This window comes from Coptis chinensis, chromosome 8 (genome assembly GCF_015680905.1).
Source record: "Coptis chinensis isolate HL-2020 chromosome 8, ASM1568090v1, whole genome shotgun sequence".
In the NCBI taxonomy this organism is placed as follows: Eukaryota; Viridiplantae; Streptophyta; class Magnoliopsida; order Ranunculales; family Ranunculaceae; genus Coptis; species Coptis chinensis.
Genome location: NC_141463.1, coordinates 59,554,706 through 59,610,214, shown reverse-complemented (window position 1 = coordinate 59,610,214; position 55,509 = coordinate 59,554,706). Strand labels below are relative to the sequence as shown.

General features: G+C 35.4%; 4 protein-coding genes, 2 long non-coding RNA genes and 1 pseudogene across 13 annotated transcripts; 5 read left to right on the top strand and 2 right to left on the bottom strand.

Moving 5' to 3' along the window:
* Window positions 1–6,401: 6,401 nt before the first annotated feature.
* LOC147482209 (synaptotagmin-3-like) lies at window positions 6,402–12,377 on the top strand. Of its 2 annotated transcripts, none has more exons than XM_086581273.1 (12): window positions 6,402–6,884; window positions 7,577–7,675; window positions 7,793–7,843; window positions 7,992–8,115; window positions 8,479–8,597; window positions 8,693–8,794; window positions 9,504–9,578; window positions 10,572–10,648; window positions 10,962–11,211; window positions 11,344–11,715; window positions 11,837–11,965; window positions 12,051–12,377. In XM_086581273.1, the coding sequence occupies exons 1-12, from the start codon at window positions 6,723–6,725 to the stop codon at window positions 12,177–12,179; spliced, it is 1,689 nt and encodes a 562-aa protein (XP_086437399.1). In that variant the 5' UTR covers window positions 6,402–6,722; the 3' UTR covers window positions 12,180–12,377. The 2 variants fall into 2 exon arrangements, with proteins under 2 accessions (XP_086437399.1, XP_086437400.1); XM_086581274.1 differs by having other exon boundaries at window positions 6,427–6,884; window positions 8,693–8,725.
* Window positions 12,378–12,491: 114 nt separating this feature from the next.
* LOC147482208 (signal recognition particle 19 kDa protein-like) lies at window positions 12,492–16,232 on the top strand. The gene is made up of 3 exons (XM_086581283.1): window positions 12,492–12,931; window positions 13,030–13,129; window positions 15,770–16,232. The coding sequence occupies exons 1-3, from the start codon at window positions 12,758–12,760 to the stop codon at window positions 15,922–15,924; spliced, it is 429 nt and encodes a 142-aa protein (XP_086437409.1). The 5' UTR covers window positions 12,492–12,757; the 3' UTR covers window positions 15,925–16,232.
* Window positions 16,233–16,387: 155 nt separating this feature from the next.
* LOC147482205 (uncharacterized) lies at window positions 16,388–32,417 on the top strand. Of its 5 annotated transcripts, XM_086581279.1 has the most exons (9): window positions 16,388–16,683; window positions 16,816–16,932; window positions 17,034–17,119; window positions 17,280–17,405; window positions 17,864–18,098; window positions 25,889–26,065; window positions 26,147–26,207; window positions 31,782–31,897; window positions 32,057–32,417. In XM_086581279.1, exons 4-9 carry the CDS (start codon window positions 17,333–17,335, stop codon window positions 32,166–32,168), a joined length of 774 nt encoding a protein of 257 aa, XP_086437405.1. In that variant the 5' UTR covers window positions 16,388–16,683; window positions 16,816–16,932; window positions 17,034–17,119; window positions 17,280–17,332; the 3' UTR covers window positions 32,169–32,417. The 5 variants fall into 5 exon arrangements, with proteins under 5 accessions (XP_086437405.1, XP_086437404.1, XP_086437406.1 ...); XM_086581278.1 differs by having other exon boundaries at window positions 16,388–16,932; window positions 17,236–17,405; XM_086581280.1 differs by lacking the exon at window positions 17,280–17,405 and having other exon boundaries at window positions 16,388–16,932.
* Window positions 20,040–22,922, top strand: LOC147482206 (uncharacterized). Its single transcript, XR_015206793.1, has 2 exons — window positions 20,040–20,472; window positions 20,598–22,922. It is a non-coding gene; the product is annotated as an uncharacterized LOC147482206 (long non-coding RNA).
* On the bottom strand, window positions 21,020–22,465 carry LOC147482207 (uncharacterized). 3 transcript variants are annotated; one of them, XM_086581276.1, is made up of 4 exons: window positions 22,270–22,465; window positions 21,964–22,179; window positions 21,740–21,858; window positions 21,020–21,628 (listed from the first exon to the last, which is right to left on the bottom strand). In XM_086581276.1, exons 1-4 carry the CDS (start codon window positions 22,463–22,465, stop codon window positions 21,200–21,202), a joined length of 960 nt encoding a protein of 319 aa, XP_086437402.1. In that variant the 3' UTR covers window positions 21,020–21,199. The 3 variants fall into 3 exon arrangements, with proteins under 3 accessions (XP_086437402.1, XP_086437401.1, XP_086437403.1); XM_086581275.1 differs by having other exon boundaries at window positions 21,740–22,179; XM_086581277.1 differs by having other exon boundaries at window positions 21,020–21,505; window positions 21,740–22,179.
* Window positions 32,418–32,603: 186 nt separating the features above from the next.
* Window positions 32,604–33,301, top strand: LOC147482204 (uncharacterized). The gene is made up of 2 exons (XR_015203657.1): window positions 32,604–32,759; window positions 33,068–33,301. It is a non-coding gene; the product is annotated as an uncharacterized LOC147482204 (long non-coding RNA).
* A 4,120-nt stretch (window positions 33,302–37,421) lies between these two features.
* On the bottom strand, window positions 37,422–38,282 carry LOC147482203 (protein FAR1-RELATED SEQUENCE 5 pseudogene; annotated as a pseudogene).
* Window positions 38,283–55,509: the final 17,227 nt, after the last annotated feature.

Here is a 55,509-nt window from a genome sequence, read left to right as displayed (position 1 = left end):
TCTATTTGAACATCTTCTTTTTCTATTTCAACATCATGTAGTATTTCAACTTCATCTCCATCACCCACAATCTCATCAATAGTTTCATTGGTGGCAATTATATATTCGTCAGAAACGACCACTGCATCTCCATACGGATTTTGGCTATCAAAGTCATCATAATCAGGTTGATCAAGATCTCCAACACTAGTTTCACGAAAGTCCACATTGGATTTCGCTACAATATATTAGTGAAGAATATATCAGCAACAAGACTATATGATACTTGAAACATAGAAAGCTACCTTCAAACAAATCAGGAAGTATAGTTGCTTCTATTCTATTTGAAAAGGTTTCCAGTGAGCTTCCCGCTTCAGTTGACACTTCCTCAGGCCAAAAATCTATGTTTCAACCAACACTCAGTAAGTACACATACCATTATCAACAATATGTTCCTTAAGCACATGTTGTCCAACTCTCACCTGCCATGATCTTTTTGAATGTCGACAAGCTGTGAGGTTCAGCAACTTCATGAATCTCATCATGTTCCACTTGATGAACACCACTTGTTTGTTGCTCAAGGGGATTATCTAGTGAGCATAACATGGTCAAAAGAACATTCAGTTCATAACTATCAGCAACCATATATGTCCTTTACTATCACTAAATACAATATAAACAAATAGAATTACGAACCTATTGCTTCGTCCACAAGCCGTATTGGTTTGGCACAGGTTTTTGTACGAGCTAACATATTTTCTTTCAAAAAAGTTTGTTTTCACGGAGAAGAGCCTGTAGGAATCTCTTTCCATTCATATGAAATATTTTCATTCATGGTTTCTCTCTGGAAAACACTTGTAGGGATCTGTTCTTTAAACAACTGAATAGCTACTTTGTTTCTTTTTCATACTCGGTGCACTAGGAGTAGATGTTGTAGCTCTTCATGGTCCTTGAGAAGGTGGTGTTACAACACACGCTTCCTTGATAACTTGTAACGCCCGTATTTAAAATACGTATTTATTTATTTATTTATTAATTAATTTAATTATTTATTTAAAAATCAGCTGGATTGGATTCGGGATACGCGGGCCTGGTTTTGGGCCCGAGTCTGTGTTGGGCTTGGGTTTCGAACCCAAGCATATAAACACATTGTTCTAGAGAATAGGGTTTTGAAGATAATAAAATATTAAAAATGGAGGCAGAGCTTGAAGCTTGTTTGCTCGAGCGTTGGAGCGCGACGATTCGGACTGGGAGGATTCATCGAGCTGTTACGTCATGTGAGTAGATATAAAAAAATTCTCATTATTGGTCGATTTTATTATGCTGGAAAAATGGTCTATGTGGTGTTTTGATTCAGTTTGGTTTAGTTTAGCACTGTATTCTATTTTAGCATTAACTGTGTTTATAATCGCTTTGGTGGTTTGAAGAAAACACTGTCTCCGGAAATCTTGTCCCGACAGCTTGATAACAAGCGAGTACGAAATTGATTTCAGGATTACTGTTAATAGATTGGTAGGTCGATGTTTAGATTAATGGTGGTCGCGATTTGGGGGGAAGCTTGTGCGCTGTTCTTGGCGGCTAAAGCCCCATACTTAGTGATTGTCTGTAATTGTTGAGAACTGTTAGACATTAAATCTCGTTGGTTGATCAAGGGATGGAGGTTGGTTATTTGGTTGATTTGGGTAGGTGTTGTCGAAGCTTTGAACCGGCAGTAATGGTGGCTCGCCCATCATCCTCCTGTAAAATATGATTCGAACTCTTATTAGGTCGATTTTGATGGTTGATGGTTGATTGATGATTGGTGGAAGTGGGGTAGTGTGGTAGAGTGAGAGGGGCAGCTGTTGAAAGCTTGTAACAGCCATTAATGGCGGCTTGCCCAAACACTGCAGTAATATAGTTTGAACTATGTTTGGTCGATTTTGGTGGTTGAACTCTTGTGCTATGACTTTGTATTGCTTGGTTTGATGTTGGATTGGGTGTGGGGGGATGTTAATGGTGTTGTCGGAGGTTGTAATGGCCGTTAATGGCGGTGCGATTTTAGATCTAGGTTGAAGAAAAATTATAGATTGAATGTTTTGGGGATTTTGGTTTTTAGTAAAGTTATTAGGTTTTTCATTTGTAGTCAAACCGCTAGGTTGGAATGGGTAGGCGATTGGAACTTGTGGTGGCCGGGTTTTGGTGGCTGGTGGAGGAGAATTGGGGAAGAAGATGACTGTTGACCGAATTGGGCTTGGGCTTGGGTCAAGACCAGGTGGGTCGGTTTTGTTTAGGCCCGATTCTAGTTTGTTTAGTTGTTGGGCCGGTTTTGTTTTAAAGTTTTTGGGCCCGATTATGTTCTAAATTGTTGGGCCAGTTCCAATATTTGTTTGGTGGACCAGTTTAATTTAAAGTTTTGGGCGAACTTCGGTTGTGTTTTGGGCGGTTTAATATTCTTTGGGGCGGTCCATAGGACTTAATATAGATCCCAATTGGATCAGGTAGAATAAATAAGTTGGTTTTAAACCTTCGGGTTTTAAGGTTTGGGCTTGGCCAGTTGGGTCTGAACCATTACCTTGGTCATGAGCCCATGAGCCATGCACCTTTGACCTTAGCCATGAACCTGTTGAACATAAAAACGACAGTTTGACTTTGACTTTGACAATGACAGTTTGACTTCGACCATGACGTGTTGATTTTGACTTTGACCATGATGGGTTGACTTTGACCATGGCATGTTGATTTTGACTTTGACAATGACAGTTTGACTTCGACCATGACGTGTTGATTTTGACTTTGACCATGATGGGTTGACTTTGACTTTGACTTTGACTTTGACCATTGACTGTTGACTTTGACATTTGACGTTGACCATGACGTGCCGACTTTGGCTTTGACCGTTGACCATTGACTGTGGAATGTTGACTTTTCCAGTTTTTTCTCATATTTGATTATATGGACAAATGTAGTAATAAAATGTTATCGGAAATTGTATAACTTGGTTGGTCATTATCTAATTTAGATTTGATGTGAGTAGTGTATAAAGCATATATATATTGGGCTTTGATTGTGGACTGTGGACTGTCTAATTGTGCTACGTTTTATGTTGTATATTGTATGGACAAATCCAATGCTAAAATGCTGTGGAAGCTTGCATAATTTGGTTGTCATTATCTAAGAAAGATTTGACATTGATGTTGTGTATTTTTGACATGTGACGATATTGAGATGTTAGGAGACATTATATTCCTAATACGCTATAATAAAAATGTTATGTGATACGTTTGGAGAAACGGTGATATTATATGATATGTTGGGATGTATATATTAAATGCAATATTTTTGGAGAAATAAAAGTAAACGCTCCATTATTTTATTTATGAGATGCTAGTATAGTATTTGTGGATATTTGCCCACAGGATTGTGGCTTAGTGCAATAATATATTGGCACGTGAAAGTATGAAAGTGGTTATGAGATATAATTGAGATATTTCTATATATTGTGGCTTAGTGCAATAAGTTAATTGACATGCACGTGATATAGTGGAATGATTATGAGTCATAGATGTATGACACTTGAATAAACTACGTAACGAAAATCCTAGAACCTAGCTACCACAACTCATGTGATTGACCCTTCTGGCGTTTCAGTTAATCTGAATGGCCTTCCGGTGTAAGTAATGTGATTGGCCCTTCTGGCGTTTCAGTTAATCTGAATGGCCTTCGGGCTTAAGTAATGTGATTGGCCCTCCGGCGTTTGTAAAAATTTGAATGGCCCCTCCGGCGTAGCCGAATAGTGGCTTGATTATTCCGTTCGCAAAATAGAACGAGACGCCAGCGATATTTTATGCGAATAGTGGCATTACTTACATAATGGCTTCCGTGTGAGGATTTACGGTGTCGCGGCATCCCGCCGGGTAGTTACGCATACGGAGTGGTACATTATGTAAGGGGAGGCATGTGGATGTACATGTTCGGGCGTTGGGTAGCGATTGTGGTAGCCGGAAACTAGGTAAGACATAGATACGACGTGATTTTATGGACACACAAAGAAAGTATAAACTAATATAATTATGGTAATATGTTGGTAAATGATATATCTCTAGATAGATGATTGTATATGTTTGGCTGGTTAGTAGTTTAGTTAGAACCTAAGGCGCCTCGTGGAGGAACTAAATGCCTTTTTATTATGCGTATGGTATATTGTATTAGTTGTTGGAAGTTAAGGCACCTCAGTGGAGGAACTACCTGCCTAGATTATTGAACTTAAGGATGTTATATTAGCCGTTGAAAGTTAAGGCGCCTCGGTAGAGAAACTAACTGCCGTATGGATTGTGTATATATAGGTATAATTATATGTTGTATTTTAGAGCTACTCACACCAGCATTTTTATAATGCTGACCCGATTTGCATGTTTGCTTATCGGGTGTGTCCATTAAATGAACACAGTTGATAAGTCTTGACAGGTTTAGTGTTGAAGAAGATTGGTTGCGGCTTGTGGTTTGCGTTAGCGTCGCATTTCCAGATAGGCCTTGTTTTCCTTTGAGGTGATATAGATTTTCAGTTGAGATAAGGTTATTTGCATTTTCATTTGTAAATTTTTGTAATGGAGATGACTTTTGTTTAAGTTGAAATTTTTATTGGTTTTTTTAATTATCCGCATTATTTAAACTGTTTATGGGTTTTTGGGAGTTGAGAGTGCGTCACACCTCGGAGATTGAAGAGTCGGGAACAAATAATGTTTTTTTCCGAATTCTGTCGAAATTCGGGGTGTGACATAACCCAAACTAGCATAGCTTTGGTTGGGTTCTTCTTCTGTCTTGTAATCATGTTGGCATAGTCAGTTTGTTCGTCGATTCGACAAGGGCACTTGTTTATCAGGTACCGCAAAGAGAAACTCGGCCACTTACTCGAATTTACAGCTTCCACAAGACTAATGAATCTTTCATAAGAAATGTCGACATCACACACTCTCAATTTCACTTCACCTCCGACATACTTCATCACCTCATGTTTGTCTGCTTTCATCTCACCATCATAATGAATAAGAACATCGAAGGAAGCTATACAATATAAAAACATGAATACAATATAAAAGTTATCGCATTTAATACTGTTACACTTTTATGACAATAATATTTTATAAAAACCTTAACAACAACAAAAGAATAAACATGGAAACCCGATAACCATTGAAAACTATAATATTTACTTGAAAATAACGATAGAACCTCAACACTACATTGAAACAAAACCCAACAAACCAAACTTTATAGCCCAACATCCAAGACGAGATAGATAAGTTTTTAAAGGGTAAGTTAAAACAAAACCTACCTTTTTTATGTGAATGTAGGTTCTTTGAATGATGCTCTCATCCATTTCAAACAAAACTCTACGAATGATGCTCTCCTCCATTTCAAACAGGAGGGAAGAAGAAAAAACCAAAAAAACCTTAAACAAAAGTGGATACTTGTCTAAATTTTTGAAGGTTTGACCAAATATCGAGGTTCATGTTAGGGTACTATTCCCATTTTTGTGAAACGAAAATAAATAATGGGTATAAATAATGTTGCTGATAATAGTTATAACAATTGCTACACAATATATCCAACTTAGCTTCGACTATTTCATTTATATTTTTATCTAAATCCGTCGGCGACACGTATCACTAGGGTACTAATCGAATGGCTAATTCGTTGTGGTCAGTCACAATCACCAAGTACACCCAGAGATTGTGTGTACTAGGTAGGTTAGAGAGTGTAGCAGTTCCACGCCGGTTTTATCCCAAAATACAACCAAGGGCAAAACAGTCAAAAAAATCTTTGAAAAGTCAAAATGTGTAGGCATGGTCTAATTGAGAAAGAATTGACATTATGATGATCTAATTGAGAAATTACCCTTTACTAACCCACATTTTTATGGAGTAGATAAATTACTTTAATCATTTAAATACAAGGAACTAATTTTTTTTATGATGTAAGAGCTGGCATATGATTTTACCGGCATATGATTTTACCAAAAGATATGTTTGTTTAGAAAATTTTGGTTACCAAATAATGGTATGGGTATTGACTATTGACCTAAAACAAAACCAAAATATTTAAATAAAATAAAATAAAATAAAATAAAATACAGTAGATTTTTTTCAGGGATGAGAATGACTGCACCTTTGTTTTTATGTTTGGACCATTCAGATATGTCACCTTGATCACCAGATATGCGCAAATTCGACCATTTTGAGGGCTAAATAGTATATATAAACTATAAAGTATATCCTAAGTTCCTAACTATGATCTAATCACATCGGTCATTAGCGACTAAATACGGGCTTGGTCATTACAATTTTGGGCTGAAGTCCAAATCCATCTACTTCTGAAAAGGGTAATCAGGCATTCAGGTAAACTGCAAAGTATATATATATATATATATATATATATAAACTAATGCATGCAAAAGTTCAAAGTGACCAAACACCAGTAGTCCAGTTATATACCCCATTGGAATTGTCACCAAGACATATGCTATATTCAAACCTGTAATCTAGAAAAAATGGACCCCGTTTTTGTTCAAAACATAGAATTGTAGATTGAAATCGTTGAGCTCATTGAAGTAAAAGCTAACAAGACTCTTTTTTGGAAGTTTCCTAAGACTTATTTATTTCGTTACGTTTCCATACAAACTTTTTGTCTAGCCGGCAACAGCTAGGCAGCTAGCTATGTTTACTTCTTCTTCTTTCATTGGTTTTAGATTGAACATGTATATATAAATGTTTAAAGATGCATTGTATTTATTAGAAGCAGTGTATGAACTTAATGAAATGGGATTTTTGTGTAGCTTGTTTGAAATTTTTGGTTTTGCAATTGGAGTTCCAGTTGGGCTTTTGGTTGGCTTTGTCCTCTTCATATACTCTGAGCCTGCACATGTTAAGGTAATACATATATGCTTTCTGGTTCTCTTTTTATGATAGGGCATATAGTCATAGTGGTGTTATGTTTCTTTCGCTGGATATGTGTTATGTGTGAAATATATATATCACATATCAACTTATTGATCAAGTTTGGGGGATCCACCTTCCTCAAATAAAGTACAAGCTAGTCACCAAAATTGTATAAACTTTCCTCAATAAAGGTTTCAAATTTCGCAAACTGGATCAATCACATCAATTTTTTTTTATTTATTTATTTATTTATTTTGATTGGTAAGCCTGTTTTAAATAAGATCAGTAACTCTTTGATGCTGGTGGGATTCTAGCCCCAGACCTCTGGTATCATCACCCAAAAGTTTTACCGACTTTGCTAGTCGGCACCTGCAATCACATCAATTTTCAGTTATTGGCAGAGTATATTGGATATTAGCACGATATATTTCAAACCAGATTAATATACCATCTTCTGAAATGCTGACACAGCCCTGATAAATTCTTGGACCCAGCCCTGTATATTGTCCTCGTCCTATTGCATCACCTAAACACTATATTTCGCCTATGGACCTCGATCAGTATGTGTTCCCTCTAGAAGTATATTATGTAGTTAAGACTTAAGAACAGTTCCCTAGTGCTGCAAATGTTCTTCTGGTGAATGTTTTAGTATGATTAATATTCACTTGAAACCTACATGGCAGGACCCTATCATCAAACCACTTCATGAATTGGATTCAAATGCCTTGCACGATCTTTTGGATGAAATTCCTCAATGGATAAAGAATCCGGATTATGATAGAGTGAGTATTGAAGTTAATGGAGATTTTTTCATTTCTTGTTGTGCACTGATCGATATTCTGGACATACGGTATTTTCTTTCCACACAGTGATTGATTTCCTTTTTGTAATCTTTTTAGGTGGACTGGTTGAATAAGTTTCTATCTGATATGTGGCCCTACCTCGATAAGGTGCTTTTAAGTTCAGATAATCAATTAATAAGTATATGAACAACTGTACCTCATGCCTTGTACTTGAAACTGAGATATGGATTACATGTTGTTTTGGTTGGTTATTCTTCCTCTCTTATTACTTGTTGTTCAATCTTGTTCTGTACAGGCTATATGTGGTATGATAAAGAGCACGGCAGAACCAATATTTGCAGATTACATTGGAAAGTACCAAATACAATCTATTGAGTTTGAAAGCCTTACTCTGGGAACTCTTCCTCCGACAATCTATGGTGAGTTTGCCTTCTTGTATCATCGACTGAATAACAGTCGCGTCACTATGCCACCATTAGCTTTCATAAAAGAGAAGATCGTAGCTTTTAGTTTAGTGTATTGATTTGAGCTAAGTATTTTAGAAGAAACCGAACTCACACAATGTAGTTGAAATCTGATCCATTGTGGAGTGTTTTATGGGAAAAATGTTGTCTAGAGGCATCCAGAACCATACTTTTGCTTTGGACTGATATATTCAGATTTCAAAGTCTTCATAGAGTCGCCGTTACAATGGCTTGAAGATTATAAACTTAGGTTTATAAATACAACTATACAAGGTCTACTGGAAAGGCTTTAACATCTGTTCTTTCTGGACCTGGCAGGGATTAAAGTCTATGAAACAAATGAGAAGGTACTTGTTATGGAACCAATAGTTAGATGGGCTGGAAATCCTAACGTAACTGTACTTCTGAAGTTTCCATTCCTACAAATGAATGTGCAGGTTAGAAGAGCTAATTAATTGTAATCATTTATGTAAGAAGTGATATTCCTATTTCAAAGTAATTCTACCTAAGAGTTTGTTATCTATGTTTTCAGCTGGTGGATTTACAAATATTTGCAGCACCCCGAGTAATTTTAAAGCCTCTTGTACCTACCTTTCCGTGTTTTGCAAGTATAGTCGTATCCTTGATGGAGAAAGTGAGTGAAAAAATGTTAATAGACTCGATATTGATAATAGAATTGGAGAGGATTATTTTTTTATCCTTTCGTTACATCTGATCATCTGGATATTAGATCATGACAATTAACCTGAGGATTATTGGATTTTTTTTGCACAGTGGAGAGTATTATTCATCAAATTTATAATAGCAGATTAGCAGGCATTAGATAAGGAATGCACACCCTAACTGGGGGTATACAGAGCTCCCAAACACTCTTAAAATAGGAACATCCATGACTGAAAACTTACCTATAACCTTCAATTAGAACTTTCTTTCATTTACTTTACTTGATTTCATCTGACAAACTTGCTGCATCCCATCTCTGTATATACTAGATTCAAACTCCATTTCCAATTATCAAAGTTTTCATAAATGCATAACACAATGTGCTAGACTAAAAAACAAAAACACTCAGTAGACAAGGTCAACTACCAAACAACTTGTAGACTCTCTGGACTCGAGATCACTAACTGTAGAAAAGGCCTTTTGTTGAATATATAGTTACTCAAGTTAATCGAAATTATATCCTAAGGAAATTGACTTAGAGATCCCTAATTTAGGGATGACTCTTTTGCTCCAGATTAAAGTGAGTGTGTGAGAACTATTTTCTTATGAATTGAATGAATCTTCTATATTCATCTGTTTCTTTATTTTAATGTCTACTTCTAATATATATATTTCTGCAGCCGCATGTAGACTTTGGAATGAAAATATTTGGAGCTGATCTGATGGCCATTCCTGGATTTTATCAATATGTTCAGGTGCCACGCTGGTAATTCCTTTAGGTTCTTCATTAATATTGAATTCCTAGGCATGATTAGTCCATATGTTTTGGTAAGTTTCAAGTTGTGTACGCATAGTCAGACGACACCTTACACTAGCCAAAGGCATAGAGGCATTGGAATCATATGGTTGTATGCTTGCGTTTGTATAATGTCGTCACATACATATATCCACCAGCGCCAAAAGATCTGAAGGCAGAAAACTAACAAAGAGGAAATCCATGTTCAGAAATCTATCTTCCCATTTAATGAAAATTTACTGACAATTTCTATCTCACAGAGAGGCTGAAAACAGAAATAATGACAAACTGGTTAACCATAGAATTGTCTGACATTGTTGGCTTACATGTAAGTACAAGTGTACAACCTCTAGAGATTAAGCTAAAAATATTTATGCATTGGTTAGGACTCATGAGAATCACATGCTACAATGAGGGCATACAATGTGTGTAAGATCATGATATATAGTTGTGCAAAAAAGTGAGGACAAAAATCAACAGATTTCTTAAGTTGAAGTCCTACTTCCTGGAGTTAGAAAGGCACGTCCAGATAGTCATGATTTTTTCCTCCTCAACATCCGCCTCTAGTGTTACATAATTCTTGAGCAAGTACTTTTTACTAAAAGTTTCACCTTTAAGCGAAGTGTGAACCTACCAATTACAAAATACCCTGGAGGACATTGATTTTGAGATGTTAGTTAATTTCTTCCTCTTGGAACTGAACAACCGTATGACCAGCTACGATGACTGGTTGATTTTCTTTAGTTTAAAGGATATTCACTATCCTTTTTTTATAGCCCAGATATGGACTCATTCAATTTTGACAATGAGAGTTGCATTTCCTAGTATAGTTTTGGAACATCTGGGACATCAGTTCAATTCTGCATACTTTTACAGTTCACAATATCATCGTATGTACCTGTATTATGTGTCTTTCTACAGTGGATTTATTTATATTTTTCGTTGCTTTCAGGAAACTATTAAGAAGCAAGTTGCAAGTTTATACCAATGGCCCCAAACTCTTGAAATTCCTGTTCTTGACAGTTCAGTGTAAGCGTCCAATATTCCAATCATTCATTTTGCCCATATCAGAATTTAACCGTGAAGAATTTTCTTGTTGCATTTCCTTAAAAACCTAGTATCTGAGATTGATTTGGGTCCAGTTCATCCAGACCCAGATTATTCTTATATATATGTTTTAGAAAAGCAAGTGTATTTACCTGCCTATCAGTATTTACTAATTTGGAGCCAAATATAACTTTTTGGCAGTTGCTTCTGGTTCAGTGACTTGACTGTTTTATATTATTTTTTATCAGTACTAAGATACTGCATGCATGCTCTTGTGTTTATTTTCTTTTGACAGAGCGGTAATGGAAAAGCCTGTTGGTATATTACATGTAAAGGTTGTAAAGGCGTTCAAACTCTTGAAAAAAGACTTGTTGGGAACTTCTGACCCTTATGTTAAATTTGGCTTGAGTGGTGACCGGCTTCCAATGAAGAAGACTTCGGTCAAGATGAACAATTTGAATCCTGAGTGGAACGAACAGTTCAAGCTTACTGTTAAAGAGCCTGAAACTCAACTCCTTCAGTTACACGTTTTTGATTGGGAAAAGGTTTAGTTCCTAGTATGATTCTCACATAGGAACAGAAATTTCAGTTTCTGTTTTAGTTTTCTTTTTGTGTCACTAGCAGAGTCTTAAGTTCACTTAGTAGGTTTACTGTTTCATGTTTTGATTTTTACGCAGGTTGGTTCGCATGACAAGCTGGGAATGCAAGTGGTTCCACTAAAATTGCTCAACCCTAATGAAACCAAACTATTTAGACTCGATTTGCTAAAGAGCATTGATCCTAATGAGTCTCAAAGCAAGAAAAAAAGAGGACAACTTGTGGTGGAGCTCGCTTTTAATCCTTTCAGAGAAGGAAGTGACGAATGTAGTGGATGTTCGGATGGTTATACTAGGATGGAAAATGGGAGTGGAGGAGTATCTGAAGGCATGGCCTTAAGTGGCGCAGGATTACTTCTAGTTGTGGTCCAAGGTGCTGAGGATGTTGAGGGTAAAAGGCACAACAACCCTTATGCCTTGGTTATTTTCAGAGGAGAAGAGAGAAAAACCAAGGCAAGTAATAGTGTAATACAACAAGCCTTTTCCTTTGTTGTTGCTAAGTATTTAGCGTTTTTACGAATAATTTAGGTTATTTATTATCACATCAACTAACGCATTAATCTTATTTTCTTAGATGATAAAAAAGACGCGAGATCCATGTTGGGATGAAGAATTCCATTATATGTTAGAGGAAGCTCCTGTAAATGATAAGATCCATATTGAAGTTTTGAGCAAGCGTACGGTCTTTGGTTTCCAGTTTAAGGTTGAATACTGTCAACACACTCTTAAGTTTCTCATTCTTATTATGTGCTACTTTCAGTCTCACAATTGCTTTTCTTACCGTTTAGGAATCACTGGGACACGTGGATATCAATCTTATTGACGTAGTGAACAACGGTCGCATCAACGAGAAATATCATCTGATCAATTCAAAGAATGGAGTAATACATGTAGAAATACGGTGGAGAACCATTTGAGTAGGGGACAGATGGATATATTGTACTTGATTGTCCGATAATGTGAATCGTAATTTTGTAACTAGGATAAACACATTGGCAGACTAGTAGCAAATTTAGTGAATTATACACCCATACAGACGTAATCCAACGAAGACAGAAAGCCATGTAAAACCTGTTTTCTATTCACTCAATTGATGTTATTATGTGTTGATCCTAGTTTCTTCTTCACTTCTTCTTATATATATATCTGTAAAAAATTAAGAATGCACATGACGTGGTACTTCTGGTATTTATTTATATTCGGCTCCAACAGGGGTGAGACACTGAGATCGTACTAGTTTATGACATTGCCATGCACTAGTATTTAAAATAGGCCCAGAAAACTCGGCAGTCTTTACTATTTTGCCCAAATAACAAACCGTACACACTCCATAATCGTTTTTCACTTCCACAAATACCCTCGTATATAAAAACCACGGCAGATTTGGTTTTGCTCTGAATTCAGAGAGAAACCCAGAGCTTTGAATTTTTTAGTCTGGAACTTTGATATGCATCTTTAATTTTGAATTAATTATTGTTTGTTTATTACAGTTGCCATGGATGAAGTAGTCGATATAAAGAAGTGGATCGTGTTCTACCCTATCTATATAAATTCGAAGAAGACGATAGCTCAGGGACGAAGGATCAGTGCGAGTAAAGCATGTGAGAATCCTAAATACGATGAGATCTATGATTGTTGCCGGCATTTACAGCTTCGTTGTGCACCTGAGGTTTATATCCTTTATTATTATTATTATTATTATTATATAGCTGTAAATTAGTTTCGTTTCTAATTTTATTCAAGGTTACAATGGTTATTTCTTTGCAGAAAGATAAGGCGTATCCTCGCGATTTTATGGAAAGAGGAAGAGTGAGAGTTTTGCTGAAAAACGAAGATGGGACATTGTATAATCCAGCTGTTGCAACCAGTATGTATTTATATTTTTCGTTTTCTGTTTAACATGGCTCTTGACTTCTTGATTGAATGTATAATCAAACAAGATTACCTTTTATCAGCATGGCACACTTTTTTTTTTCTTTTCATAGATAACCTTTATCGAAATAGAAAATCTGCAGAAAAAAGGGCTAAAATAAGAATAGACTCACACAACGATACATGGAGATGGGGAGGTCCTCATTTGCTGCTAGCTGAAACTTGGTCCCATACAACTGAGGGTTTATAAACGGCCTCTAAACCTTGTGGTGGAAGGCCTCCTTCAGGCTCGAAGGTAGCCTCCGAGGCATAAGCCTTAATATTTTTTAAAAAATTTTTTAAAAGAAAATTGCTTGAAAAAAGATAAATAATCCAATAAAAATAATAAAATATTGTGTCTTATGACCAAATTTACTCAAGCAAGTTTAAAAGTTATCGAGCCTTTTAGTTTTACCTTTAGAGTGACACTGAGAAGTTGTGAAGAACGGTTGAACAGACCAAGAGAGGTAAGCTTTTTTCCTGTATATATATATATATATATATATATATATTTCAATACTATTTGTGTGCTGGGGGTTTTGAGATTGAGGGTTTACATTTTTTTTTTGGTTTACTGTTGGAGACCTATCAGAAATAGTTTTGTGCTATTTTCCCCTGTTTGTCTTATAGTGTTAGGCCTAAGCCTCTTCAACTAAAATAGAAGTTGTAACCTCGGCGTGTTTGAAGTTGTAGTATCAAACCCATTGGACCCCTGAACAACAAGAAAAGAAACTCCAAACTGGTCACGTGAAAGGGCAAAAATAATTGGGTATGATCCAGTAACTCACCATCAATTAAACACAAAGGTCAGAAATTTCTCATCCTGAGGTTATCAATAGTCAAAATATGGACTAAAGATGCACACCACCCGGAAAAAGCAACTTTTGACGGGACACAAAAACCCCATATGCTTCCATGGTTATTTGGCCTGGTGCTACATGCCACCATTCTTTTTGCTTGAGTATGTCTTTGAAAGACAACATTGTGCTGGATATAGCTTTAGACTCGAAATTGTAAAAATTAAATAGGAATTGTTTCAGAAACTCTTATCAGTTGGTGTCCTTTATTGAATGCGGAGAGAGAGAGACCTCTCTTAGCAGTATCCTTGGAGGATGGTGGCTGAGGAATTGGCATTTATTTCTGTGAGGTGGAAGAAGGAAAACAGAAGCTTGGATTGAGAAAAGTCTTTGACAAAGAAGGTTCAATCATGGTTCCCAGAAAACTTCTAATAATGATTTAACAATAACAAACACCCCATGTTTCATTTGGATCACTTTATTTTACTTGTAGTATTGGAAGATAATTACGACGGTGTATCAGAATTCCTTGCTCGTACTAATGTTTACTGTGATCGCAACTGGATTCTTTACGGATTTGAATCTTTGTTGTTTTGGGACATTTCTTCAATGGTGGCCTTTGTTTTGTAACATGTGCCACCTATTTGTGTTCCTTGATAGAATCTCAAATCATGTCAGATGGATTTTAACCTTACAGTTATTTAGTGAAGAACGATTTTTTTTTTTTTACCTACAGAAAAGAATATCAAGTCAGATTTTTAGGCAAGAGGGGTGTTGTGTATGAATAATCTATTGAGAGCGAGGAGAACCAATGTACATCTCGAGGTGTTTTAAACTCACGTAATCGTTGGATGCACCTCAAGATTCGCTTAGAATTATAAAGTGGGAAAAGAGCCTAATTAGGGCATCTTCAATGGGGGGTGTAAAATTACACCTCCACATAGGCTCCACCTAGTTGCCATTAGGATTTTACAAATCCAATTGCATACTATTGTATAGCCTATAAATATCCACTTTCTATAGTACCCAATAGAGAAGTGTAAAAAAAGTTGGATTTTAAACTTGGACGACGCTTAAAGTGACGTCCCTCTTTAATTTAAACTGGGACGCCACTTGAAGTGACGACCGATTTTTTTTATGTTTGAACGTTGGTTAAAGTGTCGCCCAAGTGTTTTAGCAACTAATATCCGGATGGGGAATTCCCTCTGTTAGACTATTACGTGCAGTTTACACCCCCCATTGGAAAGAGTTTTTTGACAATAGGGGTGTAAAGTTTACACTTTATACTGTTTACACCCTCCATTGGAGATGCCCTTAGCGATTAATTTTTACCCAAACCTGAATACACAATAGAATGTAGAGAAAATACCTAATACTTTTGTGTTCATTTTTAGTTTTGAACCATAAGATTTCCTTGAGGATGAACTGACGGTTGCCATGAATGAAGAGGTACAAAGATAACTAACGGTATCACGATGACAGTGTTACAACTTTCAGAGAATAGGTATTATTAGCTATTGTTGTTGAGTCAAATGTCCGCTATGCTTGTCTAAATGTCATTGCAATCTTGCTAAAATATTTCTGCCCTTCATGTTAGCATAAATTCGAGTATAGATGCAGTTTGTAGGAACAGAGGTTTGATTTTCATAAACTTCAGTTCTGGCTGGATACTTTATTCTTGTGCTTTGGCTGGCTAATAAACTGTTCTGTTAGCCGAAAGACCTTTTTTTTGGGTTATGCTTCATCTGATCATGTTGCTAAACATTGTGTTTATAATTTGATATTTTGATACATTTCAGGGAAGCAACTGATGCTACAGGTTGCAGAATTATTGCCCAGGCACGCTGGGAGGACCAAGAAACAGGAGCCTGCAACAACTTCAACTGCGGGACCCTCCAAGTCTGGAGGAGGTGCTTCCAAAGCAGGAGGGAAGGGTGCGAAAAAGAAGAAATAACCATTCACTCCTTAAAGGGGCGAAGGAAGAGTCTTCTTCTTTCCAACATATATTGCATCTGTTTTTTGACTTTTGAGGTGGGAAAAAGAAGAATTAACCACTAACTTATTAAAGGTGGCAAAGGAGCTTCCTTCTTCTTTCTAACACATATAATTCCTGTGGTTTTTACCCTTCGTTTTGAATGGGGTTTCAAACATCAGTCTTTACATTTTTATAAATGAAGGGGCAATTCAGAATGTTTTCCTTCTATGAAAAACTTGCGTTGTATCCTTCTATGTTGAACTCCAAACGGTGAACCTTTATGTTTAGTCTTTGTTCTTTAAACCCTCACTGTGAAATTTTGGCAACTATTTGAGTAGTTCAGTGATAGCATTTGTGCATCAGTTATAGGTCTATCAACTTTAGTGCACGCCTGCACTCATTTCTGTGTTTTGTTGTAACCTGGATGCCCTTTATATGGTGAGGTGGGTGACGATAACAAGAAAGGGCAAGTCCGAAACTCCATGCAGAAGTACACATTGTTTTCCTTCTTTCTTTCTTTATGGTTTTTCTCCTGCGTTTTATCTGCTTCTCTGTTATGATTTCTCTCTGTGACTGGAATGGTTATAGTGAATTATTCTCCTGCTTATTATCTGCTTTATGGTTTTTCAGACTTGTTGCTCCTAGCTTTTTAATATATGAATTTTTGTAGCTGCTTCTCCCATTTTGTCCTAATACTATCATTATTTCACAAAAATAGTACAGATAGATGTATGAGAGGTACGTGAATATTTTGCAATGATTACAAGAGTTGTGTGTACTGCCTTATATGGTTTAGCTGTGGTTGATTTGATATGACTTGGTTTCTAAATAATGGTTATTCACCATTTTATTACTTTAATGCGCATGCAGTTCTTGGACATAGTTCCCGAACTAGGAAATCATTACACAGAAGTAATTGCACCCCAAGATGTTGCAACATATGGTGGTCTCTGTGCACTTGCTACTTTTGACAGGGTGGAGTTAAAGGCATATACATTTTTTTTCCTTATTTACTTCTGATTTGACAGGTTTCATAAGCATAGGTGGAAACTTCAGGCTAATTTTTGTTACTTCTACCCGTTTTGCAGACTAAGGTGATAGACAACCTTAACTTCCGTAATTTCTTGGAGCTAGTACCTGAAATATGGGAGATTATCAATGATTTCTATTCGAGGTAAAGTAATGTCAAAGTTCATATTTTCTTGTTTGTTCAGTGCTGTTTGCTTAACTTTCCTGACTAAGGATACTACAAGACTAAAACCTTTTCATGTGCTGCACATGTGCCTTAAGATTAGCATAATATGATGTGCTCCAGTATTTGTGATGAAGCTTAGATGGTTGTCTTGGTGGATTGATTAAGAAAGGATGAGAGAGACTAGAAGTGATTATGTATATGTTAGTGTTTGTTGTTTCTATGGAAGCACTTCCTGTTTCTCTGGAAATGTTGCATATGCAGAGAGGTAATAATTTCCGGGTGTTTAAAGTTGTCAGTTCTTTATTATGAGTATATCTTGTGATGTGGATGCTATGCAGTAGTATGTGACCATATTCTGTGTGATTCCCTTCTCATGAACGTTTTCATGATTCTTAGTTTCCATCCACTTCTACAGACTTATTGTTTTTGAAGTATGTTGGATTAGTAAAGTAGGATTTATTTGCTAGTTCCAGAATTTGAGGTGAAGCTTAGACAGTTGTTTCGTTAGATTGATCAAGAAGTGATGAGGTAGATTAGCAGTGATGATGTTATTTTATGGTTTTTGTGTGGAAGCACGTCATGCATTTTGCAATCTTGTTTTTTCCGAGTGGTAATGATTTCCATCTATTTAAAGTTGTCAGTGTAGTATATCTCAAGTGTATCTTGTCCTCTTACAAGCATTTTATTTTTGCACGGTTGTCTGATTTTTTTTTCCTGTTGCAGCCATTATGCTTTCATGCCTCCAGTACCTTGAAAATCTGAAAGCAAATTTGCTGCTTGACATCCATTTGTATGATCATGTTGAGACATTGTACAGTCATATCCGGCACAAAATCCTCATCCAGTATACACACCCATTTGTCTCCGTTGATCTGAACATGATGGCCGATGCTTTCAAAACGAGTGTTGGTGGGCTTGAGAAAGAACTGGAAGCTTTTTCACTGACAACCAGATTCAGGTTTGGATTAATATTATTTCTCTTTGTAATTTAAAACCTTAACTAAAAATTTGTCAAATATTTCTTCTATTACTATCTGATATAAAAGCAACTAAGTGGTCTAATATACCGGCCCATAGATTTTTAGGTTGTGCAGTGCTTGTTAAAAGAAAAGGACAAGCTTATATTTTAAACTTGAATCCCAAAAGCAACCTAAAATCACCTGATTTTTACTAACTTGTTCAAGTATGTACTACAAAATCCAATACAGAAATCAAGCTAGCCAACATGAACAGAAATACACTCGTGTACAAACCTCGATGCCCCCATCAAGTGTCATATAAAGTCGTTGTCCGACAAATGCTTCTCTGCAATTATCCAAATTCGTTGCTTCCACCATTTTAGTTGACCCATCGAACCCCTTAAGAAATAATATAAATAATTAAACAACCAAACATGAATGAACCTAGTAGAGGAAACTAAGTAGTATACTTTTCGTCCTCTAGTTATGTAGTTATGCATGTCCTTTCTTAGTGGCCTGAAAATTCATTATTGGGTTATTGGAATTAGACACTAATAAACATCACCACTAATTTAGACTTGGGCGCTCACCTAAATATTACTAATAATAAAAAGGGTAACTACAAACTGCGTGTTTGCATGCTTGCCTATTTCATAACCACCAACACACTCACCTCGTTTTTTATCAAATAATAAAGTCATATCTAACAGATGTAGATGCTCATATTAACCGTTAAAATGCATTGGACTGACATTAAGCATAGTTCCAATACATGCATGGTTTTCAAGAGTACGTCTACACCCTCTCAATCGGAACTACCTCACTTGCACAAAACATGCGTAGCCCTTGGCATGAAAACAAATGAATTTCTCTGGAAATTCTTGGATCAATAAGTATGAAGCCATAACAAAGGTGTACACAATTGCATTTCAATACTTCAATACAAATCATGTTGCCCATCATCGATGACTTAGTTCAGCAAAAACCATAACAATGGAACGATGCATATAATTACCTTAGCATCGAGCAGGATAAATTTAATGCTACTGGTGCAATTTTTCCTCAGATTAATGGGTCGCCACATCCTTGTGACATGGACCTTGATATTCCATCGGCCTGTTCGAGTGTGGAGTTTGTCGAGATCGGTGCATTGTTGATTCGACGCATCTGGAACCTATAATTTGCAAAATGAAATGAGAACCAAAACATCAGCAATGGCATCTCCAAACTCTAAAGAGGAACTAAAACATAGTTTGGGATGAAAACAAATAATCTCATTGAATTGATGTAAAAGTTACCTGACTAAATTCTGATAGTAAGATCTAGGGAGTTAGACGTTAGAAATTGGGAGTGAGAATTTGGGGCGTTGAGAGAGAGAGTTCCGCAGGCTTTATACAGGGAGCTGGATTGAATGTTAGGGGAGCAACGTAAGGATAAACCAATTGCCGCTCTAAACCAATTGCCGCTCTAATGGTTCTAATAGTAGTTAGCAAAATGGCCGATTTTTTTGGAGAGAGGAGTTAAAGTATTGAAGAATTTGTGGAAGTTAATTGAAGGAATTAAGTGTAAGAGTAGTAACTCAGTCCGTTTCTTTTTAGAGGCTTTGAAGTCTTCCCATTTTGTTTTGTTATAATAGATGTAATGTAATAGTTATCAATGCTTGACTAAATTGATCAATCAAGGTGTTGTAGGTAACGTTAAGGGTTGTCATGTTCATAACGTAACTCAAGGAATTTGGTTTCCTTAAGGAACAAAAAGCTGGCTCGTGGATGCCGTAATTCAGTTCAAAATAGCCTACAATACTCAGGCCCGACCCGCATTAACCTGCTCCAACAACTGGCCTTGTCTTTTTTTCCACCCTAACTTTTTGTGAAACTAGTCTTTCTCTCCTTGTGGCACACACAGGTACACACAGGTGCTACACCTTCCAACCTGTAAGTTTATTTTTCTTGTTTATTGGTTAGACATTTTAGAAAATCTCTAAAATTTGTATATAGATTTGTTGATCATTACATTAAGCACACAATGTTTGATAGATCCTTCTGATTTACAACACGAAAACTTGTCTTTTACGTCGATGGTTTTATGGAAAGTTGTGAAGTGTTGCTTCTAACAATCCAACTGAACATGATTAAGCACTTGAGAATTTACCCCTTGACCGCTAGATATTATGATCTGGGCAGTTAAATCGCTACTCGGTCGCTACTCGATAGAGGTGCGAATAGCGAGTAGGGTAGAGGTGCGAATAGCGAGTAGGTCTACTCGGTCGGGGATTAATCGGGATTACTCAGGCGATTTTTTAAATTGCTACTCGGTCGCTACTCGGTGGAGGAGCGAGTAGCGAGTAGGTCTACTCGGTCGGGGATTACTCGGGTGATTTTTTAAAACACTATTTTTCTTTACAAATACATGTTACATATAAATTAACATTGAAATACCAATATGGTAACTGGTAATTGACCACTAGAATTTATATAAAATTTTGTGAACTTGTGCAGCCAATATGGGATGAAGGAGAAGAAGGGTCAAATGAATTCTATGGTAACAGGCTAACAACAACTTGTGCACCCAATATGGGATGAAGCAGAAGGGTCAAATGAATTCTATAGTAGCAGTAGTCTTAGAAACAAAGAAACGGAGCATAGACTGCTACAAGTCTACAACTATCAGAGTATCAGTTAGATATTTGTAAATTGTAGGCTTGTAAGTTGTAATTTCAAACAACTTATCAGAGTATCAGTTATATATACAGCTACAACTTATTGATATTGAAGTTGTAAGTTGCTACAAGTCTACAACTATCAGAGTATCAGTTATATATACACAATGGAGCCTGACAACCATTTAGCATCTCTGACAACCAAATCCAATGAAGCAGAATATAACAAAAGTGCACACCATAAAATAAATTAGCAGAATATATGTCAATAATCCCAATATCAGATAAAAAATGCTTAAAAGCACTTGAGCAATTCTCTGTAGTACTAATAGAGTAGTAGCCTAAATTACTAATAGAGTAATAGTTCAAACTTTAAACAAAGAGAATATGTTAACAACAAAAACTCAAAATGCCAGCAAAAACGTCCATGACTAATGACTACTAATCATCTCCAACTTCAATATCAATATCGTCATCACTTCCATTGACATCATCGTCATCTCGATTTCCTTCACCTTGCTCTCCACCTCCTGTGTGGGCCTCAAAGTCCACCTCATCTTCTTCATCATCGGCTTCGTCACGAATTGTAACCGAGTTTCTGGTTCTATTCCTTGTACTTGGCCCCACATCAATATCGGCTCCCCTCGCTGCTCGAACCTGCTCCCAAGTAAGGTCATCACCTTCCACCACAAAGTCTTCAAGCTGCGTCTCGCTCAGTATGATCCAATCATCATTTTCATCAATTTCCTTCAAAAGAATAGGATCACTATCACTGTCGGCCAATCTTTCTTTGAATCGCTTCTCTAGCATTCGATTGTATTGAATGTAAACAAGATCATTCAATTTTGGATTCCTCTTCTTTGAATGTAACTGAAATTGAAATGAGAGAGGAAAGAAAGAAAACATATTAAAAATAATTACATAGTGATAGAGATAACCACTATATAACTAAAGTAGTTTTGGACACTCTAATGTACTTACATTATCAAAGGCACTCCAGTTGCGTTCACATGGTGATGCACTACATGTTTGCGATAAAACTTTAACTGCAAATTTTGCGAGGCTAGGAGCATCACTCCCATATTGCAACCACCATTCGTCTATATTTAACATGTTATGATGAATTGACGATGGTAAAGTTAATACTTGAAAATATACAATAAAAAAACTACTAAATAAAATTATTATGTCAAATGAAAGCTTACGAGGTTGCATAGTTGCTCTTCGACTTATGGCGGACTTTATTCCAAATGTCCCCTCTGCATCTCTATAAAGTTTCAGTTCATCCATTGCAGCATCCGACTCGGACTCGAGTATAAGCACCGCCATAGCTTTAAAAAGACCCGTCTTAACTACACTGTTTATCTCCATCAAAGTTTTAGTTTCTTTGAAATAGATTGATGGATTTAGATAAAACCCGGCTTCATACCAAAATGTTTGGAGTTAGTACTTAATATATACCTCAAGGCTCAAGCTGACATCCATGTAAAAAAAACTTTAGAAGTTGTTACCTGCATGTAATGGACGATGGAGTTGATATTCCCACCTCCTGTCAATAATGGTCTTCACCTTCGTCCATGTCCTTATGTCCGACCCCAAGTTCTTTTCAATTTGCCCCTCTGCCCTCTTCATAGCCTCACATAAATAGCCCATACATGGCTTCTCTTCTCTATCCACCATTCTCAAAACATCCACCAATGGGGCCATCACTTGACAAGAGTAATAAATATTATCCCAGAAAGACTCCTTTGCAACTATTCTTTCAACTCTCTTTCCATCCAGTTTTTTGCAAAATCACTATTTCTCCAATATTGAGAAACAAACAAACACCTACGCGTGGTGCCTATTCTCCCACATACTCCGCAGAATGTGTAAAATTGAGTAGCAAACCTAGTCACGCAAGATCGTGTAACTCTCTACCTCCGGTCAACTTCCATGCAACCAAGCTAACACTCTCCCATGGTTATAGAGATAAACCACCACTACTTTAGCTTCAGATAATGCAGACTTTATTTTGGGCAATGCGGTCTTCTCTCCACTCCCAAAATCTTGAAGCATCAAATTAATGCAATGCGCTGCACAAGGAGTCCAAAACATCGAGCCATGCTCTTCTTCCAACATTGCTCCCGCCAATTTATAGTTTGATCCATTGTCGGTCACAAACTATTGAAAAAAGAAATACATCATTAAATTGATAAATGGATTTTTAGTAACTTGTTTTGTACAATGTACACAACTAGTCAGCTACACACAAACGTCTAAGTAGCTTACCGAAACAATGTTCTCAGCCCCGACTTCAACAATCACTTCATTAATCATTCTCACAATATAGATTGCTTCCTTAACTTCTTCTGATGCATCAATTGACTTCAAGAAAATTGTGCCTTTCGGACAACTCACCATAAAATTGATCAAACATCTACCTTTTCCATCGGTCCAAAAGTCAGACATAAGTGAGCATCCATATAGCTGCCAGTGCGGTCTAAAAGAATTAACAAATTCTTTTGTCTCCACATACACCTCCTTTAGCAAAGTCACCCGCAAATTATGATAGCTAGGCGGGGGCATAGCTGTAAGGGAATAATAATAATAATATAAGCACAATATTTCAAAATAACTAGGTATTTTTAAATTCTAAATAAGTTACCTCTTCCATATTCTCCAATAGCATGAATCATTTTTGTGAAGTTTGGTGGGCGTACTGCATTGAAAGGTAATCCAACTTCGTATGCCCACTTTGCTATACAGAGCCATGCTTTTTTCTTCAAAACTTGCTTCTGAGGTTGTTTTTATCCAAAGTAGATTGCTTCATATTGTCGGTTGTCAATAATTGATCAAGAGGACCTCTAACATTGTCAATGGCTTTTCTTCTACCAATGGAAATACCTTGGTTTCTATTACCACCACCACTACAAATATCTTGTTCTTCTACTACATCATCATCTTCATCTTGTCTCTGAAGAAGGTCATGTACTCTAGCCTTATCAAGCTTCTTCTTTTTTACTTCCCGTAATGTTGCATTGACTTTATGTTGAATCTCTATGGTCACCTTTGGACATGACATCACATTCCCTTTCTTATGAACTAGATGTTCCTTCAACCGATTTATCCCTCCAGACATCCTTTTATCACACAATGTACACCAAATAAAATTTTTGTTATTTGGGTCCCTACACTCATCCCATTCCCATGCCATATCACCCGACTTCCTCTTCATTGAGGTGGTTGTGGCAGCAGTTGTTGTGGCAGTACCTGCAACTGGCTCATTCGAAGCTCTCGAAGACGACATCTCTAAATTTCAGAAAAAAAAAATCAAAGGAATAAATTAGTTAATATATCACAGACTCACAGTAGATACTCGAAGCTCTATTTTTGTTCAAAGCTCTATTTTTGTTCACATATCACAGTTAAGTAGTTAACATATCACAGACTCACAGTGGTCAAACACTCGAAGCTCTATTTTTGTTCAAAGCTCTCTGATTTCATTTTTAATTAATCTGACTGAGCCAAATTAATATGACTAGCTCTATATCTAAACACAGTCCAAACTGTCCAACCCATTTTCAACAGTCCAACAGCTCTATATCAACAATTTCTTATTACATTAGCACAGGTTATAAAAAACTGAAAAAAGGGACGTGAGAAGGGAAGAGAAGACAAGGGACGTGATGACTGATGAGAACTTGAGAAGTGAGGAGTGAGAAGTGAGAAGTGAGAAGTGAGGAGGAGGAGAACTTGAGAAGTGAAGAGAAGAAGAAAAAAAAAATGGAGAAGAAGCTGGCTGGAGAAGATTTAACTGGCGGAGTCTTTGGGAAGATGATGACTCTTTGGAGATTGGAGAAGATGATGAACTGCTGGAGAACTCAAATTTTTGATTTCCCACAGCCCTAAAGTTTTTGTTTTGCAGTTTTGGACCTTTTTCTTTTTCTGTTTTGCGGGCTTAAAAAAAGCCCGATTTCTCACTATTAACTCACCCGGGCCCGATTACTTAAAAAATGAAATATCGGCCGATTTCTCGTCCCCGATCACTCATGGGGAGTAATGGGCTGACCGGATCGGCTAGGCACCGAGTAGGGAGTACTCGGCGATTTTATAGCATAGATTATGATAGTTGATTAAAAGGACTTGTGACTGGTCCTAGCTTTTCAGCTGTCTCAGGTACGAGGTTTAACAATTTTGAGTTATTATTATTGTGTTAGTTTTTCCATACCACTGTAGGGGTTTGTACAAAATTATTTGGAAACCATTGCTCATAGAGTTCAGTTGTTTCCGAACCATTACACTGTTGGAACTATAAAATAAGTGTCCATAGTAGTTCTTTAATTGATTTTTAGTTTTTGTCTTCTAATTGAACACATCAGTGCCAATTTTTATGGTGTAGTCTTTTTTCATTGTTCTTGCTAGAAAATGTTGGAAGGCACATCTAACCAACCTCATATCCTATCATACCTTGTTTATCCTTGGAGCTTCATTTGGAGGGCTAAAATTCCGTCTAGGGTTTCTTTCTCCACTTGGTGTTCGGTTTTGGGTAGAATTTTAACCATTGACAATCTTCGGAAAAGGAAAATGATTATTGTTAATTTTTGCCTTTTTTGCTATGATTTAAGAGAATCCGTTGCTCATACTCTTATTATCCTTTGCCTTTTTTCTTATGCCATTTGGAACTATTTTATTCAATCTGGTTCAATCTCTTGGATGTGTCCTCGATCTGTTTGTGATATTTTGATGATGTGGTCTAGTCTATGGTCCCCCACCCGTACTAAGAGAAAGTTGTGGAGTATCATTCTCTTTGCCATACTATGGGGTATATGGTTGGAAAGAAACTGAAGACGTTTCGAGGATAGAAGCCTTGACGTTGCACATTTGATTCTTCACATCAAAAGATTGTTTTTCCTTTGGTGTAATCGGTGGAAAGAGTTCAAGGAGATACCATTTGGGTCATTTGCTTTTTCTTGGGAGGATATCATCCGAGATGTCTAATCACTGTTGTATTTCAGCTTTTCCTTGTTGTCTTTTATTTTACAGTTCTTAGTAGGATATCTCATCCTATATTGTAATTATCTTTTATATAGTTTATATATATATTGATCATTTACCTCTTCAAAAAAAAAAAAAAAAAAAAATCTCCAGTCTTACATCTTCTGGGACAATTGCAAGTGGGCCTCGAAAGTTAGAGAGTTCAGCACAAAACCTAGTATGGAAACCTGATAGCAAACTCATTGATGGACTCTTTGTTCCACCGAACGATCCAAGAAAGTTAAACAAGCTAATAAGGAAACAACAGAAAGATACAACTGGTAGCAACTGGTATATCTTGTTTCATTTTAAACTACAAAACTGAGGGTTTGATGTATTTAAGTTTAAGCTTACTGAAATTTGTAAATACAGGTTCGACATACTTGCTCCAACCATCACACCAGAGATTAAAAAGGATCTCCAAATTCTAAAGGTACTATGTGGGATTAATTCTTTTTTATCCTTGTGTACGCATTTATACATTTGTAAATACTTGTATGCATGTATATATTAATGTGTATATTAATATATGGCACGTTGAAAATTGCAACTGTAATGTTTTGGTGTATTGCCTTCATGTTTTTGTTGATGATGCTCGTGTGTAATAGGCAAATGCAATCTATTTTCTTTTGACTAGCCAAATGGTATCTGGATAAAATACGCTTGACTGAATATCATAATATGTTTTAAGAAAGATGTCGACACGGAATTTATTTCTTTCTAGTTGTTTTATCTCTTAAGTCTGTACTTATTAGGGGCATTTGCTTGTATTTTCTTTCGTTACCTATTTATAGTTACATTAGTCCTTATTGAACTCTTTAGTTTTTATTGATTAAGAAACATTTCGCAGGTATTTACTTTCATCCATGGAATTTGATAACAAAAAATGTTAAAAAAAGAAGGTTTTGATGGATTGAGAATTAATTGGAAGTCTTTATTATCATTCATCAGTAATAAAAGTTAATTTTGTGCAAATTTCATTTTGTTGTGGATGTTTTTTGCCTAATGTATGCCAACATGATTTAAAATGCAAAACTATACTTGTCGAGACATTATATTCCCTCAATAAATAATACAATTATGTTTCGAGGTTAGTTCAATGCATTTGCACCAAGTTTCCGATTTTCTGTTAATTATTCATTGAGGTTAGTTCAATGTAGTTATTGCATCTAGTTTCTGATTTCTCAGTAATTATTCTTTGAGGTTAGTTCAATGCAGTTGCATCAAGTTTTCGATTTCCAGTTAATTATTCTTTGAGGTTAATTCAATGTAGTTGCATCAAGTTTATGATTTCTTGTTAGTTATTCATTAAGGTTAATTTAGTGCGGTTGCATCCAATTTTCGATGTTTTGTTAATTAGTTTTTGAGATTAGTTCATTGTATTTCCATCCAGGTTTCAATTTCTCATTAATTACTCTTTCAAATTAGTTCAATATATCTGCATCCAGTTTCTGAGTTCCAGTTAATTATTTTTAGAGGTTAGTTCGATGTTCAATGTATTTGCATCTAGTTTCAAATTTTTGGTTATTTATGCTTTGAAGTTAGTTCAACCAGTTACAGTCGATTTCTGATTTCTTGTTAACTATCCTTTGAGGTTATTTCAATGCATTTGTATCAAGTTTTTGAAGTTATTTCAATGCATTTGTATCAAGTTTCTGATTTCCCGTTAAATATTCCTCAAGATATTGCGTCCAATTTCTGATTTATCATTAGTTAATATCTGATTTTAGTTTAATGCAGTTGCATCTAGTTTATGATTTTTCGTTAATTATTTTTTGAGGTTAGCTCAATGTAGTTGCATCTAATTTTTCGATTTCTAGTTAATTGCTCTTTGAGGTTAGTTCAATGCATTTGCACCAAGTTTCTGATTTCCCATTAATTATTTTTTTAGGTTAGTTCAATGTAGTTGCATCAAAATTTACGATTTCCCGTTAATTATTCACTGAGATTAGTTCAGAGCAGTTGCATCTATTTTTTGATGTTAGTTCAATATATTTGCATCTAGTTTTTTAGATTAGTTCATTACATTTGCATACAGTTTCTGACTTCCCGTTAATAACTTTTTGAGGTTAGTTCAATATATTTGCATCTAGTTTTTGATTATTTATGCTTTGAGGTTAGTTCGATGCAATTACATCCAGTTTCTGATTTTTCGTTAACTATTCTGTGAGGTTATTTCAATGTATTTGCATCTAGTTTCTGATTTCCCATCAATTATTCTATTAGGTTTGTTCAACGCAGTTGCATTCAATTTTTGATTTTCTGTTAATTATTTTTTGATATTAGTTCAATGCATTTGCATCCAGTTTCCGATTTCTCGTTAATTATTATTTGAAGTTTGTTTGATGTATTTGCATACTGTTTCTAATTTCCCGTTAAATATTTTTCAAGGATTTGCATCCAATTTCTAATTTCTCATTAGTTATTATCTGACGTTAGTTTAATGCAGTTATATCTAATTTCTGATTTTTAGTTAATTACTTTTTGAATCTGGTTTATTGTATTTGCATAAAATTTCCGATTTCTTGTTAATTACTATTTGAGTTGAATTCAGTTTCTGATTTTCTTTTAATTATCTAATGTGGTATGTAATACCAACTTCAAATAGGACATAAAAATAAATTATGTTTCATTTAGTATGTGGGATTATAAAAAATTATCCAGTTCCCGATTTCCCGTTAATTATTCTTTAAATTATACATGACTCACTATGTAGGATCTTCAAAGATTATCTACGAATGTGTGATGTTATATTAATTATTCTGAAAAATATTTGCAACTATATATGCAGAACTATTATATATGAATATTATATTGATAACTCGTCCAAATTTCTTATAACGTGAAAAACTCACCCTTGATAAAACCCTTCAACTTCATTTTGTTGTTTAATAATAGAAGTTTGATTGAAGTTTTGTGAAATTGCCTAATAAGGCGAAGTTCATATTGAAGCTACTTGAATAGCAAGGCGTTCCCAATCATACGAAAAGAGATAAGATAAACACTATTTTAAATGCAAAACTATACTTATCGAGACATTCATACAACATATAACACAACTATATTTTGAGATTAGTTCAATGCATTTGCATCTAGTTTCTGATTTTCAATTCCGTTTTTTTTTTTTTTATGTTAGTTCAATGCAGTTGCATCTAGTTTCCGATTTCCCGTTAATTATTTTTTGAGGTTAGTTCAATGCATTTACATCTAATTTTCAATTTCCTATTAATTGTTCTTCGAGATCAGTTCAATGCATTTGCATCCAATTTTCGATTTCCCGTTAATTATTCTTTGAGATTATTTTAATACATTTGCATCCAGTTTTTTATTTCTCGTTTATTATTCGATAAGGTTGCATTTGCATTTAGTTTCCGATTTCCCGTTAATTATTGTTTGAGGTTAGTTCAATGAATTTGCATACAGTTTTCAATTTTCCATTAATTATTTCTTGATGTTAGTTCAATGTATTTGCATCTAGTTTATTTTTTTAGATTAGTTTAATGCAGTTGCATCCGGTTTCCGATTTTCCATTAATTATTATTTAAGATTAGTTCTACGCATTTGCATCTTATTTCCAATTTATAGTTAATTTTTCTTTGATGTTAGTTCAATGCAGTTGCATCCAATTTCCGATTTCCCATTAATTTAATCATTGAGGGTTAGTTCAATGCATTTCCAACCAGTTTTCGATTTCCTGACATTTTTTTTTTTTTTTTTTTTTTTTATTTATGTTAATTCGATGTATTTGCATCCAAGTTTTGATTTTCCGTTAATTATTCTTTGAGGTTAGTTTAATGCAGTTGTATCCATAGTCCGATTTCCCATTAATTACGTTTTAAGATTAGTTTAATGTTTGCATTTGCATCAAGTTTCTGATTTTCCGTTAAATATTATTTGAGGTTAGTTCGATGCATTTGCGTCCAGTTTTCGGTTTCTTATTAATTGTTCTTTGAGCTTAGTTTCATGTAGTATTATATATATTTTAAAATATTTGTCATTATTGGTTTGCCGTTATTTTTTTATTTTTTTATATACATGTGAGCTTGCATTAGAATGAATGCAAAATTTTCTATTATATGTTTTGTGATGTTATTTTTTGTATAATTTAATTTTCCACTGGAATTTGTTTTGGTTTGATATATAATTTATTTTATATATTATAAACTTGAAAATTACATCATAGTGTTGATTTTTTTTTTATAAATTTATAAATTTAATTGGAATATGTCATAATTACTGTGGTTTTTTTATATCCTTAACGATGACTAAATGTCTAAATTCCAAAGTGGACGGTGTATTAAATCTATCCAAGTTTATTTGTTTAGGCCCATATAGACATATAGTGCATACAATACAATTTTATTTGTTGTCCGCTTAGTTTTGGGTGTACACTGTTACTTATTTTATGATTAGTTGACTTTTATTTTTTCTTTTTTGGCCCAGTTACATGTGAGTAGGGCTGTCAATGGATTGGTTTGGGTCGGGTTTTGAAAAATCCAAACCCAAACCGATAAGAAAATTAGGAACCCGAAACCGAACCAAACTGATAATATTACATCTAATTCAAAACCGAACCGAACCGATAAGATATATTGCAAACTGAACCCAAACCAACTCGAACCGAAAACTATAAAATCAATTAAATCTTAAATTAAATTTATTAATTTTAACCACATAATTGATAAACACATACATAATTAATTATAAATATTACTAAAATGCTATCTTATCGGTTCGGGTTCATATCGGTTCGGTGGAGGGAAAACCCAAAACCAAACCAATATCTTATCGGTTCGGTTCGGTTTTGGGTCGGTAGAGGCCAAACTAAATTATCAAAACCCAAATCGTTTTTTATCGGTTTGGTTCGGATCGGTTATCAGTTTATCGAAACCCATTGACAGCCCTACATGTGAGGTTAACAAATGTAGAAAGTAATTGTTCAGACAACTCAATTCATTTTTTACTTCGTTATTTCATTGTCTTTTTCTAAGAAAGAAATTTTGTTATGTTAAACTTCACCTAATATTAGTGTGGAAACTATTCTTTGTGGCGTATTAGGAAAATCGTTTTCGGTGGAAACTATTGTTTTTAGCAATTTAGTTTTTTTGTCTCCTATTTTTTCGTAATTAGTTATAGTGTTTAGGAAAAGTTGAAGAATCTATGAAACTCTAGATGAGATTGTTTTCTTTTTTATATCATATTTTTTCGTAATTAGTAATAAAGTTTAGAAAAAACTAGAGTCTATGTGATTGCCAAATATTAGTCTCCTACTTTTTCGTAATTAGCCAAAGAGTTTTACAAATATTGGAGACTCTGTGAATGCTCAAAAAATAGAGCCAAGAGAGTACAACTATAATATATTATTTGTGCTTCTTCACCCTCTTTTTTAGTTCTTTTCAATTATGAAGGATAAAAAACGAAAGTTATATGAGGTAAAGGCTTTTATAGTGCGTACTGTAACTAGTGATATTGTGATAGCTAGTGTGGGTCTGTGTGTGTGTGTGCTGGGGAAGGGTTCTAATAAGTGTTATCACATAGCAAGTTTTCTGGCTCAAAATTATATATCTCTGTGTTTTAATCAGGGCGTCTAATCATGCTATCATTTTTAGATGTCCACTTTGCATTTTTGTTTATAGATTATATATATTGTTGTGTTTTTAAGTTTGATTCTTTTGTTTAATAATTATTTGATCTACATACTTGACAAGAAAGAAGTTGGTCCTGATTCATTCACTTGATTACTGATAATACAATGACGGATTTATGTGGATATTAAACTGATTAATAATATAAGTAGTTAATATATATTTCGTGTTGGTGTGATCTTGATTACTTTTGGATTGAGAGGGATCTTAATTTTTGCTTCACTTGGTGATTTTCTGGTGATTCAGCTGAGGAGTGCTCTAGATCCAAAGAGGCACTACATACACTGTCATTCTTGTGTTGTTTTGCTCTGTACTTTTCTATTGCTTTGATTAATTCATGGGTAATCCTATTATTTAATCAGGTGGGAACCGTGATCGAATCTGCATCAGACTTCTTCTCAGGCAGGTTGACTAAAAAGGAGAGAAAGGAAACTCTCGCTAATGAGTTACTTGCTGATCATTCCCTTACAAAGTATAGGTAAGTAAAGGAGGAGAAAGATGTCTTCTATTGTTTTGGTCATGCTGCCATTTTTTGTTGATTTGACCATATGTTGGATGAGTACCAAAATTAACTTGTCTAATGTACTATCTGGTTCTATTAGGTTTATATATGTTGCTATCTTGTGATCTTTTGCAGAAAACGCAAGATTCGGGAGATTGAGGAACAGAAACGTCCTGCTGAAGTTGAAATGTGGATAAACAAGGGCCGCCAGTCATGGAAGCGTGCGAAGGACAGAAGACATTATTGAATAGAGTTCCCTATTTACCTTCTCAGTGAGAATTGCTTTTGTAGGTAGTAGGGACTCTTGTAGTGTTTGATTGCTCAAACAATTTCCTGCAAGAGAGCCCAGTAATCTTGTGTCACACAAACATGCAGAATATACCCAAACAGTTTCAGCTTTCTAGTTTGTAATCTAATTGTAATATCTTTCATTGTCACTCTAATAAAATGTCTTCTTGTAAAATTAGGATTATTTTATTCTACTTTCACTTCTTCTAATCTATTAGATATCCAAATTCTAATTATGAGTTTAACTTTCAAGGACTCAAGGAACGACATAACCCAGCTAGAATAGCTCAAAGGGGAATCCCCCCCCCTCCATAAACCTTCCACCCTTTTCAATTTTTTTTTCCGTTAACTATCTTGTATATATATTTCAAAATTGCATAAAATCCTAAAAATTTACAGAGACAATCTGTAACGTATCAGTGATTTACTGGAATTTTTTCTTATTTTTCTTAGTTGTTTTACCAAGTCAACTAACACCATCTTTTTCTTGTGCACCGTTTCAGTTTTCAGGACACAAACTTCTGAGCAACCAGTCGAGCCGAGCAACTTAGTAAGCTTCAAATAAGCTATTTTTTTTACTGGAAGATCATTGATGTGTCAGGAGTTCCTCATTCAAATTTTGTGACTTTTGGATCTGTTTTGACCACCTAACCAGTTGTTTGTTTCCAGAATGTTATAACAGTTTTTCAAAAACACAAGTTTTTGGAACAATAGCTGATAAAGTGGATCTCCAAAATTCCAATTGGTCTAAATTTTTTACAGAAACATATTTGATATATCAGGATACTCCAGTAAAAATTTGGTGATTTTTTGAACTATTTAGAGTATCTCATTTGTTGCTCATTTTATTGTGTGCAGAACATACTATTCACGTACAGAGATCCCTATTACAATACAGAGATCACTATTCAGTAAAAGCAAGTACGTTAATGAGCTCAACTAGTTTCGGGAGTTCGATCAGACGTTTAATTTCTTTGGTAGAATTGCGGGACGCTTACAGGTTCTAATTTTTAGTATAATTTTGCATGATTCACATGTGTTTATATAGCATGTTGTAGATAATGGACTATTATTTGCGTATTAGGTTAGAAATATGTATGAATCGTGTGAATACGCATGTTAATATATATATATATATACAGACTGACTATGTCGACATACATAAATGACATACGGAATTGACATACACAATCCTACCTACCTACATAATGAACTAAAAGCTGATTTTATGGGGATGTGATCTCCACAACATGGAGATCATCTCCACAAAAAATCAACTCCTTTGAACATGTCTAACCCTACCAAAAATTGAGTTCAAATTATAAATTTATCTGACGGTCCAAAATTTTAACAATTTTTTTACAAGACTAGACACATCTGATTGAGCTGATTTTTTGTGGAGATACTATCCATGGTAGGGAGATAATATCTACAAAAAAATCAGCCCTTAGAGCAATGTGCAAATCTGCTTTTAGATTGCGTATGTTAATTCCGACACACACACATATGTCATATATATATATATATATATATATATATATATATATATATATATATATATATATATATATATATATATATATATATATATATATATATATATATCGGCGGTTAGGCTATAGTGACGCCCTTATATTGCCACCCTTATCTCACACCCCTCCTGGTCCGTTAGATCTCATCCTGATATCATCAGATCTAATTCTGCTAAAAAATGCAAAATTTTGAAATTTCAAAATATTTCACGTGGGGGTATTCACGTCATTTGGTAGCTTCTTCTCAAATTCAAAATTAGATTTCGTAGCTTCTTCTCCAACAAATTCATTTGAATTAGATGAATATCACGACTAAAGCTACTTCATAATAGCAATTAGATGATATTTCCCTGTTTACGTGATAACATAAATTCCTTTTAATGATAATTTCCTTTTAAATAGAAGGGACGAGTCAAATGTAGTAGGGAAGTTTGTGCTTTCTTGGATGATGAACTGTAAAATCTTGGTAAAAGGCTTATTTCATCACATTTGACACAATGTATTGTCTTTAAGAATTAGTACGTGCGTGATCGCTCTCGAGTTCTTCTCTCTCTCTCTCGAGTTGCGTCTGGTGAAGCATGAGTGCGTGCGCGCTCTAGATGGGTTCAGGAGAGGTGTGAGATTAGAGTGTCACCCTAAGAGCGTCACTATATCCAAACATATATATATATATATATATATATATACTGTAGTGCTCTCATCCGGACTCCTTTAACAAAATAAAGTCAGGACCTATAAAAATTCACACGAGCACTCCTACTTTTCTCTCGGTTTCCAATTCTCTCTCTTTTTATTTTCTCTCTCCTCTAATCATTAACTACTCCTACATTCTCTCTCCAACAATTATTTCCTAATACATAATAAAGACGCCTACTTGTTTCTCTCTATTAGCATGTGGTTACCTTTTTCTTCCGGGAATACTTATTCACTCATATTCTCTCCCTCTCATATATATATATATTCTCATCCGGACTCCTTTAACAAAATAAAGTCAGAACCTATAAAAATTCACGCGAGCACTCCTACTTTTCTCTCGGTTTCCAATTCTCTCTCTTTTTATTTTCCCTCTCCTCTAATCATTAGCTACTCCTACATTCTCTCTCCAATAATTATTTCCTAATACATAATAAAGACGCCTACTTGTTTCTCTCTATTAGCATGTGGTTACCTTTTTCTTCCGGGAATACTTATTCACTCATATTATCTCCCTCTCTCTCCTTGATAGAGTGTTGACTAAATTAATTAACTACATAGGCTAAACCAAAAGAAATGTACAAATGCATTGGAACAAGTTCTTTACTACTAAAAGCAATAACATTCACAAGAAATTCATAGTATGTAGAAAAATAACATAGCACGCAATCTCTCACTTTATACCAACCCAAATTCTCACTGTACTCCAACCAACCTTATTTCTCTAACTTCACTACTATTACCAGCTCCATTTCTCACAACTTCAGTTTTAACACTTCATAACATATGCATAGTCTGACACGCATGCTCCTTTAAAAAACAACTTCATCTCCAATTCCATTCTCACTTGTCATTTTTTGAGTTACCACCATCCATTGAACCTATAATTTCCACCAGTATATATTAGTAAAATTAACAAAAAAAAAAAAAAAAAAAAAAACACATGAATTAAATAATTGAACATTACCTGTTAGCATAGGACAATTTCTTTTGTCATGTGATTGTCCACTGAGTCCACATCCATTACAACGCCTAGCAGAAGCTATTGCTTTCTCTTTCCCTCTTTGTAATCTATGTTTCCCACATCCCTTGGCCCTAACCATATTTGGTTCATTCAAAGTCCACTGCCGAGATATTTTTTCTTCGGAGCTACTCCAGCCCCTTTATTAGCGATCACTTCCTTAATCTTTTCGTGAACCAATTTCATATGTTGCTCGTAAATTTCACTTGTCTCTTCATAAGCTACAACATCATTGATTACGCTTGAAGTAAGCTGATATAATTTTCTATGTCGCAATAGCACAAAATTGTCTCTATTTTCTTTCACAATTTTCTCGCCATCTTCTATAAATTTTTTCCAGCTTTGCATCCTTTCTCCATCTGCTTAGTATATATAAGTCTGGCAAATAAACAATTTGACTGGTGATGTTCACCTTTTGAGTATGTTAGAGATTTGATTCTCTAATTCGGCAAAGTGCGAATACAAAGATTTTTTTAACTCACGATATTCGTGTGCATAGTTTTGAGTAAGGATTTCGAACCAACCTAAGTCTAGGACAACTTACAACTTGTTTTTGCTCCTTAGGAAACTAGTGAGTAAGTTTTAAGCTATGATTGAATTATACTAAAAACTATTTAGCTTTCTTCTAGATTATTAAAGTTACGTAAACATGTAGTTAAAACAAGTGAAAATTAATTATTGGAAGAATGTGGAGGGTAAATTCTTCTCATGTGAAGACAACCTCTATTATTGACTCTAGATTGTTGCATCCTAATCTTCCTAGAACTCATAGACAAATCCTAACAAGATTATTTTGGTCCCTAACAATATGACTTATCTCTAAGATCATATTGTTAGCATGTGGAACCAAAACAATGACTTATCTCTAAGATCATCACCTTGACTCCTAACTAGACTCTACACCAACTATCATTTTGGGATAGGATGTAGGTCTAGTTGTTTTTCCTAAACAACTTTCTAGAATCAATTTACAAAGGTTATCCCTCGAATGAGGTTCATTAACCCTCCACAAAAGGGGGGTTTTAGCTCATGATCCTTGGGATTAAAATGAAAGTTACAAAATAGAAATGTAAAATGAAAGAGAGAACAAAAAAGAAGAAGAAACTAAAGAAGAAATTACTTACCTTAAGAAAATTAGATTTTATTTAGAAGAAGAAGAACAAAAGTTTCTACCATTAAAACTATTACAAGCTTTTTTTTTCATAAAAGCTAAAAACTAAAAACTAAAACTAAACTAAGGAACTAAAAAAAACAATGAACGATAAAGGAAAAGAAGTCAAGGGAGTAAATGGAGTGCACCCCCCTTGTTTTGTTTTTTGCTTCCTTTCTAGAATTCTCCCCCTCATCCCACATGAAAACACACACATACATTTAATTCACTTTTATCCACCACATTAAAACAAAGTGACACCTTGTTTTTTTTTCACTATTAACACCTAATCTTATTAATTACATACAAGGTGTCAATTTTGCACCAATAATTTGGCACTTTTATCTTGACATGCTCCATGATTGATGACTCATCTTTTTTTGTGGGCCCGAAGGTGGGTCCATGTGCTATATCCATTGGTGGGTCCAGACATCGATTTCTGCAATTTCTGGCATAAGATAGAGCTAGTCGTGCTGATCATCTGGGCAACTTACTTGCCGAAATCGGAGTCCAAGTTAACGAGATATGAGCTTCGAAAGTTTACGCTTTCCTTTACATAGTCCCGTTTTGACTCGATTCTGTCATGTTTGAGTCCCCGGCTTTGATCCGTCTTTGTTTAGCTTCACATGGCTAATTTGGAAGAATTCATATATACATCGTTCCCTGTGCTTTAATGCAGGTTTAACCAATATTTTCATATTTACTGCGAAAACCTGCAAAAGTACAAAAAATATACTTATTTTATGATTATTAAATACATAATTAGCCAAATTTATATATTTCAATGGGGTTTAATATTACAGTTTTTGGTGCTTATCAACTAGCTCTCAAATAAGCCAAAATGTGTCTACAAGGAATTCCTTCAAATTTAAATTTCTTACAACTACAACTTGCAAAATTTAAGGCCTTCTCATAAACAACCTTACGAGCTCTAGAGTTTATTGCACTTGCCCTTTTCACCATATAAATAATCTGCTCTTCATTATCTATTGAGGTTTCAATCAAGTACTCCAAACTCTGCCATAACTCAATCTGAAATCGAAGAAAAATAGACAAGGTATATATTTCAGACATCTGCTTCTCCATGGAGATCTGTGTCTTCATCACCGGACATTCATTGTTATCAACGTGGTTAGCTTCCAGTTCTTTGTGACGTTGGTATTCAAGTGCCTGATTAAACCGAGTCACAAATTCATTTAACGAATTGTCTTTGGAGATATATCTCTTGAAAAACGCATGCCCACTTTCTGCTCTTTGACTACTTGACATACCAGCTGAGAAAATATGTTTCACAAATGAAGGAACCCATTTCGAACGAATATCATACAACCCAGCTAACCAAGTACTATCTTTTAACTTACTTTTTTGTAATATCTCTCCCCAACCCACCTCAAACTCTTTCACAGTTTCTGAATCCCAGATACATCTTTGAAACTCAATAAAGTGATCTTTATAAATGACTGCATCCAACTTTTCAGAAAACTTGCTAAGAATGTGCCAAATGCAATATCTATGATATGTATCTGGCAGAACGTGAGCAATAGCCTTTGACATTGCAGGGTCTTGATCGGTGATAATCATTTTTGGTGGACCAACTGACATTATTTCCATCCAGCTTTCAAATAACCAAGCAATTGAACTTGTTGTCTCGTCACTCAAGAATGCACAGCCAAACATTATAGTCTGACCATGGTTATTTACCCCTGTGAATGGTGCAAAGATCATTTCATATTTATTGGTCTTGTAGGTAGTATCAAACATAGCCACATCACCAAAAAGCTTGTACGCCTTTATCGACGTTGCATCAGCCCAAAAACAGTGGGTCAATCTATTTTCATCGTCTATTTCTATTATGAAAGCAAATAATGGATTTCTTTCTTTCTCAGATATAACTCCGCATCATGCCCATCTACCGATTTCTTCAAATATCTAACAAGGTTTCTAATGTCTTTTTCTGTACAACCAATATTTTGTATTCCACCCGCTTCCATTGAAAGAATTATGCTAATTTGCTGGTTTATAGGTATATTGGCTGATGAAAGAAGTTGAGATAATGATTTTTTTGCATCAGATACGCCATGATGAGATCTCAATAAATGTACCTTATGGGGGGTTGAAAGAGAATGACTGTGACCTTCGATAAATTGGCTGACTCTGTAATTTGATCCTAATTTGCTTTTTACAACTGACAACTTTGCTTTGCAACCTTCACGTACAATCCCACGATGCCTTTTCTTTTCTCCCACATCTTTTTGGTTGGGTTTACCTTCTTTGAAGCAACAATACTCTTTCCGGGTGGTTTTGTTTTATTTGTTCTTCTTAGTAGAATTACTTCGTATACTGAAGCCAGCCTCCTTTGCATAATTATTATAAAATTTATAAACTTCATTTAGACATTGAAACTCTTGGTCAATTTTCGGTTTACAATTATCTTTTACTTGAGGCATAAAAAACAAATCCTCAGATTAATCTTCCAAATTCAATTGTTCAGAATCCACGTTCATTCTCATAAATAATACTCAATATAATTCTCAGGAAAAACAAGATTATTGATTAGGTGGAGAACTGAATAGGGTAAATAAAGAGAAATTATTAAGTTTAAAAAAAATGAAGAGGGTGAGATTGTTTGTAAAGTGTGAGAAAATAGCTAAAAGTGGTATATTGGTATACGTGAAGAAAAAGGTAACCACATGCTAAGAGAGAGAAACAAATAGGAGTCTTTATTATGTATTAGGAAATAATTGCTAGAGAGAGAATGTAGGAGTAGTTAATGATTAGAGGAAAGAGAAAATAAAAAGAGAGAATTGGAAACCGAGAGAAAAGTAGAAGTGCTCACGTGAATTTTAATAGGTCCTGACTTTATTTTGTTAAGGGAGTCCGGATGAGGGCACTACTAATATATATGTGTGTGTGTGTGTGTGAGAATAGCTAAAAGTGGTATATTGGTATACGTGAAGAAAAAGGTAACCACATGCTAAGAGAGATAAACAAATAGGAGTCTTTATTATGTATTAGGAAATAATTGCTGGAGAGAGAATGTGGGAGTAGTTAATGATTAGAGGAAAGAGAAAATAAAAAGAGAGAGAATTGGAAACCGAGAGAAAAGTAGAAGTGCTCACGTGAATTTTAGTAGGTCCTGACTTTATTTTGTTAAGGGAGTCCGGATGAGAGCACTACTAATATATATATATATATATATAAGTAATTTGTGACATGTTATATATACATAAAGTACCTTTGCCTGATCACATGTCTAGTTATGTTAGTAGTTTAGATTTACCTGTTAGGGTAGATATATGTATACATCATGTATTTGCATATTAGCATCCATTTACGTATTACTAATGATACATGTTTGATATTTAATTTGCATGTATCTCATTCATATAAATGATACAATTTGGCCTATTAGTATATATATATGTATGCTTAGACTCTCTTTACGTACTAATGTAGATACCGACGTCTGAATAGACTATGTTTGCATAAATAGCTTTTCTTTTTCCTCTACATAAATTTTAAATAACTTTTAAAAAAAAATATAATAATAATAATAATAATAAAATATTTTGTGTCTTTATCCTCTGCATAAATTGTAAATAACTTTTAAAAAAATAATAATAATAATTTTAAAAAAAAATCTCATAAATCATAAACATACTCCAACGGTGTTTAGGAAACTTTAAAGATTGCATTTCCTTAATTAGGACCGTGCTTGCATGGAAAACCTTCCTCATATCTTTCCTGTGACTTGTCTGTTGGTTTATGCACACGTATTCCTAGCTTTACTGCTACATTAATTAGCAGCAACTTAGGCCCACATTGTTCACCTCAAATGCTTACGTCAATTATAAAATACATGTAAAAATTTGTTCTTGGTGTGCCTCAGATTTCAACCTTGTGCTTGCATGAGATTAATGTCTGGTCATAGTAAGGAATTTTAACATACTTATCGTAGGAGAAAATACGATAGGCAATTGCGTAAGTTCTCACCTCAATAAAGTTCTTCATCTGTTAATAAAAATCATCATAATCCTTTGTCGCCAACTCCATTCATTATGGCCGACGAAACTACACCAGCTGAGAAGCCCCTTTTGGACTTCTATACTGCCTTACAGGAAGGACTTTCTATCTGCATCAAACTTGAGGATATTGCAGGTGATTTTCAAATCCCACCCAATATTTTTGGATTGTTACCTGTTTATCATGATTTAGACCATGAGAAATCGTACAATCACTTTCGCAGGATTCAGCAAGTAGCCACCACATTCTAACATCCATCCGTCTCCAACGAATAAGTCTTACTCAGGTTGTTTCCTTTCACCTTAGCTGATAAAGCTTCGGTTTGGCTAGCAAGTCAAACACCATAATCCATCAACACATGGACCAAACTTGTGCAATCTTTCATGCTCAAATTCTATCCTCAGAAGAAAACTACTGAATGCTTTAGAAGATCCAATTTTTTCGCCAACATCCTCATGAATCATTTACGGAAGCATGGAGCCGTTTTACCGATCTTCTTTTAGAATGTCCCCATCATCAGCTTGACACCGCTGTCCTTGTTCGTTCATTCTTTAATGGACTTTTCGATCATCAAAAAGAAACACTTGATATAATGAACAACGGTTGCTTCATGGACAAAGGAGCTATCGAGGCATACAATTTTCTTGAAAAACAAGCAACGCGAGGTACTGATTCTTCCAGATCTTCTAAGGACACTATTACAAAAGCTACATCTATCTTTGAGGTAAAACCCGATCCCGAATTAAAAAATCTGATAGAATCCCTGACAAAAAAAATAGATGCCCTCGCAGTTCAAGTGAATGATCAAATCCTAAAATAGGTCATGACCGTTAACACTTCACCATGCCATGTATTCTTTGTCTAAGTCCTGACCATTCGAATGTTTATTATCCCTTGTTATATGCCTCCTCTTCACAACCATCAGAAAAGGCTTGTGCATTTAACATTCCTAATGCACCTTGGAGACAAAATCAAAATTTCGCTTGGTGCCCAAACAACCAACATATGACTCCTCTAGGTTTCGTCAATCCACCTGTTCGACCATCCACCAACTATATTCCATACCATCAAGGAAATAATCAGCAGTACTAACAAAGTCAAAATCAGTTTACAAGTAAATCCAATTCTAACTATCAAAACAACCGCAGCCTTGTTCCAGCCAATCCCAGTTACGAATATAATCTTCAACTTCTCAGCACTAATCGTGAACTAGTCCCTATTGCACCACCTGTGCAACGCTCTACTGATAAGACGAGTGAGACTTTCTTGGCTTACATGAACCAACAATCTCAAATCCTAACATCTATCTAATAGTCGCTTCAACTTTTAGCGTAGGATAAGAGTAAAAAAGGAGTGTTTCCTGGACAAGCAATTCCAAACCCTAAGCCAGCAAACACTACCTTTGAAATCAATAATGCATTAGGTACAAGTAATCCAAACCAGGGTGAGGTGAATGCAATCACTACTCTTCGATCTGACAAAACTGTAGATAATCAAATACATATGCCAGATGATCAACCAACTAAAGCTGAAACTCCTAACGTACTTGTTTCTAATGTCGAAACTAGGTTGGAAGCACCAACTCCAACCAAGTCACTATCCAAGACACTGGGAAATGAGCAATTTGATATGTATGCCAAATTTCGACCAAAGGCACCGTTTCCTACACGTTTGGCACATAACAAACTTGATGAAAATTTTGATAAGATTCGAGAAACGTTCAATAATTTGACCATCAACTTACCATTTCTCAATGCCCTCAAATAATTGCCAAAACATGCAAAGTTTCTGAAAGATATGTGCACTACCAAAAGGAGAACTAATGCTCCTCAACAAGCGTTCCTGACATAACAGTTCCCTTCCATCACAGAATCAAATGGTATTGTCAAATACAAGGACCCTGGTAGACCAACCGTTCCATGCACATTGGGAGATAAGTATACTGCTACTGCATTACTCGACTTAGGAGCAAGTGTCAACTTGCTCCATATTACTTGTTCAAACAGCTAGGTCTGCATGAGCTCAAACCTGCCAACATGACTCTACAGTTAGCCGATCGGTCTATCAAGTATCCCAAAGGCATTGTGGAAAACATCCTCGTAAATGTCCAAGACTGTTACTATCCAGTTGATTTTGTCATTCTGGATGCAGAAGTTTCCTGTGACTCCATTCCTATACTTTTAGGGCGTTCTTTCCTTGCAACTACAAATGCCCTCATAAACTGTCGGGATGGTTCCATGACTATGTTCTTCGGAAATCTTTCTGTCGAGATAAATGTTTTTAAGTTAATGAAACAAATTCTAGATGCTAACATTGATGTTGAGATTAGCATGGTTGATAGTCTCGCGCAAGAGTATTTAACAAACTATTTTCCTGACGATGAAGTGCACCAATTTCTTTCTTTTGGTGTTTCCAAATTTGAAGTTGACTCGTACACTCAGGAAGTTACTGCGTTTTTAGAGTCAATACCGCTATTTGACCCTACTACCGTGACGTCGAGCGATTTTGAAGAACCTCAATCCGTTTTCTTTATAGAAGACGACTTTCCTCAAGAATCTTTGATACCCACTCCTCCCACCCCTGACTTAAACCTCTTCCTTCAGATTTAAAATATGTACATCTTGATTCAGATGGTAGTCACCCAATTATCATTTCATCCAAGTTGACATCCGATCAAGAATCCCATTTAATTACTGTCGTTCAACAACACCGTTATGCGCTTGGATGGTCTTTAGATGACATCAAGGGCATTGACCCTAGTGTGTGCACCCATCGCATACATCTTGAAGAAAATGCAAAAACATCGCGTGAACTGCAATGTCATCTAAACCCCGCCATGAAGGATGTAGTAAGGGAAGAATTTTTAAGGTTACTCGATGTGGGTATTATATACCCTATCTCTGATAGTGTTTGGATAAATCCAGTCCACGTTGTTTCCAAGAAATCTGGCATTATAGTTGTGCGAAATGATAAGGATGAATGCATCTCCACTCACATCCTAGTGAAATAGAGAATATGCATTGACTATCACAAACTTAATGCGGTAACTCGTAAAGATCACTTCCCACTTCCCTTCATTGACTAGATGCTTGAACGTTTAACAGGACATGCATATTACTGTTTTCTTGATGAATATTCAGGCTATTTCAAAATTGTCATTGATCCTGTTGATCAAGAAAAAACAACGTTTACTTGTCCCTTTGGCACCTTTGCGTACGAACGAATGTCTTTTGGTCTTTGTAATGCCCCTGGTACCTTCCAACGCTGCATGCTTCATATCTTCAGTGATATGGTTGAACGTTTCATGGATGATTTCTCCATCTATGGTAACTCATTCGATAAATGCCTATCAAACCTTTATAAGGTTTTTGCGTATTGTGAAGAAAAAATTATAGTCCTTAACTGGGAGAAATGTCATTTTATGGTTACTAAAAGAATTGTTCTAGGACATATTGTTTCCAAGGATGGAATAGAAGTTGATAAAGCTAAGATTGAAATAATTGCATCTCTTTCTATACCAAGAATAGTTCAGGATATACATGCCTTTTTAGGCCACGCCGGGTTCTATAGGAGATTCATTCAAGATTTCTCCAAGGTTGCTCGACCTTTAACAAATCTCCTGATTAAAGATGTCGTTTTCGACTTCAATTTCAATTGCAAACAAGCTTTTAAGACATTAAAAACCACCCTGACTACAACTCCTATAATTTAACCACCTAATTGGTCTAAGCCATTTGAACTAATGTGTGACGCTAGCAATTATGCTATTGGAGCTGTCCTAGGGCAACGCCGAAATGACAAACCCATTGTTATTTACTACGCTAGTAAAACTCTTAATGAAGCTCAACGTAAATATACCACCACAGAGAAGGAGTTCCTAGCTATAGTATATGCCTTGTATAAGTTTCGTCCATACCTAGTGGGTTATTCGAAAATTGTCTACACTGACCATGTGGCACTTCGTTACCTACTCACGAAAAAGGATGCGAAACAGAGATTGATTCGATGGATCCTTCTCTTGCAAGAGTTTACATTGGAAATTAGAGATAAAAAAGGTTGCCAGAATGTTGTTGTCGACTATTTATCAAGGCTCGTCAGTGATGTTGATAACGACTGATGAAAACTTGTACTTGTCTTTTCATCTCCTTGGTACGCTGATATAGTAAACTACCTAGTTACCGAGGAAGTCCCTTCCTCTTGGTCTAGTGTCGACAAAAAAAAGTCTTATCCACTGTAAAATATTATTTCTGGGATGATCCCTACCTCTTCAAGTATTGTTCAGACCAACTCATACGCCGTTGCATTCCCAACTGGGAACACAATGATATGTTATCCTTTTGTCATGAACAATCTTGTGGTGGTCATTTCAGTGGTAAGAAAACTGCGGCTAAGGTTTTACAATGTCGTTTTTACTGGCCAACACTGTTCAGAGATGCACATGAGCATTACAAAGCATGCATTTGCTGCTAGCAGCTAGGACGCATTACTCAACATTACTCAACGCATTATGATGCCCTTAAATCCAATTCTAATTGTGGAATTTTTTTATGTTTGGGGCATCGAATTCATGGATCCCTTCCCAAATTCTCATAGCTTTCTCTACATCTTGGTAGCTGTTGACTGCGTGTCAAAATGGATTGAGGCAATATCATGTCGTGCTAATGACCATAAAACTGTCATTTTTTTTTTGTAAAAGAAAATATTTTCTCTCGTTTTGGTGTCCCCAAAGCTATCATAAGTGATGGGGGAACATATTTTTGTAATAAAGTTTTTGAGTTGTTAGTAAAGAAATATGGAGTCACCCACAAGGTGGCAACTCTGTATCATTGGCAGACCAGTGGCCAAGTAGAAGTCTCTAATAGAGAGATTAAGTTCATTTGGGAAAAAATAGTTAATCCATCGAGGAAAGACTGGTCTCTCCGATTTTCTAATGCTTTATGGGTATATAGAACGGCTTTTAAGACACCTATAGGGATATCTCCTTACCGCCTCGTTTTTGAAAAACCTTGTCATCTGCTGATTGAACTTGAGCATCGTGCTCTATGGGCCATCAAAAGCCTCAATTATAATACCAATGCGGTAGGAGAGAAGCGAAAATTACAGTTAAATGAGCTTGAGGAAATTCAGAGTGATGCATATGATCACTCAAAGTCCTATAAAGCCAACATGAAAAGAGTGCACGACAAACATATATTAAGAAAAGATTTCAAAATTGGTCAAAAAGTTTTGTTGTACAACTCAAGGTTACACATTTTTCCAGAAAAATTGAAAACACGATGGTTTGGTCATTTTATTGTCTCTGTTGTCACCCCTTATGGGGCAATCTCTTTGAAAAATTTAAACGATAACAACGAATTTCAAATAAATGGTCAACGCCTCAAACATTATCTTGAGTTACGATCTCCAAATGTCGAAAAGACTCTTCTCCAAGATCCAGTTTACAGAGATTACTAGATTTGCTTGTGTACTTCCTTTCATGTATTACAAAAAAAAAAAGGAGTACGTACACCATTTTGGTAGCCGGACCCTCACTTCTTTTCTTCTCTCATATAACTTGGAGTGTGTGGTTGCAAGCGCCAGAACCGTAGTCCACAATAACTCTATTTCAGAACTGAGTATAAATGTCTTATGCTAATCAAGCAAATGTGCCTTTGGTAAACGATGGGTACCAAAAATTTCCCCTTCTTCCTTCTCTTCCCTTTTTTACTATCTTCCTTGCGAACTTCAGCTAATCATTTGGTGTAAGTCTCACTCATCACGAATAGGTAATGGTCGTAGTTCTTTTGCTTGTAAATGATGTGCACGACGGATGGGGTGGTGTATGCATTGTCAAACACCTTTCTGTCCAGGTCTTCAATCACTATCCGATACTTGCCGGTATAAGGTATACATTTGTTTGACACCAGCTGAGCAGGATAAACTTTGTCATCTCCCCGTTGCTCCCATAGGTTGGGAATAATCTTGAGGATCTGACGTTAAAAGACTCACAATCATCTTAAGGATCTGACGTTAAAAGACTCACTATCGTCTTGAGGATTTGACGTTAAAAGACTCAACATGTATATATTCGGTTTTTTTCCATTAGCACTAACACTGTGCCTAACGAGATTCGTGTTCAACATCAGATGTTGCTTACTCGGGACACGGGCAATGGATTCCACTAGAGCACCCCTAGCTGTTGCTACTTGAGTTCGTTTCGGGGCAGTTTGAGGCTATACCATATGTAATAAGGGTAATATTATTAGACTGTTGCACCCCTCACACGGTTAAGGATGGTACCGTCCTACACCTTAGGCCCCCAAAACATAAAGGTTAAGCCACAGTCTGGCTAGATTGGGTCTCTCCAGCGCCGACATTACAGTTGCTTGGGATTTTATGTGGAGAGTCTTCTGGCCGTCTAGTGTTGCAAACACGTTACTCTTCCCTTGTACATTTGTATATAGTTTAAACAAATAAAATAAAAAAAAAAAAAAAAAGGCTGAGTTCTATTTCCATATGACTCAACCCCTTCATGTTTTGTACATGCTTCTTCCACCTTTTTCCTTTTTCAAAAACAAGTTTCACTGTGAGCTGACTATATAACATTGGATGACATTTTTAATGCTGATCATTTTGGTAGCTCATTTGTCCCAGTTGGAGTTAAAACGAGTCCAGAATCCACGTTGAATTTTTCAGAACAATTAAGGACACAATGGGCATTTCTGGATTTCATTTGGGTTTGGGCCAATTTTTTTGTATCTTGAGACGAATTAAATTAGAAATTATTTACCTATAAGATTATTGTCTTCCTTATATATAAATATATATTAATCTGTTGCATTATGCATTGGGCCTAAAAAGTAGGTCCAACGGACTGACCCATAACTATGCCCAACGGCTATGACAACGGCCAGATCAATTATTAAGGTCCAATGGCTTTATTCTGCACACTTCCCCACAAACGGTCAAGTTTTTCCCTATTAAATTCGACCCTCCTCACCATATTTCACTCATCCCATCCTCTCACTTTACACAAATTAATTTTCCCCATCTCTCATCTTCTTTAACATAATGGATCCGATCGAAAAATTTGAAAAGCAGCAACGTGATGATGCAATCAAGGTCTTCCTGCTAGCAGTGTTTATCATTGTAATTATGTTAATTATGCATAACATCCTCTAAAATATCTAGATCTATGTAACATCATCTTTCCTTTTATTTAATATTTTTGTACATTAGTGTGGTGTGTTAAATAATTCTCAAACATTTGTACGGTTTACATATTCAATGGAGAAATTTCCTATTTTATATTTGTGTGTATTAATTGTATTTTTACCTTATTATAAACAGAAAAAATTATAAAACCATGAAAATAAAAAATAAAATAAAATAACTCACAAAACCAAAACAAGCTCAAATCATTCTATTCACATCATCTCTCACGCGCGCTACTAAAGTATTCATAATCCCTGTCGCGCACGCCAATATATAAATATAACCAGCTTCCATTATTGAGATTTGATATATCAATTCAGAGATTACGTGTAGGTCTAGCTACCTTGTGGCCCCTTCCTCCATATGTTCTATCTCTTTGTATGCCTCAATAACAGTATTATCAACATGACTTTAAATGCCCTATTTGACAACTCAAGATAGAAAATACGTGTTGGTCTAACTGCCATATGAAACCTTCCTCCGATCCGTATTATCTACTATTTGAGAAAACTTCCTAATCGTCTCAAGGAATCTGACGTGAAAAGACCCATCTTAGATATCCATACTCGATAAGTCCTGCTACATTAAGGTGATGTGACAAGAGCATATATCATTTTATATTAATTTCGGATCTAACTACACTTGCCATCCTGATCCGTTAATATTTGATAAGCACCCAAAAGTGTATTATGAAACCCCGTTGAGATATATAAATTTGGTTAACTATGTGTTTAATAATCATGAAATAAATATGTTTTCATACTTTTGCAGGTATTCGCAGTAAACATGGAAATATGGTTTAAACCTGCAATAAAGCACGAGGAGCGACATGTATATGAATTCTTCCAAATCCGCCACGTAAGCATCAAACTTCGAAGCTCCTACCTCTTGAACCGGGACTCGAATCGACAAGTGAGCTGCTTAGACAACAATCAGGCGATGAACTCTACGCGATAGCGGGAAGTTGTAAAATTGCCCAAAGATGGACCTTAATTGGATCGCACATAGGACCCACTATATGGGCCCGCAAGATTGGATGAGTCATCAATCATGGAGCATGTCAACAAAAATGACAAATTATTGGTGCAAAGTTAACACCTTGCATGTAATTAATTAGATTAGGTGTTAATAGTGAAAAAAGGCAAGGTGTCACTTTGTTTTAATGTGGTGGATAAAAATGGAGTAAATGTGGTTTGATGTTTCACATGGGAGGAAATGAGATGTCTCTCAAATGAAGAAGAAAACAAAACAAGGGGGGGGGGGACACTTCATTTACTCCCTTGACTTCTTTTCCTTACCTTGTATTATTTTAGTTCCTTAGTCATTCATATTATTTAGTTTTTTGTTTGGTAAGAAAGCTTGAATAGTTTTAATCATGGACCAAAATATCGCCGATATATCCGATATATATCGGTATTTTGGTACACCGACATCGATATTTCCGATATATATCCACCGAATATAGAACTTTTTTTTTCCCGATATATATCGGAATTTCCGATATAAAACGTTATATCGCCGATATAATTGATATATCCGATATTTACGATATATATCGGTTGACTTTTTTTACCATTTTTTTTAATATAAATTCGATATTTCTGATATATTTTCGATATTATATGTCCAATATATTCGATATTTATGATATTTTAAATAGTTTGGAATGGTCACCAAAAAAATGGATATATCCGATATATATATCGGTTTTTGGGTACACCGATATATTGATCGATATCGATATTTTGGGCCTTTGTTTTAATGGAGGAAACCTTGGTTTTCTTCTAGGAAATAAATAAAAAGCAAGTGAGTTTAGTTAGTTTTTCTTCTTCTTCTTTCTCTCTCTTTTGTTCTTCTAGCTTGTAATTCATCATCCCAAGGATCATGAGCTAACTTCTCTTTTGGGGAGTTAATCCATCTCATGTGAGGGAGAATATTTGTGGTTGGCTTGGTAGGTTGTTAGGAAGAACAACTAGACCTGCATCCTATCCCAAAATGATAGTTGGTGTAGTGTCTAGTTAGGAATCAAAGTAATGAGCTTAGAGATAAGTCATTGCTTGGTTCCACTTGCTAGCATGTATGAACTCTTTAATGAGCCATACATGTTAGGGATCAAGTTTTCTTCCATTAGGGCTTGTCTATGAGTCTAGGAAGAATCAAATGAACCTGTTCAAATCAACAACTAAATGTTATTTTCACATGAGGAGGATTAGCTCTCCACATTTTCTTTAGTAAATTGAATTTTGTATTAATTGCATGATTTCAAATCTTAATGTTTTTTTCTTTAATGTTTGTATAGGAAAGAAACCTAGCAGTAGTAGTAAACTTACTCACTAGTTCCCTAAGAGTAACAACCAATTTGTAGTTGTCCTAGACTTTAGGTTGGTTTGAATCCTTATTCCAACTTTACGAAACGAAGATCGTGAGTAAGGAACTTTGAGTTCGCTTTCGCATCAAATTAGAGAGTCAAATCTTTAAACATAGTAAAAGTGTAATATCAATATTCATATATTGGCTATATATATCTTTCTTTCCGCCATCTTCATTTCCATCATTCTTCACCATTCTTCCTTCACATATAATTTCAAATGGCTCAACTAAGACAAATACTGCCTGAGAAAAAAAAATTAATTTTTTTTCATGACGGCCTGTTTTCCCCATATTTTGACACTGAAATTGTACATCAAGGATGGATGCCTCTGCTTTATCATTCGGCAGCTGCCTATTCTAGAGAATTGATTATGATATATCAATTTAGCGAACTTGTCCATGGTAAATTTCATTTCCATGCCAATGGACAACGCTTTGAATTGACTCCAGAAATCATCTCTGAAATCTTTCAAATTCCAATGATGAACCCTGAGTTGACTATTCAAGAGTCACAATTTTTTATTGTCAAGGAACTAATGCATGTCACTGTATCTTGTGGCGAACTCGGAAATAGAAACCACGTTGTTTTTCAACGCTCTTTGCAACATAATCAACGATCCGTTCTCCACTAGTTAGGACACAGTGTGGCTGGAATATCAAAAATATTTGAAGTAACCAAACCTCTTCTCCACAATTTATCTGGAACTCGATCATTAGGACCAAAAAAATGGTTAGCCCCTTTGCCTACCCTAATAATGAGAATTATGTTGCAGTGGGGTTATCAAGCTGTTTATCCATAAACACCTATTAAAATAGCTCGCCTTTATCGCTTCTTCCATGACCGAGTCGTCATTTGGTTTTGGACTCGGATCATAAAATGAACGACAAATGAACAATAAGACCACAACCTATCCTCTGACCATTTCTTTGATGAAAATGCCATACATAACATCTTTAATCCTATGGAAGACATCCAATTTCTTCACCAAGGATTGCGAGCCTTGCATGCTCGTCAAGAAATCTTCTTTACATGTCTGTTGGAATTACAGGAAGGTTAGGCAATGTAAGAAGTAGCACAAGAAGAATTCTTGAACAACCACTCATAGTTTTTAGAAAATTACGCTATTATAATGATAAACCAAAGCGATTTTTCCACACATCAGGGTGAAATTCAGCAGCATCTCATCTAGCATATTGATCAACTCGACAGTCTTGTAAATGATCTGCTTCCACTTAGCCATCCTCGCCGTAAATAATGCCCTGGATTTTGTTCCACCTTTCAACATGAGGTTTTAGTTATATGTATATCTTAATCAACCTCTTTTGTCTGTTTATGTTTTCCCTTGTTAAATAGTGGTTAATGATACTGTGCCCAGTAGATTGTAATAATTCATGTTGTTATCAATAAACTGTCATTCCAAAACAAATTTTAAACTATTGTTTTCAATTTGTTTGTAGGAGCGCTTTATCTTCTTCCATACTCATCCATCCAGCGTGACAGACTTTCTTCTACTTTATCATCACGCGTGGAGAACATATTCGATTCCCTTGTGGTGGGACCATCTCGTTGCTTGCAATCTGGCTATTTAGTTTTGGATTTCTCATCACAAGGACTGATAGTCTGTCAGGAAACTCTGCTATAAATCACAACTCTCTTTACATCATCAAGTATCATCTTCTTCAAGCATGGACACTGCAAAAATCATTCCGGAGCAATCCTTCCAGGCTATGATGGATTCCAATACTTATGGGCTTCATTTCCGTGACTACATCACCAACATGAGGTGGTCTTCCCTACTTCTTCAACCGGACCAAACTTATTCTCCAAGTTTGGCGACATACTTTTATGTTAATATGGAAGAAGACACACCAGGATTCAACCATGCACACGGTTTCTTCCTAGACGGGTTCACAATACAAGTGGGTGGCACACAACATATATTTTCTAAGCCAACGCTTGCCCTAACTTTGGATCTTCCTTATCACGAGCCTGCGACAACATGACGATACATCAGTGAGAACTCATACCGTTCTTTTTCATGGCTTGCTTTTCGTGCAACATATGGTGATGGTCTTGCAATTAAACAAGAAGGCGCTGCACCTGGCAGATGGCCAAAAACCACCATTCCCTTAGCAAGCATGACCATGAACGTAGAGAATGCGATGTTGTTTATCCTGCTGAACATCATGGGAGATTGACATTTTTCTACTGCCAATGATGCTGCTTGCGAGTAATCAATGCACTTGCTCAAGGTCATACCTTCTTTGATATCATAAACTGTGTTGTCACCAATCTAAAAAAAGCTCACACTTTTTGGCATCAGTATCTACCTTTACCTGTAACCGCTTGCCGAATTATGAGGACACATTTTCCGTAGTTTTCGATTACTTTTAACGACTGGGTTAAAGTAGATTCTATGTGTCCTGCAAACAGAATAATTCGTTCATTAAGGTTTCGGCAATGGCATGAACGTCCTTCACGGTACCTGAGGTACGTTCATTGCTACCCTGACAATGACAATATGTTGGCACATTTGAACGAATCTGGAGAGCAACGATGGAGCACCATTTGGCAAAACATTATCTATTGGCGCGATGCTAAGGAAATGCATTTTACTAGAGATGACGCAAGAACATCATGACCTGGTGGTTAGTAAATTTGAGTAGGCCACTATATATATATAAATCTAACCGTATGTAGTTGTGTTGATTGGCTATCATTTTTATTTATTTTTGTATAATATTTTATGTTAAAATAACTTGTTGTTGCAGCTATCTAGCCTTAATTTTGCTCACAGTTCTTAGGTAATTTTTTTTCTCTCTTGATACTTCGAGGATTAAACATCATTTTGTTTGGGGGTGCTTTAAACTTGTAGCAAAAATTAGGCAGTTTGTAGGTTGTATATAGTTTTTCTTTTCCTTTGAAATAAAAATACTTAGTGACAAAGTCTTGTTTCCTTTTCTATGATGAAAATTGTCTAGAAATCTCACATTAGCATTCAAATTAGGATTTGTTCTTAAGAAACTTAAGATAATACGTACGCAATAGTTTTTACATCTTTTTATGAGCGTTCATGTACTGAGTATCATCGATTGTACATAGTAGTAAGTTTTTGGAACCCACGGTTAGTCTACTTAAATTATCAATCCTGTGAGAATCTAACAAAAAAACCTCAATATGTGTGATATGTGACACAGAGGAGTAGTTTTTCCGAATAGAGAAAATCACACATCTACTTACTTGATCACCATCTGAACCCTAGGCGAGAATTTAGGCCTTCTTTGGATCGACATAGCCAAAAATTCATATATGTTATAAATTTTACCGCTAGTCACCCCATTGAACATTTCATCAAACCTTTTATTTTCACCAACAATTCCTTACCCATCTATTAACCCCAAATAAAATAACCTACCTAAATGATGAGTATGAAAAATAGGATGAAATATAGAAAAATAAAGAGAAAGACTTGTCCCAAATAAAAATCAGTTGCTTGCTTTAGGAAAGAAAAATAGAATTAAGTTTCTTAAGTTTTTAAAAAACAAAAAGTTAGAACTCCCCAAATTCAGATCAAAAGGAGTCCAAAGGCTTAAGAGCAAAGTAGAAAGTAGGGAAACTCATGTAGAAGCAGGAAAAGAAAATAAGGATTTCTCTAGTGTAAATATCTTGAAGACCTTATTCTCTCATACTTGTCATTTTTTATTTTCTGTTACCATTTTCTTCTATATCACCACTAATCCCTATAATACCTAATAAATACCTCTAGCTCAATTAGGAGTAGGATGGTGTGAAAATAAGTAGTAGATGTGATTGATCGACCTCAGCTCCTCTGACTGTCATTGAGATGTGAGAAAATGTGTGCCACTGCACACTGGAGTTAAGCGAAACCTGAGTGGAAAAAAATTATGAGCGAATTTATGTTTTGACACATACCTGTAGAGAACCTATTTAGGGACGCTCTCCAAAGGATCCAGAAATGGCCCTGCTTATACATTTCAATGTAAAGTTCACTTTATACATGTTCATATATAGATGTTTTAATTATTGTATGCATATTAACTTGAGTTTCAAAGAAATTAATCATTGTTCCTTGCTAAGGAGATGTATAGATATCTGAGATAAATTTAGGAAACAAGCTTTTGTTACTGAGCCATTATAGTATAGAGAAAGTTTGTGAGTGTCTTCTCTGGAAAACTCTCACGAGGCTATAATTCATCCACTAGGGAATTCCTAGTAGTTTAAGGCCTTGTTGCATACGGTCAATACAACTGTACTCTACGAAACGAGAATTAGCTTAGGACTGCACATTTTTTGCCACTTATCTGTATATATGTCTCTTCTTTGCTTGAAGACAAGCAAAGTGTTGTTTGGGGGTGGTGTGATAAACACCAAAAACTGTAATTTTAAACCCCTTAGAGATAGCAAATTGGTTGATTATGTGTTTAATAATCATGATGTGTAATTTTCAACCCCTTAGAGATAGCAAATTGGTTGATAAACACCAAAAATTGTAATTTTAAACCCCGGGATAAAAATAGTCATTTACACCTTCCAAGTTTTTCTCTAGTTAAACTAATTTGCGTATATCCAAATTTTCGCAATAATGCTACACCGACCTACTTATTTGACCTACAATTTGAATCTATTGATGTGTCAAAAGTCCTAATCATTGATTTACATAGACATACGTGTCCATGTGTATTACAATGAATACCAACGTTATCCAAATAGTGAGCCGGAATAGTAGGTCTAAAAAGTAGGTCCGTGTAGCACTACTCAAATTTTCAACCACTTTATCAGTGGTGTTAGTATTACACCAGACTATTAATTCCTAATTGGGCTAGGAAATATAAGACCGACTTTTGTCGAGGCATTTGAAATATATAAGACCTAGGGTTGAATTTGCCATCAACAAAAAAGAACTCGCGTCGCAAAAGTTCTTCTAATTCAATGATTTACTGTTGCAAGTTGATGCATAGTTTCTAAATAATTAAGTTACATGTCATTTGGATGAATGTAGGAAAAATTATAGAATTTACAAGTTGGCTAGAAAACCTACCGTGTTATCCTTTGTGTATGAACCTATTTTGGGAAATATATATAGTAATGAACTAAGAGTCTCTTAAACTCTTCTTGGTTGTTTTATATAGTGTTTGTAGTCTACTTTTAGACTGTGGTTTTATTTGGAACTGACATGGTTCATAAGATCATTTTTTTATAATCAAAAGTTGAGAAATATCAATTTGTGAGTTTTTGGATTTAAAGGTTCATAGTGTATCTCTAGGTATGAAACTTTACGTATATGATAGTGGGAGT

What these genes read in the sequence shown, in the direction of transcription:
- LOC147482205 (XM_086581279.1), top strand. Translation starts at nt 17,333, where the DNA reads ATGTATATGTTAGTGTTTGTTGTTTCTATGGAAGCACTTCCTGTTTCT. An exon ending in TCACTGACAACCAGATTCAG is followed by an intron (nt 18,099 to 25,888) that starts GTTTGGATTAAT and finishes AAAAATCTCCAG; the next exon opens with TCTTACATCTTCTGGGACAA. An exon ending in GATACAACTGGTAGCAACTG is followed by an intron (nt 26,066 to 26,146) that starts GTATATCTTGTT and finishes TTGTAAATACAG; the next exon opens with GTTCGACATACTTGCTCCAA.
- LOC147482207 (XM_086581275.1), bottom strand. Translation starts at nt 22,465, where the DNA reads ATGGCCCCATTGGTGGATGTTTTGAGAATGGTGGATAGAGAAGAGAAG. An exon ending in CCATCGTCCATTACATGCAG is followed by an intron (nt 22,180 to 22,269) that starts GTAACAACTTCT and finishes TTTGGTATGAAG; the next exon opens with CCGGGTTTTATCTAAATCCA. An exon ending in ACTGGAGTGCCTTTGATAAT is followed by an intron (nt 21,629 to 21,739) that starts GTAAGTACATTA and finishes TTTCAATTTCAG; the next exon opens with TTACATTCAAAGAAGAGGAA.
- LOC147482208 (XM_086581283.1), top strand. Translation starts at nt 12,758, where the DNA reads ATGGATGAAGTAGTCGATATAAAGAAGTGGATCGTGTTCTACCCTATC. An exon ending in AGCTTCGTTGTGCACCTGAG is followed by an intron (nt 12,932 to 13,029) that starts GTTTATATCCTT and finishes ATTTCTTTGCAG; the next exon opens with AAAGATAAGGCGTATCCTCG. An exon ending in TAATCCAGCTGTTGCAACCA is followed by an intron (nt 13,130 to 15,769) that starts GTATGTATTTAT and finishes GATACATTTCAG; the next exon opens with GGAAGCAACTGATGCTACAG.
- LOC147482209 (XM_086581273.1), top strand. Translation starts at nt 6,723, where the DNA reads ATGTTTAAAGATGCATTGTATTTATTAGAAGCAGTGTATGAACTTAAT. An exon ending in TCCTACAAATGAATGTGCAG is followed by an intron (nt 8,598 to 8,692) that starts GTTAGAAGAGCT and finishes CTATGTTTTCAG; the next exon opens with CTGGTGGATTTACAAATATT. An exon ending in TCTTTGGTTTCCAGTTTAAG is followed by an intron (nt 11,966 to 12,050) that starts GTTGAATACTGT and finishes CTTACCGTTTAG; the next exon opens with GAATCACTGGGACACGTGGA.